This window comes from Gymnogyps californianus, chromosome 3 (genome assembly GCF_018139145.2).
Source record: "Gymnogyps californianus isolate 813 chromosome 3, ASM1813914v2, whole genome shotgun sequence".
Lineage (NCBI taxonomy): Eukaryota > Metazoa > Chordata > Aves > Accipitriformes > Cathartidae > Gymnogyps > Gymnogyps californianus.
The window spans coordinates 57,754,619-57,826,707 of NC_059473.1; the positions used below are offsets into that span (position 1 = coordinate 57,754,619).

General features: G+C 38.9%; 1 long non-coding RNA gene across 1 annotated transcript; it reads left to right on the top strand.

Moving 5' to 3' along the window:
* The first annotated feature begins 26,103 nt into the window (after nucleotides 1-26,103).
* Nucleotides 26,104-29,575, top strand: LOC127015201 (uncharacterized). The gene is made up of 3 exons (XR_007766299.1): nucleotides 26,104-26,177; nucleotides 27,017-27,116; nucleotides 28,912-29,575. It is a non-coding gene; the product is annotated as an uncharacterized LOC127015201 (long non-coding RNA).
* Nucleotides 29,576-72,089: the final 42,514 nt, after the last annotated feature.

Here is a 72,089-nt window from a genome sequence, read left to right on the forward strand (position 1 = left end):
AAGGCAGAAGGGATTCTCAACTAGATTAGAGCACAATAAAATAAAAATCGTTCAGCAACAGAAATGGTAGCATCCTCATCAAATATGACATTTGGCAGATTGGTCCTTTTCTTATCACCAAATAAAAAACTCTAGTGGAATCTGTGGAAGGCAAACATGAGCAGCTGTTCCCAGATAAGAAAACATAGAAAATTACTCCAAATAATCAGGTTGAAAGAGCATTGTTGGTGATTCATGAGAACATCAGTAGGAATCAAACTAAATAGGTCTTTTCCACCAGAAGAAAGTTCCTCTACTGACTACAGTATTCAGGCAAGTTTTTAATAATGTCAGCAGTTAATGGAATGCAAAAACACTGGAAAGTTTAAATAGGATAAAGAAAATACAATGTGATTTCTAATAAAAGCAGGGTTATTAAGGCTCTTAACCTATTAACTTTTTTTTTCCCCATGGGATTTTTTACTGATGTAAACAGTGTTTTCAGAGCAGTTTTACTGTGCCAGCCACACTGACAACTATATCTGATGTAAATTTCAGAATTTTAAAATAGCTGTTCTATTCTGAATGGTAATTATATTACAATATGTCTTCTAATCCATAGTTATGCTCTTTTTATAGAAAAAGTTGCATCAGTTTAGCTATCTAAAAGCTATTATATTAATCTTTTTTCCATTATTTCTTTTTCTTACTCTTAATATTTGTCTCCTAAATTTTCAGTTTAGGTGAACCCCAAATCTCAATGACAACTTAAAGTCATTGCTCACACATATGGCAGGCAATTCCCTCGAGAGTCTTCACCGAGCACTGTGCAGAGCCTGCACCCCTCAGCTGAGACCTCAAGACACAAGATGACCACACTACATATGTCAGAATTGTGCTGATTTAATAAGACTGTAGAATGATTTCAAAGCTTTGCAAGTTTATCCTTCATATTGATTATCTGTGTGGGCTATATGTTACATTTGCTTTTGTAAATTCCTGTCAGATTCCGACTGCTTCTGCTATAACACGTAAACTGGGGGCAATGCCTTAAAATTTTCTGCTGTAAAGGTTAAATGAACAAAATATCCCATGTTTGGCACTGGCTTTACATAAGCGAAGTCTGCGAAGGGCTTTATTTACAAAAGTCTCTTTGGATTCATTGCACTGTGCACTATTTTCATAAATAAATGAGCTGCTGTGAAGAATGTGTAAGGGTTTCTGAGGTATCAACCAGGCCGTCATGTCCATGCTCCAGAGCAATGCAGCCTCTGTTCCCCTGAAATCACTTTTATTGAAGTTTCCTACCGCATTTTCCAAGCTCACGTTTTTATCTTATAACAGCAGATTTGGTTCTCTTGTGGCCTTGTCATCATAGAATTCATTACAGCTTACAGAGTGAGATTTTGAGATGACTTCCCTTATGGGTTCTCTTATTAATTTTGCTAAGAATATATTCAGGCAAATAAACAGAGTTCTGGGCTTTCCTTTTTTCCTTTTGTTTACTCCCTGTGGTGGGTTGACCCTGGCTGGATGCCAGGTGCCCACCAAAGCTGCTCTATCACTCCCCCTCCTCAACTGGACAGGGGAGAGAAAATAAAACGAAAGGCGTGTGGGTCAAGAAAAGGACAGGGAGATCACTCACCAATTACCATCACGGGCAAAACAGACTCGACTTGGGGAAAAATTAGTTTAATTTATTACTAGTCAAATCAGAGCAGGATAATGAGAAATAAAACCAAATCTTAAAACACCTTCCCCCACCCCTCCCTTCTTCCTGGGCTTAACTTTACTCCCAATTTTCTCTACCTCCTCACCCCCCGAACGGCGCAGTGGGACAGGGAATGGGGGTTTCGGTCAGTTCATCACACATTGTCTCTGCCGCTCCTTCCTCCTCAGGGGGAGGAGGACTCACACTCTTCCCCTGCTCCAGCGTGGGGTCCCTCCCATGGGAGACAGTCCTCCACGACCTTCTCCAATGTGACTCCTTCCCATGGACTACAGTTCTTCATGAACTGCTCCAGCATGGGTCCCATCCATGGGGTGCAGTCCTTCAGGAACAGACTGCTCCAGCGTGGGTCCCCCACGGGTCCACAGGTCCTGACAGGAGCCTGCTCCAGCACAGGCTTCCCACGGGGTCACAGCATCCTTCGGGCATCCACGGGCTCTGGTGTGGGGTCCTCCACAGGCTGCAGGTGGATATCTGCTCCACCGTGGACTTCCATGGGCTGCAGGGGGACAGCCTGCCTCACCATGGTCTTCACCACAGGCTGCAGGGGAATCTCTGCTCTGGCACCTGGAGCACCTCCTCCCCCTCCTTCTTCACTGACCTTGGTGTCTGCGGAGTTGTTCCTCTCACATCTTCTCACTCCTCTCTCTCTGGCTGCAACTGTAACTCCCCTGTAACTTCTTTTCCCTTTCTTAAATATGTTATCACAGAGGCGCTACCACTGTGCTGATTGGCTCGGCCTTGGCCAGCGGCGGGTCCGTCTTGGAACCCGCTGGCATTAGCTTTATTGGACATAGGGGAAGCTTCTAGCAGCTTCTCACAGAAGCCACCCCTGTAGGCCTCCCGCTACCAAAACCTTGCCACGCAAACCCGATACACTCCCTTTCAGTGCTCAGTGGGTGAGTGCATCTGGCTGTTTGAGCTATGGATGCTCCCATCTCAATGGTCCTATCCTGTCTATAGCGCTTAGCTTTCTACAGCTCTTTTGCAGCCCAGGTTGCACAGGTGTTCCATGTCAGACCTGGGCATTGGATCCACCCTTGGAGAGAGGAGAGGAGAAGTTTGTAACAGGAGTTAAAGACAGAGAGTGTTACCTGTTGGAGGGCAGGTGGGATATCCCAGAGCGCTCAAAAGGCACCAGATACATTGCATGGGCAATTGATTCAAACGCCAAGCGTTCCTTTATAAAGCTAAAAAGTACTTTGAAACCATGAGATATCTGGGAAAAGTGAAGCGAGTGTCAAGCTGTTTTCCTTAAGTACAAAATCCTTCCCTTTCTTTCTCCAGAAAAAAAACACTCCCACTTACCAAATACTCATATTTCTAATAAAATTCTGTGTAATTTGTAGCAGATTTTTCCTTTGAAATTTTCTATTTTTTTAAGATTATGTTATCTGAAAAGCCTTTTAATTTTTTTCTGCATGCTGTTACACTGCATGTTCTAAATACAAAATCTCCCATTCCAAAAAGAAACAAAAATACTCCTTACATTTGTCCTTTTAGAAATGTAGTCCTAAAAGTCACTAAATAATGTATTACTTTTATTATGTATTTTGTTGCAATGTAACATATTTGAATGAAGCTCTTATATTCAAGTGATTTATTTCTGTCTTTTAGACATAAAGTTTCACAGCTTTCCTGCGAGCTTTTATTCTGAAGCCACACATCTTAGATGAATTGGTCAGTTGGTTTTCCAAGTTTATTAACAAAGTTCCCACCCTTCACTAAATTGGCCTGTTTACCTGTTTTTTCCTAATCCAGAAAGTCCTGTCAAAACCGATTATCAGAATGATGAACAGTGTGTATACCACAAGCTACTAACAGAATTCACAGGTTATCTCAAAGAAAATTTTTTTCCAGAAGTCAGTTTTATGTTTATTTCTCTGAAGAAGTGTGAATAATGGCTGTTGCATTTAGCATGCAGATCAATGAAATGTCATTTCCTTTAGGCTAATCCCTGAGTAACAGATCACAGTCACAAACAGTCTCAATCTCATAATGCACTCAGGAGCACATTGCCCTGAAGGCGCTGGAAATCTCTACATGAGGAGAAAATAAGTGGAATTAGTGTCTTTATTGGTGCTTACAAAATACTCTTATCAGGAATGAGAAAAAACATATCTGATCGCACACACAGAATTATTATGATTTGATAATACAAGGTTGTTGCCCTCATTACCATTAAAATCCAGCTAGTCTTAGTGACCTTTATATCTTGTTCTGTATAAAATGCTTAACAGTAATGATAAGTCAAGTATAAGCCAGTTGACTAAATATAACCCATATGGTATTGTTTAGGAAGTCAATAGCAGTTGAACATTTCAATTTCTTCAGCAGATGTGTTATTGCATCACCTAACGGTCATGAACATCAGTAAACAACAGGGAGAGGTGCAAAATTTGCTACTCATTTTACTAATCTTCAGCTGGGAAATGGCAAACTGGAAACTTTCATATATTTTCCTATTGTCTGAATGTCTGTTTATGCTAATTCTGTGCTCAATACTTTGGGTAGAGCCTAGGAACTATTAGTTTTAAATACTGTTTTGACAATCACATGGACTCTGTAAAAATATCCTTAAAATAAATGAAGGCTTATCTAAATGACTCCGGCTGCAGTGGTCTCCCAGGGAGTGCCTGGGGCACTGTGTTACCTGAGGAAAGAGCTCGTGATCAGTCCCAGGCTCCCACGCTGCCTACATGCTCTTCTCATTTTGGCTTGTCTGAAATGCCCCAGTTGCCTTGGCCCCCAAGGACACTTAAACACAGGAGGTGGCCTGCATCAAATTCATACCCTCTTCTTAAAGGCAACATGGATGCAATGGCACTGGACTAGCTCAGGATGACCTGAACCCAACCCTCAAAAATGTCTCAGGAGCTGTGAAAGCCCCCGAGACCTCTCCCCTGCTCTTTCCTGCATGCCCATCTCCAGCAGTGAGCAGCCTCGGTCACTGCTTGTGCCAGCTTGGCCAGCCGCAAACCAGGCCTCCTGCATCAGTGGGATCTCCCCAGGCACTGTGCCTGCTCAGAGGGGGCTCCAGAAGACAGCTTGCTCTCATCTGAGTGCTTTGGAAAGTCCTCTTTTATGTGGGAAGCTCCTTCGGACATCTTTAAGGTGCACAGCACCCACCACACTGGAGACTTGGGCTGAGGGAGACTTCTCCAGCCAGACCCAGGAAGGACGGACTCTTCCCAGACGAAAAAGAAAAAGCCTTTTATGGTCTCCTGAACCCTTTCTCTCTCACCCGTTGAACTGCCACAGCTGCCCAGATTTTTCCTATTGTCCAGGAGCAGACCTCTGATGAGGGTGGCTGCTAAAATAGATCAGCAAAGGGAAACAGGACAACAGATCTTGGAAGATGGCCTTTCCTCACAGCTGACAAGCATGTAACAAGCTGTGCCTGACCTCAGCCTGTGAGATTTATACCTGTGCTGTTTTTATAGCAGTCTAAATCCAGGCAGTCAGGAAATCTGCTGTACAGAAAAAAGCAGAAGGAAGCCCTTGGACCTCCAGCCCTGATTTTACATTCGCTACTGAGAAGTGTTAGGGTATGTGCTTGCTCATAAATAAGATAACATTTTGGGGCAAAAATCTTGCACAGATATTTCATAGATAGCAAGATGTCCACTGGCATGAAAAATAACAACGATAGTAATCTTCCTGAATGAGCTTCATATGCCTTCCTCCTTAAATTATGCTGAAACCCTTATATTATGCAATATTTCTGATAACTGCACCAAGCTGGGATTAGGCAGGCTCGTCCCCACCACCTGCCGCTAGGTCTTCAGCTCCTTTGTGCTCTGAAGCAAGTTTTGATGTTTTAACCAGGATGAATGCTGATCCTGTTGAAGTCAGCGGGAGTTTTTCCACTGATTTCAGCTACAATTATGCAGGGCTGCCAATGAAGAAAAAGAGATGAAGAATCCTGGACTCCCAGTTAGCTGCTGCTTTGTAAAAGCCCAGATAGCAGCACTGGGATGTGGTGGTGTGAAATGACGGAGGTGAAGAGACCACTCTGAGTATGTCACAGGACAGGTACGAGAAGTTACCAACTTGCATTTCCCTGTGAAACACTGAATAATTCAAATTAGCAAATAACTTCCACTATTCTGGTCATGAGCTGCAGAAAGACTGATCACATTCAGCTATAGGGCACTCAGGAGGGCAAGAAGAGAGTCTTTTACAAAACCTCAGGGTTATGTCTGCTAACTGTTTTATATTCTTTACAACTGCTGTGAGGATGACAAAAGGCTGTGTCCTGGTTTCGGCTAGGACAGAGTTAATTTTCTTCCTAGTAGCTGGTATAGTGCTGTGTTTTGGATTTAGTAGGAAAAGAATGTTGGTAACACACTGATGTTTTTAGTTGTTGCTAAGTAGTGTTTATACTAAGTCAAGGATTTTTCAGCTTCTCATGCCCAGCCAGCAAGAAGGCTGGAGGGGCACAAGAAGCTGGGAGGGGACACAGCCAGGACAGCTGGCCCAAACTGGCCAAAGGGATACTCCATACCATATGACATCATGCCCAGTATATAAACTGGGGGAGCTGGCTGGGAGGGGGGATCGCGGCTCGGGAACTAACTGGGCATCGGTCAACGAGTGGTAAGCAATTGCATTGTGCACCGCTTGCTTTGTATAGTTTAATTCTTTTAGTATTACTATTGTCATATTGTTATTATCATTATCATTGTTTTTCATTCCTTTCTGTCCTATTAAACTGTCTTTATCTCAACTCACGAGGTTTTTTTTTCCTGATTCTCTCCCCCATCCCAGGGGTGGGGGGGAGTGAGCGAGTGGCTGTGTGGTGCTTAGCTGCCGGCTGGGGTTAAACCACGACAGGCTGTTTTCCTAATTTTTTAAAATTATTTTCTGCTCTAGATCAGACTCAGAGTTAGCACAAGGGGCCTGGTAGCAAAGCAGACTAGGAAAATCAAGTGTTCATCATTACCCCTCGTGCCATTTTTTCAACAGTCAATGGGTTTCGCCTTCTGATAGCACCAGAGTATGTGGAAAAAAGTACTAAAAAAAAATGCTGTCAAAGTCTTCATGTTTTGGGAGTAAGTTTTTTCTCATCTTTTTAATCTTTACCTTTCAAATCTCACTTTTTATAGTAAAAATAGCAAATCATATATTTCTTTATAAAGTTCATGGCATAATTAGAACTGCTCCTACAAAAAGTCTGGTTGGAAGGAAGAAATTATCTGAGTCATGTCAAATGTCCAATAGCAGGCAGTAAACCTGAACAGAAACGGAATTACTTTAAATTAAAGCAGTAGAGGAATTTTTGTCCTTGATCTGTTCTTACTGGCTCCAGCATTTTCCTCAAAAGGATAGCTATTTTAAAGCTCTTTCAACCCAAATGCTTTCTTGACCCCTTTTTTTTGGAGGAAGCAACTACAACATGGTCTGAGAAACATTACAAGGTACCATTGCAATATAGCAACAGAATTGCAAGTTTATGTAATTTACCTCAGTAAAGTGAATCCACTTTTCTAGACTTCTTTTAGTTGTACTACTCTTAATCGTATTATTGGCAGGGCTGCTAGCACTGTCTATTCTCATTACTCACCAAGATGCTGTTTTCAATGGGATAGGTCTTTTCTAAAATTGAACCATTTGGGCTGAAATATTCTATACCAGAAGACTGCCTCAGCATGAGTTGGTGATTAGCGTAAAGTAGTGCTGATGACTGTAATTTCAACCAATATCCTTCAGGCATTTCCAAGAAGGAAGATGGGAAAAAAATGTATCTCCGTCTTAAAATCTCTGCTGATACTTTTTTCTTTTTCTTTTTCTTTTTTTTTTTTTTCTTATTTGAAAAGCCCACTCTTTGGGACAGGAATTGAAATTAGGCAGAAAAACCTCTGGAATTGTATGACTTGTGCAGACTTAATGGAAATTTGCCTGCATTTGGCCAAATCTAAGCCCTGTAACAAACTGCAATTTTGATTAGTAGCTGTGAACTGTTCTATGTTGCTATACTGCATGAAAAAGCAAAAGCATTTCCAATGAGGACATTTTTTTCACTGTAGTCCTTCTGGCTATGTCTAAATGAAGAACTCAGGAGTGCAAGAGTGCTTCTGGCACTGGATACATGCCCCGTGACACCACTCCAGGGCAAGACCTCTGCTCACACCAGTGCACCAGGCATCTCTTCCAGGTGTGCAGTGGAAAAAAAAACACTGAAGATCATGAGGTCCTCAGGAACAGCCATCACAGTCATATAAATACCTTTTGAAGATAGGGCTACACTAGAAAAGAAAAGATGCTTATTGGATCAGTGATGTCATGGTGTGCCCTGGGGGAGGAATGGCTTTCTGATTGTCATGCTTAACATTATCTTTCTTTGTTGTGTGGTGACATTTAGAAGTTATGCTGGTTTTTTTATATTTTGGTTGGGTTTTGTGGGTTTTTTTGGTTTTGGGGTTTTTTTTTAATAAAAATAACCTCGCTCCTCCAGATGCTTGTTTCTCAGACCATCTAACGATGTTTAGGTATCCATCTGCTGCCAGCTATGGAAATTTATCTGCTCTACCTGTTCTGCTGCTCCTTTCCTCTACTGGTTTGCTTGATGTTGGCATATGTCAGGAAAATTTTGCAATTTTCCTGAAGACTTTAAAACTCATGTATGGACATGTAGCGTTTGAAACTTATTGTATTTTAATTTCCATTGCTATTTGCGTTCAGAATAATAAACCTATCTTTTAATTAATTAGAGTTTTGTTCATAATTCCAAGACAAACTTTGTGAAGAAACAGAATTAGTTTAGCTAGAAAATATTGTCTGTCAAGTGTGTGTCTTCTCCTGAAATGTGAACATGCAAAAGAAAAAAACTTAATTGGCCAAGACTGTAGGTGAATATTTCAAAGGTTATTTTGTTTTATTTTGCCTCTTTTTTCTAAACGTGAGCCATGAAGCACACTACAAGAACTGTACTATAATATAACTGCTCTCAAAAAATTTAGCACAGCTACAGGTAGATAGGAGTAGCACATCTCATGTCTTTCACACATTAGAGTTTAAAAAAAAAAAAAACTAGTGTGCTTTTAAAAGGAAAGAACATGTGGGAGGAGATGGAAACTGGGGAAAAACAAATCTACCTATGCATTTCTTTTTAATTTAAAGCATCGGTCAAAAGCTTTCATGGGATTTGAGGAACTGTTATCCCAAAAATTACTGTCACAAATTTATACTTAATCTCATTATATCATTTACCATCTGTGGACCTCAAAGTAATTTTAAGACATTAATGAAGCATACCTTATATACAACACTTTGTTTGTAAAAATTGTTACGTCTATATTCTAGACGATGAAATGGAGGAGGTTAGATATACCCAAAGCGACACATAAATTCCACTGGACACTTGCAGTTCTTTTCTGCTAGCAAATGCTTTCATGGTCAAAGCCAAACAAACCAGACTGAAGAAGAGACATAATGGGGCAGTGGAAGGGAGCAGTTGCCTTGGGTGCTTGTTTGGGAGATGGCGGCAACATTGACTTGGTGAGTCGAATGCGGGGGCCACCCTGTGCACAGGTTTAGCAGGTCACCGTGACCCCGTACAATGTAGGACTAAAATCTTGCCACTAGATAGCAGTATTGCTTATGACTCGAGCTTACTCTAAGATCCCTGTCTTCTCTGGGTCCTTCCTCTGGCAAAGTAAATTCAGTTGTCTCCCTGAGCGTAGTACCGCTTTAGGTTGTCTGTTTAATTTATACAGAAGATGGATGAAGAGGTAGACAGTCAGCAAAGTGACCTGCTCTGATTTTTTTTTTTAGATCTTCTTTTGCGTAGTAGCTCCTGAATACTGAATGAGAAGGCATGCAAACTGTGCATTTAAAATTATACAGATGCCAATGTAAACATAGATATGTAGTGTCAATTGTCAAATGTTTCTATAAATTCTCTTAAAGAATTTATTCTCACTCTATGTGTATATAGGTCTGTATGCACACACATAGAGTTAAAGATGAATCTCTAACTTTAGGAAGCTTAAAGCCTCAAGCTTATTTAGGCTCTAATCGTCACAAAAATATTTTGGTTTTATTTTTGATTGCTATAGGTGTCTACCATTTGAGCTTCAACAGTAGAAATCTCAGTAAGAGATTTGCTAAGAAGATAGTGAATATAAGTATTTGCTAGTTGCCTTTTATGACTGCCTTCGGTAATATCAGTAAAGATGCTGTGTTTCACTGGCAGTTGGACTTCTGGTAATCACATGGCTTCCTTTTTCAGAAGATACTAGTTGAATCTTTCTGTAGATGCTGCATTTTCTTCTAAAAAAACACCTATCGACTAAGCATAGGTTTTAATTTTCTTAGTTGCTAAAATTAATATTTAACTCAGTTCATTTTATAAAAAAGATTTTTGCTCCCTTAGCTGGTTTTACTATATCTACCAAACATAATATGCCAATGTTTGGAGTCTGTAATAGTGACTAGGCAATATTTTAAAGGCTTTAAAAATATGTGGTACTTTTTTTAAGATGATACAGTATAGTTCCCTTTTTCTTTTATACTTTTCTGCATACATGATTTCCACTGTAATATCAGCAATTAGTTTTTAATTGAGCCCAACTGATAGGATAGCTGTTGCTGAACATCATCTCCAAAACATCATTAAATCAGTCAGTACTTGATATATGATATAGGATAAAAATGAGCTGAAATAAAGAAAAAGAGCCTCTCTTTTTAAAGGCAAAGTATTGTATAGGAATATATTACTTGTGTAGGTAGATATGGGTCTTAAAATATCCAATGAGAGTTTCCTATTTTCTTTCAAGATTGTTTTTGCTCATTTGGACAGTTTACATCCTGAGGTTCACATACACTTGTAGAATTTTGAATGAACATGAGTAACTTTGTATGTATAGAGATCAGCTCCAAAACATGAAGCTATTCAAATTCATGAATAGAATTTTGAATGGTCTTGAAAAACATACAATAGATATTTCCTAGATAATTCTTTCATTATTTTTATATAGTTAGGAAATACCTTTGTAAACCGAATGTTTGAGGTTACAAATGGCAGACAGAATTGATAAGGCCAGGAAGACATAATGCAGAGGGAAAAGTCCAAAAGTCAAGAGACATTTGACACCAAAGTTACATATGAAATTTTCAAGGGGTCTTTTCAGAGAAAAAAAAAGTATGAGTGCTCTGCTCTCATAAGAGTTATCATAAATAAATGTGAATCTATCTTTTTTTCTGAGAAATCTTATGGTGCTTTTATCCATTATAAACCTGTTCAGTATAATACTAAAGATTAAAATAATTTTAATTTTTTTTAATCTCATCTCTTCCACTAGATACCTCAGAGGTTTTTCAATCAACAATTCAATTACTTTAATAAAAGCAAAGTGAGTTAATACCCATGTAATAACAGTGCTTGGAATAACACATTTTGAAACTAAGTAGATTCATATAAGAAAATGGCATCACAATAAATTTAATTAAAAATTCCATTCATGTTTTATTTTATTATTAAGTGTAAGGCCCTGTATCCATATGCTGTGAAAGAGGAGTCTTGCATTGTGCAAAAACCATGCTTCGAAAACATTTCCAATGCAAAACTTTTCTCAGGTCTGAAAATATCCATTAGGCAGTTCTACATATTGCTGATTGCTTCTGGCTGGAACTGTGGGGTAAAAAGGTTAAAAACAGATGTCAGGATCATTTGCAGTAGAGTATTGTATGTCTGTGGGTGCCCCAAAATGAACAAATCAATACAAGTATCTGCCCTTCATAAGAAGTATCTAATCAATGAACAGTGGAGCTTTCTTCTGTTATTATGTTTCAATTGATATTTTTATCTCACTTTGGTGGAGAAAAAATTCTTGACCTGAAGAAATGAGTCGAGTTTTAATTTTCAGTTCAGAATCCTGAGTCAAACTTTTTCCCTTTTTTTTGTTACATGTGCATTTTATCAATGACAGATCCTACCAGGCTTCGTGTTAATTGTGAATTTGGCCTATTCAATCTTGACGCTTGCTGTGTTTTAACTCACTTTGTTTCTACTGAAGACTGACAGTGTCATCTGATGAGTCAATGGCAATGATGTGCCACTTCAGACAGACATACGCACCCTGCAGTATTTCAACAGAATGAGAGCTAGACTGCGGTGTAGATTTCAGTATCTCTCTTCTTCAACTCCCTTGAGGAGCATGGGTAAAAAGCATCTCAGCACTCTATTAAACTGTTCTTTTTCTGTCAGTTGGCTGAAAAATAAGTTAGAGAATGTAAGGCTGAGCCGTTCCCAGAGTACCAGAGAAGCTGAAAGATGCAGAAACTTTATTCCTGATCTGCATCATTTCTTATAAGTAGGGTTTGTGCTAAGCCCACAGTTCATGCCCAAAGATGCATCTGAGAGTGAGGAAGTCAAAACGAAATGTTTAAGTTACCCACAGAAATTGGGCTATGCACTATCATCAGCAAGAGCCATGTAAAAACTTTTGGGCTGATGGGAAATATCACTGCTTTCCAACCTCACAGCATGCTGTGACATTGTGGATGTATTTTGACTTAGCCCCTGAAGGGGCTGCAGTTTCCCATAGCATGCCCTCTTGGTGTTTTGCCATTGGAAATAGGAAGGCAACGGTCATCTTCTGATGGCTGTGTAGCTAGTTGTGACAGCACTTATCACACTCTGCAGTGTTCCTAACCTGTGGATGAACACTCTGCACTGCCTCATCGCTGCTGCCTCTTGCTACACACTCTGCCGTGTGAAAAAGTGATGATACACTTGTACCAGCCCTAGTTCTGGTACACCACCATGCTCTGCAGAGACAGCGATCCACCAGTGGATATGAAGGTTTTGCCAGGGTTGTCTGTGGATCTACAGGCCTCACAAGTGATAGTCCTTCTCTGTGCTTGATTTCTTCTCTTCCTTCAGCCGCATGAGATGAACCCTATTGCAGTTCGCCCTGGGTGAATACCAGAGCGTACAGAGCTCGGGGACATCCGTGACTCAGGACGGTGCCAGGAGAGCAAACCACCAGGTTTATCTGTTGCCTTCAAATGCACAGGAATCCAGATCACTTTATAGATTGCTGCATTTTGGGGCATAGCTTGATCTGTGCCCTTTGTATAGCTCTCATTTTTTCTTGATGAGTTTCCATTTCTGTGAAAACAACAAAACAAAGCCTTGTCCAAAATACAGTCCCAAAGTTTCAATCAATTTACCCAAATTGAGGGTGCAAATTTAGAAATTAATGGTAACATTGTAGGAAAGTGTCACATGGACCACGTCCCCACATCCTTCGGTCACATAATCCCACTGACTTCAGCAACTACTGGCTTAAGTTAAGCAGCAATGCCTTGATTATGTTTTTTCACTCAGTCAGAGCGAACAAATGACTCACAGCAGTCAGCTTGACAAACAAAATCACGTTTTCCAGTCATGAATAAATAGTGATTAAGCTTTGATGATACATTTGTTTATCATCTGTGATTCAAGGTATGGTTTGTGCCTGTAGAGGTTAGCCTGGGACTTGTTCACATGGTACCTCTTGCATATATCACTTTGTAAATGTGTACTTAGTAATTTACTATTGATGCTATGTGGTACCTAGTTTACCTTCTGTTATTTCTGCTTTCTGTTTGGAATACTCTTTACCTTTGGAAAAGATTAAGACTAGATACACAAACGCCAATGCAAACTGAGGCTTGACCAAACATTTGTGACATTTTCTTTTACAAGAGATACTCTCCTGATCGAAAGTCGATTCGTGTTATGTGAATAAAGTTAGTCCTAAAGAACATTAGAAAAAAGGTTGTTTTGCTCAAACAGATGTTCACAAGCAGTTTCTCCCTATTCTCTTTTAACTGATTTTTGGCTGAAAAAATACTGTTTGAAGATGAAAACATTTGATTTTTTACAGAACACGTGATTTGTACTTCAAGACAATTTCAGGAGGTAACTGTAAATTTTCTTCTTTTTAATAATTTTCTCTATAGAGTCCAATCTCTTCTACTTCTTACACATCACTATTTTCAGGACACACAAATAAGATTTTAATATTTATGTATTGTCACTTGAAATTAGCTTTTCTCAGTTATTACTTCACAGTCATAACGAGATGATAATGTGTCTTTGTATAATTCAAGAGCCAGCTGGATGCTTCTTGTCCTTGCTGCAGTAGCCTGATGTTAATTCAGCGATTTCTTTTGATGTGAGGAGAGCTGTATTTGATATTTGCTAATTTATTCTACGTGACTTGTCTGTTGTGACATAGCGAGTTTGGATGACTGCTACTTCAAAATGAATGTAGTGCACTCTCATATCATTTGCTCCGTCTAAATTACCTCTTACTAAATCCCGTTTAAGTGATCACAGTGATTTCTCTTCCATTAGACATATATATTCGTATATATTAACTATGTGTTTTCTCTCTTCCTCTCCATTTTACGAAAGTCCAAACTATTGAAGACAGAAGCCAGGAAGCTATGCAAACAAGGTTTTTAAAAACTATAATTGTGATTAAAGGAAATAAGGAAGTGTACCAGAAGTAGACGATTTAAAATACAAGGGAGAAAGGAGGAAAATAATGCTTCCTGACATCAGGGTAATTAAGCATATTGTAGCCTGAAGAGATGAAGATTGGAGTCAACAACATACCATGGCTGTTCCTTCAGCTTTATGTTTTTTCTAGCAGCCTCATTTTACCTTCTGGCCTCGTAGTAAGTGAGGTCTTAATCTGCTGATAATTCAATGTGTTACTGACGGTGTCTCTGAAATGAAGAACTTTTCGATATGATGAAAGGTAGCATAATCAGGTATTTAGTGAGGAGATAACAATAAATTCTTCTGTAAGTCTTGTCTGATATACGTGCTTGAGTTGGGTTTAGAGATGGGATTTCTGAAAGCTTTGCTCTATTACTGAGTGGGTTTTTTTAGCCTGTGGTTTGAATTGATGCCGTGAATTGATCAGAAGAAGGAAAATAAAAGAACATGTCTAAACTGTGAGGTTTGGAAAAGCATGAAATTTTTGCAGCACTTCTTGAATTTGAACATTTTAATTTTTAGGGTTTTTTCCTGCTTTTCTTTTTTATATTTTCTTTCCCCTCCATCTTCTTTTTTTAAATTTTTTGCTTTTGCAAATGTAGGAGAATGACACAAAAGTTAGGGGGAAAGAATGATATATCAAAAATATTTTTAATTGGTTTTTTGGTGGTTTATAATAAAAGCAAACATTTCAAAATTGTTGATGCCTTTTTTTAGTGTTCAGTTACGAAAAATACTTTCACCTTCTTTTTATTCTTCTACGTGACCACTGTATTCACGGCTTTGCGGACTCTGCAGTGGTCCTTATCCACAACTGTCAATTCATTGGTCCCCCAGTATCCATTTTCCTGAAATCATCCTCAGAAGTCACCTTAGCTTTCAGATGATGTGTGACAGGTGAAGTGGTGGAGCAGGACTGCAAGAGACCTGGCAATGGAAGTCTTAATATGAAGCTCAGTAAGTATGGAAACACAGAGCCTTTGGGTACAATATTTTACCAGAATTTGTAATGTCTTATTTTAGTGCAGCAAGATTATCACGTTGATGTCTTTACCTTACATTGTCTCTCCTATGCAAGACGAGTAAAAAGGTAAGGTTTGTAGCAGTGGTTCTGGACAGAAGAAGATACCAGATGTGCAAAACTTTGAGAAAGAAGGAAAATAAGTATAGCTGCATCTATTTTACTAAATAAAATAGAGCCAGGGACCATTCTTTGGCCTTGAAGCCAAGTGGCACAAACTGACCAATACTGAGTCTCCCATGAGTTCTACATGTCATCCATCTAAGCCCAATATACTATCATTTTTTGAGGGCATTTTTGTCAATTCAGAGTTTCTGAGATAATGTGAGTAGCTTGTCATGGTTTCTAACATAAACCTGGGACTACGTGTTGCATGCCTTGGTGTTTAGCAAGTAGATGAATCTGGGTATTAGTGGGTATAAAGTTTAATGTTGGAAGACTGTGGAAAAAGCCTATTTGGATTGTGTCTTGGCAGTGTATACCTATATAGGGTATTGGCTCTGGCTCAAGCCCATGCACCAAGAGAGTGATAGTTTACATGGTCCAAAACTGTGTTAGAGTGTATGGATAATCAGCGACAGGCTTGAGTTTGCTCTCTGTCCCTGTTTTATTCAGCAGTACCTGCGTAGCCTGTAAGATTGTCTAAAAAGACCTTCCTCCCAAGATCTGTGTGAAGGTGCTGGGGTAAAAGTTTAACATGTCTGATAGCACAAAACACAGTACTAAATGTATTAGTGATCTACAGGGCAGTCCCAGAAGGATGCTTCTTACTTAAAAATCTACTTTCCCATCTTCTGGAGCTGCTTAGCTTACATCACTGGATATGGCTGTACCCAAAACTACCAATGGCTGGGAGGGAATGCTGCTTACCTCAGACAATGAGCTCTCAGGTATTGTGTTTCATTTGCAGGACCACACACTGGGCAGTGCCTTTAGATGGAATTTGAACCTTTGCTCATTTGATACTGAGTACTTTCTGAATTGTTTTAACTGAAGAGCTGTGGACTTATGAAGGGAAAATAAATCTTTTTCTTGTAGTTTAAATGGCATTAATGTGATAATTTTAATATATATTGATAATTTGCTTTAGGATTTAAAACAATTCAGAAAATTTTGTTTTGCTTTACATTCTTTTGGGGGTTATTACAAGCATATTTCAGCTCCATCCCAATGTATTTTTTACCTAACAGGTTATCCTTTTCCCCAAATTACCAACCAGCATGTGCCTCTGAGATGCATTTTTTTCATCGAAAGGGTTTCATTCTCTTAGCATGGAAATTAGGTTGATTATTTCTAAGTGTAGACAGATCCAGTCATGCTAATGGAGTTAATTACTTCTGTTGCATTAAAACGATTGGGAGGGATTTGCCTAGGCACTAGCTGTGCCATTTGCCACAGCTGTCTGTGGGTTGGGAAGTGTTGGACAGCCTGATTAGTACGATGATTAACGTCTAGAGGAACTCTGCCAGGCACCCGAAAGCCTTTGTATCTTTTCTTGAGATATTTGGAGAAAATTACAAATGCTGGCGTACTTGTCTTTCAGAAAACAACAATTCAAGGGCTCTTCAAGATGTCTTGAAAAAAAGTGAGCTCTCAACAGGGGAGCTCCCAATCTATTTGCCAGAAGCTTGCTGTGTACCCTAGAGCGGTCAAAAAAGCTGCTAAGGAAACTGCAGAATGTGCTAGATTTAATAACACTTTGACCCAAAAACTGGGTAAATAAGAGATTTAGAGAAAAATTGAGAAGTTCTATAAAATCAGTAGAGATTAACAGAAAGATTGTTCTGTGGACTGAAGATCTTGATGGCAGCAAGACTGATATGAAAGAAGATGAGACTGTTGGAAGAGGCTGTTGGAAGATCTGCTGCCTCTGGCTTTTGTTGCTTGAGTTCCTGATAATGCCTGGTTGGGATTTATACCTGTCCTTTTCTGGGGTAAATCTTTCTAGGAGGGGGCAGCTCCAAATCCAGGTGTAACGTTGGTAGAACCCAAGAGGGAACCTGCTCCAAACTACAACTACCCTTGGGAAAAAATGTACAGAAAGTTAAAAGGAACAGTCTGTAGTGGCTGCAGACACCAAAAATGTAAAACTGGTTTAAAATAGTTCAGAAAACAAACCTCTCTTTTGAATTAACACTACAATTATTCAAATGAGAGTTCAGGCAGAGAATGTGAAAGAGCGGAAGATGTGGGACAAATAATTGATCTAATGGAGAAAAAAACTGGGAGGGAAATCTTTGAAGGTGGCTTATTTATGTATGTGAAGTTTGTAATTTGGAGATTTTACATAAAAGTGTACACATAGTATAACAAAAAGGACATTATTTGAAAACTTATCTCGGGTGGCTCATGAAATATCACGATATCAGTCTTATGTCTTCCTTACAGAGTTTAAATATAGTAGAGTTGACTCATCACATTTCTGAGCATTTACATCAAAAGCAAAAACCAAAACCCCCAGAAAACCAAGTTAAAACGGATGTCAGGGAGAACCATGATGGTCTAGGACAATGCCACAAATAAGCTGACAATCTAGGAAACACATGTCCAGAAAGAACAAGAGGTACAGCATAAGAATAACAAGCTACAGCGATGTTTGGAATCAGTCAATGATGTGCTTTGCCCTCAAGGAAAAAGAAACATATTCACAAATGTTATTGTCATAAAGGACCATTATGGTTATCATCTGATCTCCTTCATATTTTAAACATAATTCCTTGTTTTGTAAATAATAGCTTTCTACTTTACAAGTAGATTCTTTCCAATAACAATTTTCAAAGAACCTCAATTTTTGCATTTTTTACATAAATGATTCACTTACATCTGGGAAAACTTAATAAATATCACAGTTAATATGAAAACTTGTCTTCTCACCCAGTGGATGATCTTTCCAAGTGCTCTCCAACCTGGGAGGAATGCCAAGACTGTTGGATCTCCCTAAGGATCATAATCCTCAACAAGGTAGTGAGACTGGCAAATTTAGGAGGAATGAACCTGGGTTGTGATCCTTATTATTCTTGGGTAAAATATTATAATAATATTCTAAAATATTATGGTACAGGAAAGGATATTCTTGGAGACTGAAATACCAGCTTCGGGTGGGTGTGCCAGTCCATAGTCCCATAAACATCTATAAGGTGGTGAGACAGTGCCATCCACAGGAAAAGGAATGACCTGCAAGGCAATGCATTGTCTTTAAGAGGACTTAGAAACATGTTTCATCCTCTAATGCTGTCAGAGGAAGAATGAGTCCTGCTCTGTCTGCTGCAGAGTCTGTCCAGGAGCACCACAGCTGTGAGCACACAGATGTTACCTGGTGTACAAGAACCATCAGGAGCAGAGCATGAGGCAGAGGTCTTCTGCCATTTACTACCTGCTGCGGCTACTCCTAGAATGAGCCCTGCTTCTTCTCACCTTGACACATCTCAGTCGCTCCACTACATGTGTCTCACTTACGTTTTCCATTCTTTCAAAATGCTGATGGGCTATTGTTAAAACTATTGGTACTAAAATTACTACAAAGTGTAGTTTGCAAAGGCTCAGAATTCAGCTGACTCAAGCCTGGTTCTTTTTTCTCCAAAGCTTGCTTTTAATTGAGAATTTCAAGCAATTTCAATTGCTTATATTATCAGTCTTTCTCCATTTCCTTTTTATGTTGCTTAAAATGAAGATTTTTTAAAATTATATAATCTATTAAGAATAATATTTTGCCTCCATATGAAACTGCCAAGCAATGTTCTTCTCTCACTCTCATTTTTTAATCACACTGAGATTTCTGCTGTACCTGACATGAACATTAGCATTATTCTGCATCCACTCTGAATTTTATGCAGCATAATTTAATTTTGTAGGTATATCTTGATGAAATGTTCAAATTGAACATTCCTCTTCTCCCTTAACTGCCACCTTTTTCTTTGCTGCTTCTATGAGAGACAGATCCCATAGTGACTAACTACATTTCAATGAAATTTTGAACACCCACAGATTGCCTTAAATCCAATGGATGTTATGCATTCAATACCTTATTTTTTGAGACTTTTAAAGACTAGATTATAAGGACCTTTTTTCCTTAAATGCCAACTGTAAGGGTGATGTGCCACATTAAAATTAAAATACCTTAAAATAATAGGTATCATGTGACTAAATTCATGGAAATGACAGCCTGAAATGTTTCACCATTAGGTTAATTCAGCTTCCTTTACTTTCACAAAACAGTTTCAATTTCTTTTGGTTTAGGAGAAAATTTTCAAATGTAGAGCTATGTCTAAAGGCAGATGAAAACAGAATTATTCTTTCACTTGTCTGATTATCTTTCACTATGTAGATTCAGGGCATTAAAACAAAGCAAAACCAAAAATTGGCTCATCATTTTTAGAGATGTCAAAAAAGCTGTGAAAAGCAAGTTGCTTAAAAGTAGTAGCAATTTGTTGGTCTGAGTTTTTTTTCTGGAAATACAAAACTGAGCAAGGATCTAGACTTGCTGAATGAGGGAGGAGTGAAATGACCAATGATATTCAGTATGTAATAGGTGAGGTGGGTGGAAACAGAAGGAAACATCTCTATTGTCTAGAGACAACAGCTGCTGGTGAAGCAGCTGTACCCACTAGCCTAGAAATGCTGCCCATGTTGAGATGCTATGGCTTTCTTCTTCATGCTCTTTATTTATTAGAGAAGGAAGTTTAACTTTTCCAGTCAGGATGATTAACTGCCAAAGGACACACTTCAGCACCAGTGACATGCACCTGAACTTAATAAAATCTGCCACCAGACCTCAGAAATCCTTATTTGCTCTACTCAATGGCAGTATTGTTTGAATCCCTGTCATATAGGAATATGAGAGATAGGAATTATAAAGCTGAGAGAACAGATGAAAAGGGCTTTTCAGGCTGAGGGAGGGCATTTAAAGCCATTCAAGATTCTCCAGGAAAATGAGGCAGAAATAAAAAGAGACTTTTACCACATCCTCATTGGGCTACATTTCCAAAGAAAAGTTGCAGCGACCAGAACTTTAAAGTGGTGGCCTTTTCCTTCTTTATATTACCTGGAAAATTTGGAGGAAAAGACATGGTTTGGTCTATCTGAAGACAAGCTGTCCAGCACAAACAAATCAAAATTCCCTTTATCTTTTTCCATTTGGAACAAACTAATTGTCATTATCTTAACTGTGTTCCCTGTGAGAGTACTTTAGGATTTCTGTAGCTGTAAATACAATTATAGCAGCGTAATATAACATTGTCTTCTGACTTGTAGATAAGATTTTTCCTAAATTATGTAATCAAATTATTCCTTTTGGTTTTCTGACAATTCCATAAATTACTCTTGGAAAAAAATCTTGTAACTGACCAAAAAATAAATTAATTCCAGGACCACTTCCATTGGAAAAAGTACCTTGTTTAAACATGAATAACCATGGCATTATGTAGCCCCTGCAGTTTAGATCCAGTCAAACAAAACAAAACAAAAAAAGAGCTGTTACAATAATTTTCACCAAAATATATCCTCTATTTTATGGAAATTTTTCAAAATTAGAAACATTTTTACTATATTTCTAAGTTCTCAAGTACTTCAATTTTATAGGGTGAAAATGAAACAACTGCTACTGCTCATTCTGTGCTTCTGTTAGCACCCAGCTGTTTCCCAACAGCAGGGAATCTGACTTAGGGCATCTGATTATGACCATGTGATATTCTGCAAACTGAAATCTTTTTCACCGTTAAAGCAAATAGAGGTGGTAGGTGGACTCATGTGGTGAACATAGGTACATGCTGACACGCTTTATCACTTAATAATTTTTCTGTCAATTTTTGAAGTCTTCCAGCTATAGTTCATGTTGGGTTTTATTTTTCAGTCTTCAAATCACAGAAACTACTTGAATCACAGTGATCATGAGGAGACCATTCTGTTCATTCTGTACCTCTGAAGAGAAATTATTGTGCTCTGGAGAAAATTCTTTGCTTTAAGAGTAAGCTCAAAATTTCGTGGCTAAGAGCAAGTTAACACCAGCACAATTTTTTCACCATGTGGAATTTGTCAAGGCCTGCCCCCTCCAGTTATGTTACTTGCTAGATATTTTGCTCAGAAATGATCTGTAAATTGCAGAAAAAGCACAAGTAAAAGCTGTTTTGATAGGAAACTTCCACAATAGAGAAGTTTGTCACTAAAACAGGAGGTGCCTCTGGAACTGACAAAAACAATCTTTTTGCTTTTAACTGTTGTCCTAAGAACTTAGAGGAGACAGGTGAAGTTCCATAAATAAGTTAAGTCCCTACCTTTAAACATGGAGTTCATTCAGTCTGCCTTCACAGACCGTATTTTCTAGATGATTGTCTCTATCTCTCCTGCACTCTCTCCAATCAGTCTATGCCCTTCCTGGGAAAGGCTTTCCAGGACTGTTCCAGGCTGCACACTACCCCAGAGAAACCCGTGCTAACAAAGTGGAGAGATTAATTCCCCTAATTAAAACAAGAGTCTTGTTGAAGTATTACAGAATTGTGCTTGCATTGGAAAAGTAGCACCTTTTTGATTCATCTCAAGCTTGTATTTCGTGTCACTAGCAGATCTTACTGTGAAGAAGAGCTGTCCAACCAGCTATTCTCCAGCTCATGTTGGTGCATGCTTTCCTACCTAAGTGTAGAACTTCACGTTTGTCCTTTTCGAATATCCTGTGGTTTTTCAGACCACTTCTCAATTTGCTAACGTGACTTTGAATTCTGCCATTGTCCTGACAGTTTATCCCAGCTTGGCATCTTTTGCAAATGTAATGAACATCCACTAGCTCATCACAAAGTCAGTAGGAAAAATACTGAATAGTACTCTCTTAATGATAAATATATACAGAATCTCAATAAATCCAATTTAACAAAAAAACATTAATAATTACACCTATGGCACAGTTCTCCAATAACTTTTGTACTCCTTTTTCTCTACCCAGTTCCCATACTTTAACAATTCTTCAGTTTAGAATACATCGTTCTCCTTTCCTTATAAGAATATCATGTGAGGCGTGGTACAATTCATCTTGTTTCAATTTAAATGTCTACAGTGCAGATGTCTTTTCACTCCATGCTGCCTTTATAGTTAGCAGAAAGCAGGCACTTTAAATGCACAGCTCCTCTGTTCTGTTCTAAATAACTTTCTGAAGATGATGTGAGTTGCTTTCTAGAAATTCTTAATTTTTTCCGTTGACTCTGAAAAAGATGATTAAACTGGATGTGGATGTCTAGACTGTGGGTGTCTACGTATAGTCATATTAACTTTACCTGCAGTCTCACAAGTGTTACTGAAGTCAGGTTACATCTCTCACCTGCCATATTTACAGAGCCTGTCACAAAGATAACTTTAGTTGGATTGATGTAATTTACTTAACAACAGAGACCTTTGAAAACCTGTTACAACTGAATTAATGGACTCAAAACTACTTATCATCTCAAAAGTGATCTTAGGGATGTTCCTGCAAATATTTAGGTAACTAATAGCATAAATATGTATTAAGGGCTCTCTACAGACACATTTTTGTTCTTAAAAAACAATTAGATTTGAGATTCTTTTTAGCATGACATATAGAATTAAATAGAAAAGAATGAAGGAATCAAGCAAAATTTTAAAATTTCAAAATTACTTGTCCCCTTCAGCAACAAAGAAAACAAAATCCTGCTTAAATATTTGTTTCTCCTTGATCAGCTTCTCCCTTTCACCCTACTTGTTTCCATAATTAAAATATGATGGGGATTCGTAACAGTAGTCTTAAGGAACAAAAAGTGGAGTTGGAATAGCTTTCATTAGGAAAGTAGAACCTAGCCCTCTGATGTTCTTGTGGATATAAAACAGAATTATGCCCTGAATATTAATCCCTGCTCCTGCCCTGCTCTACTCTCTAAGAAAATGAGTGGGGTACATCTTGCTGCCAAAACATATTTTCCCTTTATAGGGAAGAGGGAAGAGGGAAGAAAAAGAGTGAGGGCTTCATCCTCTAATCAAGCCATACCACAGCGTTTTTCTCATAAAACTGATATTAAGCTTCTATGAGATAGCTTGTATTTGTACTTCAAAAAAACCCAAAATATTTACTGTTAACAAATACAAAACCTTTACACAGTCAAAGTTCTGTGTCCACTTTAGCTACAACAATTAAAGTTTGAGAAAGTTACATATTAGCCTAGTGATGTGATGGCCTAAATATATAAGAAGAGCAAGGTTTGTATCAGAAGTAACATGATTTATTAAGCCAGACTATTTATCTGGACAAAACAGACAAGCTTTCAGGAAGTTTTCCTTCTCACAGGTTATTATTATTATCCTTAATTTTTTCCATATAAGCAACAGGCACTTTTGTAAGTGGTCCTGAAAAATATAGCTTTGAAATCTATGCACTCTTCACAAGAGGATAGTTTTATAAACTTTTTAAAATTTGTTATAGTGAATAGTACATAAGCCATAGTACATAAAATTTTGGTGATAAATAAGCCATTGCTAACATATTCTGTTTTATAATCCACTTACAGAAAGCTATATTCTACTTTTGGAGAGTGGAAAGTGTCTGAAAACTGCTATGAAAACTTTATTTCCATGTAACATAACCTGCCACTAATTATAAATGCCTCCTAATCCAAGAAATACCAAAAGCTTTCCTTTCTCTTTCAACAAATTCTAGTGGGATTTTTGAATCAATTGCTGCAGTCCTAGAAAAATTGTGATTTTTTTTCAGAGTGCTGTTAGTAGAAGTGATTAAGCTCCTATAATTAGACCTCATAGATTTTTTCCCAGCTCTCTGAACATACAATTTCCATTGATTTGAATGAAAGTCCTGCACAATAAGCATCTTTGAGATTGCTTGCCTAAACTAAAATATTTGCTTGAATTTAGTAGACTTTTTGAATTAACATGTGTTTTTCCTAATCCTATCATTTGTACCTTTTAGCATATGCGTAAGAACAAAGAAAATTAAAAAACCTACATAAAAAATAGCAAAACAATCAAAGTAAAAAGATGGTAAATCATTGAAATTCAGATTCATCGTGTAGTCACCCTCTATGAGTTATGACACTTCTGTATTGGGCCAAGGCCTCCCTTCTCTACTTCATCACTGTGAATAAAAGAAGGTTGTAAAATTAGGTTAGCTTAGATATCTGTTAGTTGGTTAAAACTAGGGGAGGTTAATTCCACCCTAGCCTTTCTGTGCCTACACTTCTCTATCTAAGATAGGAGAAAATGTAGTTTTCTACTGCCTCAATATTTGTACAGGTGAGAAGTGGACAGGTCTCAGCTGAGCATGGCACACTGCTCTTCTGAAAGTAAAGAGGCGCTTCAGGGAGCTTCAGGAAGCTACTGTTTCTCACTCTGTTCCCTTGAAATAGTAATTTGTTTCTGCTGGAATTCTCCATCTTTTCTTACTTCCCTGAGCTTCCACTTACAGAGTGTGAAATGGCCCTGCACAGGGAGAAAAGACACAGATTGCCCTTTCTTATCTTTCTTTCTACAAACACTTCTGATCTCAAAACCCAACTCTTCACATGGCCAGATTCTGGTATGTAATCTGCTGCTTTATTCAAATTAAGTAATGTTTTGTTTTAGAAATTGTCTACAGGATTTTTTTCCCCTTTTCTCTCTCTTTCTGGTTTTGCGGGGGTTTTCTCCTTTTTTTTGGTATTTGGAAACATGGTATAACAAGTACAGAAATACTGGTTTACCCAGCTTGTGATGCAATTTTCAATGTTTGAGCCTCCCTCAGCAAGCCTGCAGGAATGCTACTAGTCGCCAGTGCCTTATGCTCTCCTAGGTGGATGCACACACTGCACATGGGGATCCATTTGGGAGCGCAGCAGATGTTACTGAGAGGAGGAAGCTCCAGGTGGAACCATGTAGGATGCATTTTGTAGAGCTACACCATGACTGTGTTGTCAGCCTTGACTGCTGCAGCTGTCAAGAGAGTAAAAGCTTGACAATGAAAGAAGATGGTTCTTGTTTCTGAGCAATCCGTTCTTTTAAACACTTTGCATATTCATTAATTCAGAACCTTTCACAATTACAAATATTTCCTGCACTTTATTCCTCTTAATATTTTTTCTTGACTCTAAGGTAATTTAATGTTGTTGTCCTGGTTTCGGCTAGGACAGAGTTAATTTTCTTCCTAGTAGCTGGTATAGTGCTGTGTTTTGGATTTAGTAGGAAAAGAATGTTGATAACACACCGATGTTTTTAGTTGTTGCTAAGTAGTGTTTATACTAAGTCAAGGATTTTTCAGCTTCTCGTGCCCAGGCAGCAAGAAGGCTGGAGGGGCACAAGAAGCTGGGAGGGGACACCATCAGGACAGCTGACCCAAATTGGCCAAAGAGCTATTCCATACCATATGACATCATGCCCAGTATATAAACTGGGGGGAGTTAACTGGGAGGGGGGATCGTGGCTCGGGAACTAACTGGGCATCGGTCAACGAGTGGTGAGCAATTGCATTGTGCACCACTTGCTTTGTATAGTTTAATTCTTTTAGTATTGCTATTGTCATATTATTATTATTATCATTATCATTGTTTTTCATTCCTTTCTGTCCTATTAAACTGTCTTTATCTCAACTCACGAGTTTTTTTCCTGATTCTCTCCCCCATCCCAGGGGTGGGGGGGCAGTGAGCAAGCGGCTGCGTGGTGCTTAGCTGCCGGCTGGGGTTAAACCACGACAGTTGTGCAAGGCATTTACTTATTGCCAGGTATCAAAGTTACCTATGAAACAAAAAGACCATTTCTGTTTAATACAGACGGGTCTTACTTTTTCCTCAGCAAGTAACATAGATTATTATTGCAACTGAGACAGACACAGGAATAACAAGGCACCAAGTAACTTCATTGATAATCTTTTCTGCAGGAGATTGGATTCATACCAAGCAGAAAGGAGAACACAATCTGCTTTTTGAAGTTCAATTTTTTTGAAGTTCATCCATAGTCGAAACAACCACGTGGTAAGAAACAATTATCTCCACTAATAATTCATTCCTAGAATCAAAAGGCCCGGTTCTCACAGTAATCAGGGCAATCTTCAGTACAGACAAAATAAATACTTGCATATGAGTGAGAATAACTGAGTATGATTTAAAAAATGTGTGGATTTACCTTTTTCTGTAGAGAATGTATAGTTTTTCCTATCATCCATTTCTCATAGGGAAAACTAACTTCCCTGTGACAAAGAGTGCTTATAAAAAGAAAATTGTTTTAAGTCATTTTCTTACGTGCACATGTGCATGAATTACAAAAAAATACTGCTGAAGCTCATGTAGCTAGAACTTTAAATCCCTGAAAGAGGCATACTTACCTAACAGGGCCCCGAGCCCCACTAGGCTTTTAATGAAGAGACAAAATATTTCATCAGAGGGTAGCTCAAGTATATGAGAAACAATGAGCTAGACGACAAGTCATCCCTCCATGAATATTTTGATTTTGGCTTGAGATGATTTGTGCAGAGCTGGTTTTCCTCAAAAGATCCATAAGCCCAACTGGACTCAGCTGTGAGCCACCTGCTGCAGGTGGCGGTGGTTGGTGCCGGGGGGCTGGACTGGGCCATCTCCAGGCCTCCCACCTCAGCCATTCTGCAATATCTGCGGTTCCACCATTTTGTACCTGACAATCGTCACTCACGCAAAATGTCTTCTAAAAGATATCTTAAGAGCATCTTTTGTGGCTGTCATACAACATGATTGAAAGAGCTTGAGATGTGAAATTATATTTTGGGGGAAATTAAATTAAAAGTAAAAAGCAAATGCTTGGTAGTGCTAACTTACTATGTTTACTTTTACTTGTTCAGGTAGACAGATTGAAGACTGTCTCCAGAGCCATAAATTATTCCTTGTGAACAGAATTCTTGGAAACATCCTTGAGGAAATGTTTTGGACTGTACAGTGAAGGTATATACATCTTTTCAATAGCAACCAAAATCTTTAAGCTTCTTTGTGCCTAAAATTAGATTGGAACAATGTTCTTGAAATAGGAATATGAGAAAAACCTTTAAATCTTCAGAAAGACATAATATGTGTCTTGGGAAAGCACTCAAAGACGTCATCAGCTTTTGTATTTGCACTTCAGCCCCAGGGCTATCTCAGTATGGGGGCAAAAGTCAAATCTTGGTTTTGTCTAGTAAAATACTATGAAGTAATCAAGAATTTTATACACAGGGAAGAGCAGCAAAACAAGAAAGATTGGTTTCTGAAGAGCTAACTCACATCATTCTCTTTAAGAAACAACATTTGATGGATTTTCTTTTCAACTGGTTTTATATCTACACAGATACAGGCATTTTCTGGTAAAGCCATGTTGTGGTTTAACCCCAGTCAGCAGCCGTGCACCACACAGCTGCTCCCTCACTCCCCTTCCCCCCCTGCCCCCTGCTCCCAGTGGGATGGGGAGGAGAATCGGGAAAGAAGGCAGAACTCATGGTTGAGATAAGAACCGTTTAATAACTAAAGCAAAATACAACACTAACAATAATAATAATGAAATATAATAATAATAGTAATGAAAAGGAATATAACAAAAAAAGGGGGGGGGGGGAACCCAGTGATGCACAATGCAGTTGCTCACCACCCGCTGACCAATGCCAGAGCTGTGATCCGCGCCTCCTGGCCAAGTCCCCCCCTTTTTATATACTGGGCATGGCGTTCCATGGTATGGAATACCTCTTTGGCTAGTTCAGGTCAGCTGCGCTCCCTCCCAGCTTCTTGCACACCTGCTTGCTGGCAGAGCATGGGAAACTGAAAAGTCCTTGGCTTAAGATAAGCACTACTTAGCAACAACTAAAACATCAGTGTGTTATCAACATTATTCTCACACTAAATCCAAAACCCAGCACTGTACCAGCTACTAAGAAGAGAGTTAACTCTGTCCCAGCTGAAACCAGGACAAGCCATGACACAGTTTTTCCTTTTATATGGTTTATAAAGCTGCATATATTTATATATGACTGAACTAAAAGTAGTTTGCATTCCACATAATAACACAGGGATGATCAGGACAGATATTTCATCATTTGAAGCCAGATGAAGAAATGGTACATATTCATGTACCTTACAGACAATATTTGAAACAGCAGTAAGATTTGAAAGGAAAGAGATTAAGAAAATACTTCTGGGATCAAGGTATTCTTCAAAATTCCACAAATTTCAGATTACTGTGCTCAGAATTAACTGGGTAATTTTACAAAAACTAATGAAAGCAGAAATTATCTATGTGGCAGACTCCACTGTTACTACTCACTGGCTGACAGCCTTGGGGGAAGAATAATGCCTGGGATGTCTCACCATAAGGAATAAGCCAACAAAGGTACATTTGCACATGTTGTCCAAAGTGAACTAACAAAAATACCTGGACAATGACAGCAACAGTTTCTTATCTTCCTAATAGTATTAACAGGGAGACACTTATCTGTAACTAGCAGGAGAAAGCCACTGACATCTATAGATTGTCTCTTCTGTCACCAGTTATGAAACTTGAGAAAGAAGTGTCCAAAGTATTTGTATAATTCAAGTGTCAACCTACCAGCATCCTAAGACTTCTAAACAGTAAACTAGTCAATGTTGTCTCAGTACTTCCCAACACTCATTATCTGCCTTTTTTATCCCTTTGATTTAACTTGTAAATTCTTTGTACCAAAGATAAACTTTCTGCTTTTATTTTTCTTTTTTCTTTTTTTTTTTTTTTTTACAGTGACTGGACAGCAAAAAATGCAGAATTCCAGCTCTTGAAATGCAACGATAATGACAAACGCAGCTAGAGTCATCTCAGCAGAGACTGAATCAGAAAAAAAAAATCATTCTGTGTAGTTTGTTAGTAAGCAATTAGAAAGAAAATCAACATCCAGACATGATTCCAGAACCATTTCCTTCTCTAAAAGCATTTAATATATACTTTCTGAACAGCATATTGACAGGCACCTGGATCATTGTATTGGATTTGTACAGCCATAAAGTCATATGTAGACAACATACATTATCTTTCTCACATCCAAACTCCAGTGAAGAAAAGTGAATGGATTAATATTTCTCCTTTCCTGCTCTGACATTCAAATTAACTAAGATCAAACTAGCTTTATATTTTAGAAAGGAGCAAACTGCACAATTTGTTATAAAGATAGACCGGTTTGGATTGATTTAGTGTTGTTAGAGCTATATCCTAGTGAGAAAATGAAGATTGCCTTTATTCTGGTCAGCAAAATTAAAAAAATATATAGTTTTTACAGTTAATTATATACGGTCTTTTTTTCCCAACAAAACTCAACTCAGCTCCATTTCTTTGCTATTTAAGCCATTATCAATGGTGACTTTGTTCTGTTTGTCATCAGCAACAAGCTGGGAACCATCTGAATGCAACTGTGAGCACCATTTTATTTTGTGAACAGCATGCTATATTTTGACTGCCTTGTTTGTTGCAGTCTTCACTATAATCTTCTTTTCTTTTTTTTTTTTTTTTAATTAGAACAGCCTTCTTATTTTGTGGCTGGTATCCACAAATGAACAGCCTTTTAAAGCATTTAATTTCTGATTTACTTTTCCCCAGTGAAATAAAATAGTCTGTAATTGTTAGTGAAGGTTGATATTACCTTGTTTAAGGCTGTGGCTGAGGAAAAGGTTAACTGGCTGAAAAGAAAAAGCTATATATAAAAGAGAAGGAAGCTCTTCGCTTGCTGCATGCCAGTAGACCAGATCCAGCAGCTGGAAAGGACTTTGCAGATTTTAACTTTTGACCAACCCCAGGACTTACAGTGACAGTGATATAAAACAGCAGAAATTATGTGCCGAATTTCTTTTGCTAGTTTGTTTCTTTCTCAGAGATTTCTAACTCTCTGTGGTTTTAAGAAACAACTACATCTGCACTTTAGAAATCCTCCTGTGAAAACTGTCTGCTTCACTTGCCAAAGGGGTTAGGAGCATGTTGTGAGCCTTGAGCCAGAGATCCTTTATCACCTTGGGGAAGCCAGGGCCCCAGCTGGCCAAGACTGTAAGTAGTCTAACTGCTCGAGAGCTAGAAAGTGCCTTTCGTAGTGTGTGTAGCTACATACAGCAGAGAGCACACAGAATGACATTAGTGCTGCGTGTGAGCCAAGAATTCCGATGTGAGTGAGATTTACCCTTGCATTTTGGACCTCTCAGTAGGATACACCTTCTTTATAGCATGAAGGGTAGTCAGCCTTGTAGCTATTTAATCTGCCCCCGCTCTCACCTTTCATGTGCAGTATGGTTGCATCAGTTCTGCCTTAAATCCTCTCTGCAAGAATGTAGGTGACGACACAGTGTGCCCAGCAGAGGAAATTCAAGACTAGAAAAAATTAAGCAATGTAAGCAGGATCAGAGGATGAGAACAGAGTCAGAAAAAGAAGCAAGGAAAAGGATATCCTGTTATTCTGTCCTAACCATTAGAACTATCTCTGTCCTTTTATTGTGAATCAGTGTAAAACTGAAGTGTACTATTAGACAGAGTTAGACTGAAGTGATACGATTTCAGTATAATGCGGACAGTCTTGTTGACTATTTAAATTATTTTTTAACAATGAAAAGGTAATAAAACCTGAAGTCTTCATTTATTCTCTGTGTTGAAGACCAGTATAAATTATATGCCTCAGTCTGGATTATAGTAATTTAAACAGAATGACATGAGTTGTACTAACTGTCAAAGGTCTATATATGATACCTTTAATAACAGTATTCAGTGAGCAGAGCAAGCTCAGAATGTGGCTTTAATTCAGACATTCAATAATTAAGTCATTGATTTTGTGCAGGGTATTTTGGCATTTGAAATTACCAGGAAAGGTAAACACATTTATAACTGAAAGAGAGCTATATAGAGTAACCATTTTAAAGGAAAAAATAATCAATAATAAAAGTAGCACTGCTCTTTCTTGATTGACAGTTTTGAGTTATCAAAATTAATTACATAATAATGATTCCCTCCATTAAACATAAAGTTGACAAGGAAATCAGAGCAATGGACATTGAATAGCACTGACTTCAGTTTCAACATAAATTTGCCCCAAATCTAAAGTTCAAAATTCCACAGCTGGATAATGGTTCTTACAGTTTCATTGCTGTCTTTTTTGCTTTTCAAAAGATATGGTAAATGTTTCCTACTTCTATCCATGTGGGAAAAATGGCAGCAACAAAATTTTGTATCCTTTTACCTTTTTCTTTTTAAAACTACTTAATATCAACATTTCAATACTTTAAAATACCATGTGTAAAGTACAGTTCACTGCTTTTCTTTTACATGATTAATTAATGTTTATGTCAAAAGAGTCATATATTCTTCCTCATACTGTTCACTTCAAGTGAGTTGGAGGTGTATGTAATTTAAAGCAAACGTGTACAGGACTTTGGAAAAGTCCCTGGTTCTGGTCACAGTATTTCAGAATGATTCAGAAGATACAGTTGTTCACAAATTTGACTACTTTCTAGTCTAATATTTTAGCCTTAGGAATCAGAAATCAAGTGGTAAGAGTCAATCTGATGACATGCTGTTGCTAAATTGTGTTTTACTGGGTAAGTATATTTTTAGTCAATACTCTTCAGGAAGAACTCTGATGTTTGTATAGATATGGTGGAATAGCAACTATGTCTCTCTTGATTACAAAGCTCAATGAAATGTCAGACATTATGCTTGATCCTCCACAGCCTTGTACATTTTTTAGTTTTCTGCATTATTCTGATTCAGTAGTATTTTTCACAGAGTTTAAATAGGTACAAATAACCCCACAAGGCTGTTGGAAATCGGGGTCTTTTTATGCACAGAGTGCTAAAAAGCTGTTTGTGAGGGATCTCGGCAGTGAGTTCAAAATCAGTTCATCTTTCAAATTTCAGGGGAATGAGAGTATATGTTGTTAAATCTGAGAAAACTGTGAGTAAGCATGGAAATATAAGCAGGAAAATTCTCATTGTGGAACAATACACACACAGACATACGCATTTTAAGAAACTAGTAGCAAACAAACAAAAAAGTTAAAGAGAGCAAAATGGAATAAAAGTAGCCTTGAGTACATGTCTATTATACATTCTTTTCTGAGTATGCTACTCACACTTTAAGAAAGTTATTTCACACTTCTTTTCTGGTCAGTGTTAGTTTAAGTCACTGTTGTTTGCCTCTAGGGGATATCACCAGGAGTAGTCAGAATTTTTAGCTCTAGCAGCAGTGCTGATATTTGATAAGCATCCTCAGGAGATGGAATACATTCTCAACTTTTCTGCACTCAATCCCTGTGTTGTAGGCATAATTACACTAATTTTAAGACTAGAGGCACCTTAAGCATCATGTTAGCTAATATTTCAATTTCTTTCTTCTTAGACTTGATTTAAGTATTGTAGCTGCTGTGACTTATAAATTGTAGTCCTAGGTTTCAGATACCATGTTTCAGTTTTAACTCATGAGTCTACCAGAAAAGTCTTTAAACTTTAGGCCTTTTTGTTTCTGGTTATGTATTCTAATTTCATGGGTATTAAACTTAAACGTATATTTGATCTACATGTAGCTTCATACAGTAACTGGTATGGTCATGTCCCCTGTATAAAATCAGATTAATTCTAGATTGTCTTCACTCCATTTCTCCTTTTATTCTACCTCCTACTTCATGACTTTTCCTCTGCAACTTCTTCCAGAGAGTTTGAAATTATTCCTCATATTCAGAAGGTACAGAAGATGTCTTCTCTTCTGCGTTGCAATACAAACTATTTGCTGTCTTGTCTCCTTCCTCCATTTAAAAATATCAAAGATTAAGCTCTACACAGAGCATAAGGATCCCACTGCAACATTCACAACAAAAGAAGATCCCCTAGAATTCAATAAATAAAAGACATTTTAAGTGTAAGTCAGTGAAGACATGATCATTGGTAGTTACAGAAGTAGGCAAGGGTGGTAGAGTTTTACCAAGCCAAACTCAGTGTGTGTACGGATAACTGTGAGTATATAAGTCTCTAAGTACTGTGTGATTCAGTCTGCTGTTCTTGTTGCCTGCTTCATCTCACTCATTTTTTTTGTCCCCAAATGCTCAGTGTTTCTGTTCAAAGAAGCTTCTTTCACTGTAGTGCTCCATCAATGCCTGTTTTCAGGCAGAAGCACAAAAGCATTGACTGCTAAATTGCCTGCAGCCTTCCTAGCATCCCTGTTAGAGCAGACTTGAAGAGCTTCCTTAAGCCACAGTGCCTCCTTTCTTAACACCGTCAACTCAGTATATATGAGGGCTTGGGGCACCTGAGCCATGTGTCTCACTCCTAGCAGCAGACCCTCTGTTGTGAGTCCCTCTGGAGACATGCTCTCGGCAGCGTCAGAGAGGACATTACTGATCAGCTGGCCCTGTCCCTGTACAGCTCCCACATTCGGTGCAGGGATTTCTCTCACCGAATTTTACCTTTCTGAAAGTTTCTTCTGACTTCCCTCCAAAACATGGGATCCTCTTTATCAAGGGTTTTAATTTTTTTTTTCCTCTCAATCATTTTTTTTCAAAGTTATTAAAAATAACTCCTGTAAAACATGTCCTCACATGCAACCCAGTCCCTCAGTCTGAATTCACTTGACTTCTCTGGGACTAGTTGCAGACCTGTCTGAACATCTTATGTTTTTCAGCTGTGTTTTAAGGTTTCAACATTTAATCTACACTGAGGAAAATATATCCACTGTTTAAAATTCTGCAATTTCAGTATGCCCAAGGTCTGCAAAATCTGCTCTCTCATGTCACTAATAAAGATTTTATCATCTTCCTCTCTTTTCATATAGCTGTTTCAATTCTTTTCCAGAAATGTAAATCTCTCACATTCAAAAATTGCTATCTCTGCCTATGCTTTCTCTATCTTTTCTTTTGTTTGGTCCCTTTCTGACTTTTCAATTCACTTCTTTTCCCCTTTTAAGTCCTTTCCCACTTTCTGCTTCATATCCTTTTTAAGGTTAAGTTCTACCAAAGGAAGAACCTTTCCCATTCTTTGCACCATGATGTGCAAAGTCTGCTCTTTTTTTATTGTTTGGTTGGAAACCTAGACTAAATACAAGAAAAAAGGTTGTACGTCATTCAAGCATTAAAAAAACATTAACCTGAAACAAGTGTATAAGCAAAAGAAAGAAGTGAGACCATTTAAAAATATTGTTAATATTCATTTCCCTGAAGAACGGATACATTGACCTTTAAAGAGACTTGTTTCTAGACAGTTCTGTCAGCATTTCATCTTGTTTTCTCTTTATACCTACATAATTCCTCTTCTTTAAAATGCAGTGTACACCCATGCTCTGCTACAGTTGCAGCACAATTTCCCACTTTATAGTTTTTGTTAAAAGACCCTTTCATTTTTTCTAAAAGTTTCTTTTTAATGAAATTTCTTTTATGTTAATTAAACGTCTGAGCAGATTCAGGAAAGAGGAAAAAGAAAAAGAAAAATTAATATAAAATGCATATACATATGCTCAGAAATCATGTTAAGATTCTGTCCTCTACACTGAATTCTTTGTTATAGGCTTTCATCTCCTTTTACTTATTCAGAAATCAAGAGTCCCGAAAAAGTGTTATTTAGCTTTCACAGTGGGTAGCTGATTTGAGAAGTGACGTATGTTGGCCTTTTCTTTTGTTGTGTGCTCTCACCTAACTGAATATTCATTGGAAGTAGATGCTTGCTTTATGATAATCATATGAGATACAACTGCAGGTTGGCCTGGAGACCTCCTGGAAGAGTTACATCACAAGAGGATTTCATTTGTGCTTCAAACATACCTTGAACAAAACATTTTTGAAAATGTCCTATTATTCTAGTCTTGCTGAAGTAAGAGACAGATTGGAACATCATATCATCTAGTCTGACCCTCTATATACCACAGGTCAATAAGGTTCACACAAATACTTTATAATCATATCTAAAGATTTATTTAAGCCAGATGTTTCAGTTCTCAAATTGCTCTAGGTAGAGGTAAAGACAGACCAAAGCACGACCAGTGCCTTCGACTTGTTCATGGTTGGAAAACTGTTATGGTGAGACGATCCCACCAGGCAAATCATGCCTGACACAGCAATGCTTCCTTCTCTGTTTCCTCATACAATGTCTACCAAGCCTGGGAAAAAATTTCCTTATTTATGCAAAGCCAGCACCCAGTGTTAGCCTAGGTAAGTGAGCTATGCGCTGCAGAGATTCTCTGTGTTGCAGAGCTGACCCACACTACTCACTACTCACCTTGATTTAAAAAATATATATAAAAAAAGAAACAGCAATTGCTTATTTGATTTTTGTCCACTACTTTGTCAGGTCAATTTAAAAAAGACTGACTGAGCTAGAAGCACCCAGACTGGAGAGAAAGATTGCCCTGGAGGCTGCTCAGGAGGGGAGGGGGCTGCAAGGTGTGATGGGCAGAGAGGCACAATGTGGAGTTGAGATCCACCAGCTCCTGTGGGGTGGCCAAGGCTAAGAGGCTCTGCAGAGACTGAAGAGGCTCTGGAGAGATTAAGCCTATGTTAATATTTGTGATACCATTCTCTGGCACTGCATTCAGCTGGCATGGAGCAGTCCCTGTCTGCCCTATCAGACTCTCTGACCCTCCAAAACAGGGTGGCTGAGTCCAGTGCATCTTTTGGGAATGGTCTTCAGCTGTGCTGGCTCTGGAGCCACACCTGGGGTTTGTCAGGGACGGCCTTGGTCGGCACGGAGCACAATCAGTGACCGCTCCAGCAGTAAATGACTGACTCCCAGTGCCCAGGAGTGTTTCCTAGGGCTGTTTGATGTGTCAATGCAGGCTCAGTCTCAGGGACTGGAAAGGGTGACAGGGTGAAAGAAATTCTCTAAGTAGCAGTTTGCTGCCATGTGGAAGCTTCTGTGTAACTCCCTAGAAGCAAGGACACGCACTGCAGGCTGGGAGGGAAATGCATGAAGTTTCATAACTTTATTTTTAATTTCCATTTTATCTTCCTTACTTTGAGTTTTTGCTATTTGAAAAGTGTTCTGTTCTTCCTGTAATAAAATTTGGCTTTTTATAGTTAGAGGCCTTTAGACTTCCTTTAGAAACCACTATAGGAGAGACAGATTCACATCAAAGCCCTGGCCAGCTAGTCCAACAATCTCTGTTACTTGAGAAAGACACAGAGAAAAAGGCAAGAGAAGTGCCACAGACCACTTGCATACAGGAGAAAATAAGATTCTTTCCTATTCCTGCCAGAACCCAGTTGAGTCCCAAAGGGTAAGATTTAAAAGTGTTTGTCTAACAATGCAACTTCCTATTCTTTTCCAGCAAGATACTTTCTTTTTAGAAACAAAGGGTTGTAGGATGGTATTGAAGATTTTTTCACTGGTGGGAGTAATCTCAGATTTAACTTCTACAGCCTTTCTTCTTTGGAAACAAGTTAAGAGAAATTTACGGAGGACTTACCATCAAACAGAATGGTTTATGGCATTTAAAACAATCCCAATCCCATGTTCCATTCCTTACACTAAAAGTGCAGCTTTACAAAGGGCCAAATTAATTCCGTTTGCAGCACAGCACTTTGATGCTTCTTTTTTTTTTAAATAATGGGCTATGCACTTTTAAATTGCGAGTGCCACAGCTTCAAGTGACTCTGAGAAACCCATATTCATTATTTAAAAATTGCTTGATATATCACTATTTTGAGTCCTAAAGCCTAGCTGCAAAATGTAGTGAAGTCAATAGGACTCCTTTTCCTCACAGGACAGACTTTGATTAGACCATTTTACAGCCAATTTGAAACTTTCAGGAAAATAAGTCTTAAAATGCCTTCAAACATTTTTTTCTTGCATTTCAGGTAAACTGTTCTTTTGTTTTTTAATGTGAGTGGCTAGGGATGAGAAATGTCTTCTGGAGACAGAATAAAATTTTAGAGAAAACAGCTCAAGAGACATGTCAAACTCAGAGATCTGAAATTAAAAGTGTACCACATAATGCCGTTTCAGGTACACATCTTTATTAAACAGATGATGGAGGCTGGTATACAGAGGTGTCTCAATAGACCTTCTGACCTCAGAGCAAATGGTGAAATTCCAGCGACAAAGAGCAAAAAGATCACATTACATTTTCTCTCTTTAGTTTTTAAGTACTAGAAAGGCAGTGCTTTCCTTAGTTTATGACAAATGCTGAGGTGGAAGCTTCTCTTAACAGGCTTTTGGTTTCATACCATTGGTGACAGGATAGCTAATTCTCATTCTCTCTTTCAGAAATGAATATCAGTATTCTTCCACAAAACAAATAATCATCTCACTTCTGGCCAACATCATTCGCTTTCCTGCCAGAAGCAGGCAGTGTGTAGTTTAAGCCCAAACTATGGTGGTATGTGTAACAGTTCAGAGATTGCCTGTCTGCTGTGCTGATCCTTTCTGTGTCTTCAGTCCCCCAGGGCTCACTTGTCTCCACCATCCTAGCCACTTGGTCCTATCTGCCATTGCAGAGATAATTTCAAGAGAAAAAAAAAAAATAAAATTGCTCAGGTTGTTCTCTGAAAGTACCTCAACCCTTTTCTTAGAGAGGTTCACAGGAACTACAGCAGCCGGGAAGCCTGGTGGTGTGTCTCGGGAATTGCTGCAATTCAAAGATTTCTAGGTGATGTCTGAGAGATGCAGTGCAACCCATACCCCAGCAGACAAGAAACTCCAATTTTTTTCTGCTCCCACCTCAACAGGCAAATTTTTAAACTCCAGGGCCTCACTCACATATTTCTTCTGGCAGAAGCCAATGTAAAGATGGCACATTCTTATGTGTAGGTGTAGTTCTGCTTGGATATTTTTGTACTTCAGTAATATTAATCCTGTGAGATACATTTATGTCAGTGTTACTCAGATAGCAGGAATGAGGTTTGTGTTCCTACTCACCTCACCAAACTTTCGTCCACTGGGGAACAGAGAACGTGCTGGGAAACAGCTCACATCATAACATTGTCATCTCAACGCCAATGAAGCAATGAAAGAGAATTAAAGATGACTTTGAATTTGCTACACGCCTGAAGGAGTAAGAAGAGAACAGGAATACCCAGTTGGACTGCTTTTGTTTACAGCAACACATTTTAATTATGATTTACAGTTGCATAGGAATTCTAATCCATTGGACAAAGAGTAGTTAGTCAAGATGAAAAGTGAGCTCGTTGTATGAAATCAGAATAAGCCTTTGAAAAATCACTATGGTAGAAATGGATTTTCAGACTCTTCAGAAAGGAACGGAAAGAATCAGGGAGTAATAGAGAACATTTGTGCATGATGTTTCTTTGGGACTTATACTTTTAGAGCATCTCTTGAGCTATGTTACTTCCTTAGTGTTAGCTGAGTAATAAAGATTTAAAGCAGATGGCAGCATGGTCCTTTAATATTTCTTTATAAGTCTTTATTTTTTATTAATATAAAAATATTATTTTCCTAATTCTATGCTAGCATCTTAAGACCTTATAGCCTTATTAGTCTTCTTTCAGTCAGATTTTTATTTTCCAGGTTTAAAAACATTTTCAGGCTTGTTCCACATATCAGTTACTACTGGAAATCCTTTAAGATCTGCTTATTATGTGATTTAGTTTTGCAACTGTGGAGAACAAATAACTGTTCATTATTTTTCACTGTGCTAGTGCAAAATGGATTAGTAAATATTACTGCCAAATCTCTCCAAGTGTCTGTGTGGGAACTATCCAGATGCAACTGAAGTTAATAAAAGGCTTTCTGTTAACTTGAGCAAGAAGTGGTCTGAGCCTTGACAGAGTAAATTAATTTGGCTGATTTCACACTGAGATGGACGACTCCTGCTCCAGGACCTGATGTGCTAGTGCAGTGCTAACCAGGGCCTCAGTGGTGCTGCAGGTTTGGGGGAAATGCTTCATCATCAAGGTTCACCACTGCAGAATTTAGGTTCTCTCACTGATCACCTGCAAGTGATGGCATTGAAAGAGACCCTTGCATTTCTTTCTCCCTTCTGCACTAAAACTGCACAAAGTCTGCTACCTGTTGCATCTTGCAGAGCTATTACAGTTCCCAAACAGCCATTTAATTTGTATGCAAAACCTCTTTTCTATGCAGTAGTTTCTATAGCTAATTAAACCATGAAATAAAAACCATAACAAATGCCAGTGCCCAATAAAGTTGCACACAAATAAAAATCTCACTCTGCTCAGAACATAAATTCTATTAAGTGGGCTGTATCTCAGCTCTGTGCAACCATGCAGCCCTGTAATATTGCCATTGCTGAATTTGCAAAGTCTCAGGACTGAGGCTTGACAGGCATGCTCAGTCCAAACTTTTCTTGATCTGTTGCAGCTTTGTCTTATTTGTTTTAGCTATGACAGTAATTTCTGTAACTGACCTGACGTTTATGGCTAATTGATTTTATTTTTATCATCTTTGTATGGCACAACTATAGTTTTACATAGGTAGCAGCAACTAGCAATTTTTCTAAGTAGAATGAGATATTTATGACTCTGACATAATGATGTAGTGTAGAGAAATACAGGCCTGGTACAACAGCAGGGCTGTTGAGTAGTGAAGCCACAGGGTGTGGCACAGAGGAGGGCGGTCATGGGGTGATAAAAGATGGAGCACACACTTGGTACTGGAAATCCCATAGCTATAAATAGCACACCCATAGCCAGTTAAAAAAAACTGCAGAACTGGACAAAACTGGTTTTAAACGTCACAAAGAAAACAAAGAAATGGTATCTAGCATACCTAAAAGGCATCATATATAGACAATTCAGGCATAATGTAGAGCTGTAGATCAAACAAGAAAGAAAAAAGGCTTAAAAGTGTGATAGCAAACACACAGAAATTACTCCAAGAGAATCCTAGAGTGAAGAAAAAGAAATTATCAAGATGAACACTGCATTCCTCCCAGAAAAGGACTCCAGGTGCTGGCAACTTGCCATGACACCCCACCACTGTCACCAGACTGAAAATGTTAGGACCCAGACAAGCAGAGGAAGGGCGAGCATAAATGCCAGGAAACAGAGTGGGAGCTAAGAAGTGTGCGTATAAAAATTCTAACTGTAGTATTATTCTTTCTTTTTCTGTGACATTCAGATCTGGACTAATACTGACTAGATTCTGAAGATTTCCACTATACTAACAGTAAATTCTTGGCTTTATCTATCTATATAATATGTACTTCTGCTTTGCCTATAAACAAGATTTTGAGTGTAATACATGCTCACATCAATAACAAAAGGCAGTGACTTCAGTGGGATTCAGGACTTCACACAGTAGACCAATTTTATCCTACCCCAGCCTCCGATCCCTGTTAAGTTATGCAGCAATGCACTTCAGCCCAAACTTTCTCTCAGTGTTGTCTAAAACCTGGAAGACTTTTTCTCCTGTGGCAGCACTTCTGCACCAGCTTTTAGTTGCTTCTGCCCCCAAGGCCAGTCCCAGCTCCGCTGGCAACCAGTGGCATCTGCCTGCTAACATGGCACACCTCAAAGCATGTGTGCAGCACATTGGGCTCAAACCTTGACCCTTCATTCAGCAGAAGTCCTGTGTACTTCTGGAATGACACAGAAGCCCTCAGACATCTAATAGAAAATTACAGGCTCTTACCCTGTGCATATATAAATCTGAATCTCTGTCGGTATTAGGCATGAACAGTGATTTTCATAGGATGTTAGGAAATGCTTCTCAGAAATTAGTTTTTCTACATGATAAGTATCAGTTTGTACTTCTGTAATTTATTTTATTTCTACTTTACTAGTTTCCATAATAGAATATATTTCTGGTTTATGTTAAGGATTCAGGATATGGCTAATTTAACATTGCTGTTAATCTTAATTTTTTTTGAGAAGACAGCAAAAGTCTAATCTTTGAGCCACATTTCAAATCTGATTTTTTGTAAAGCATCTGTTTTATTACAATTGGAGGCTGGGAGAATGATAGCACAAAAACTAATATTTCTTTCCTCCCTTATTTCCCCAGTGGAAGGAATATGTTTCTCCACTTCAATTAGTTTTCAATCTCCCTCCTGCAATATGATCAAAATGTTTCATGCTGGCCAAATTATTAGCGATAACTGAATGACATATGAAGAGTGGTATCTAAAATGTGATTTAACAAACTGGTTGAGTCCTAAACACAGAGCAGACTGACTTTCAATGGACCAGTTCAAATTCATTCCCATATTATGGGAAAACTAATTCCACTATTTTTTAAACTACTGTTGACAGGATATTTTAAAGTCTATTTTTTTCCTGGCTTCTTAACACCCTCCCTAGCTGACTTGTTCCATTGCCTATTATCATACTTGCTCTAACAAGCAGTAAGTCAGTAAAAGTTCCCATTCTCATCAGCAAATCCTGAGCAGTTTCCTAGTTAGTGAGCCCAAATCTCTGGGTCACATTGCAATATAGATTTTTATTTTATTTTCTGTACAAACTCTCAGGGTAGCTATCCTGGCAGTACCTGCAAGAACTTGTCCAGAGTACATGACATTGAAGAGAAGTCTGTGCTAAGATAAGGACAGTGCAGGTCAGAGAATGGAGTTGCAATCTCAAATAATTTCCTAAGTGTTAACTTACGTGCTAATTGATGGAGAGTGAGCTTTCCATTTCTAGTTCTGAGACTTTTTAGCTAGCAAAAATCAGTGGTTAAGATGCATCCTATAATATCGCAGCTCAGTTTTGTTGAGTAATGGAACATAAAATGAAGTTATAATGAAACAAAGGCAACTGTTCAGCAGAAATATATGCATTCAGTAATCCAGGCCACCAATTTCCATTATGTGCATATAGCAAGAGTGGGTTACTGTTGCAGGCCTGCGTTGAACTTGAGGCAGGGTGTCGAAGAGAAATACAGCCCTGAGACAGTTGTCACATAAGAAAATAACTGGCACTAAACTGTCACTTGCTTTTTTCTGCAAGACCAATATCCTAAGAGGACATGGGCTGCTACATGTAGCCTAAGAGGTTACAAAGGAAACATTTGCACAGTCTTTCTTCTCTATTATTATCCCCTCCTAAATTGTGAAGAAAGGGGATGTGCCACTCACATCTAAAGCTTTGTCAGGGCCACTTCAGCATTTGTTTTGAACTTTTTACTAGTTTTGAAAGAATTTTTGGATGAATTATTTATCTTGCAGGGAACCATGTATGTTTTGTCTAAAAGCATCTCTGAAGACCACTCTGAGTGCCATTCACTCTCATAATATGCTGTCTTCCAAAAGTCCAGATTTACATTTTTCCTCAGCTGGTATTTGGAGCAATCTGCCTGCTTACCATGAGCTGCTCCCACAGACTCCTTAAAGAGAACATCAGCAGAGCATGTTCAGTATCCCTTTCATCCAAATATGCTTACCTGGATGTCCTTTGAGGTGTAAGGTGGCCCCATCTTAAAAAGCATCTGGTTTTACAGAAGTGTTTTACTGTCAGAAATGTATGTTTTCTCATTAATAGCTGTGATACTGGGAATGTCTTTTACTCTTATTTCTGCAATCCATCACCTCTGAGCTAACCCGTTAGCTGTTTACTACTGCCAGAGAAAGGAGCTCTCAGCAGATGCTATGACTCCAATAAAAAAAAATGTATTTTTATAAATTCAGAGATGCCAGAGTGACGACAGAAGGGTGAAAGAAAAAAAAATTCTAAAAGCCTCAATCAATGTATATCTTTCCTATTAAAATCTTTCAAAGCACAAATACTTCTTACCTTGCTTGTGTTACAGCAGACTGTTTCATAAGTTTTGTGAACATATGTTAGTGGGTGGACTGTTTCTGTGTTGTAATTTCCTTAAGCTTTTCTATGGTGGTATGAAGTATTTACAGTAAAGATAAAGTTTTTCTGGAGCTCTCCGTTTTGCAGTGTGAAATACTATTTCATACTCCGTTTTTGCTGACACTAATGGGCAGCTGTATCAGGCTATGATTTGTCCTTTCACACCTAATACTTTGTGCCCTAACTTTAATAATTCTTATGGATGTGGTGATATTTCCAAAAGTTCAGTCAAGAGCTGAGCCTCTCATTGTTTTCCTTTACCGTATATGAATGGGAAAGGGGAAGGTTTTTTCAGTTTTCTTCATTATTGTAAGTGACGCAGTTGTGTGATCCAGACATTTTTCCATCTCTTTTATTCTTGAGTAATCAATGAAACATGAAAAATGAATTTACCATGGTAAAACTAGATTCCTCTTCAATACAAAATTTCTGCCTATTTTATTCTTTATCATGCACTGTAAATGCAGCAGCACTTGCTGCATGGAAATCTAATTATTTTTGCACAGAGCACTTTATTTAGCCCAATATGTCATAGACATGAGAGTAACTTGAGGACACAGTAAATGAGAAAAAAAAAAATTACTGGAATAAAAACAGCCAGAGCAAGTGTTTTAATTCAATGGAGGCCAGTTGAGATGGTAGGACATGGATTATACTAACAGCATTATTTTTCTTCTTTTTTGAAGAAAGATGTAGCTAAGATGCTAAAAGCTTTGCATTTCCCTCCTGTACAACAAACAGATGATTGTATGTCGTCCAGAGCTGGTAAAGACCAGGAGCTCAGAATTTTTAGAAGTGCAGCCCCGTGGATATCTATGCCAGAGAGCAAACCTACTCACGCAGTAATTGCTGGAAGTAATTTCCTTGCAAAATACAGGAAGAATCTTTAGATAAGAGAGGGAGATTTAGCCTTGGGGTATAATATAGATACAAATGGAGGATTAGACACGGGAATATTATCTGGAAGTAAACCACAGTGTACACCAGTAAGCTTTTAACATGCATAGTTCGCTTAGTTGCATACTATACAGTTGGGAAGCAGACAACATTTCCAAGTCCCATTCTGCGATCTACTTGCTTGTATTTCATTTTCTGAAAAGCTGTGGTACACATTTATTATTCTTAGAAGTGTGGTATGGTGTATGTTTTTTTACTGGCCTTGAGTTGGAGGAAAGTGTATAGGCAGATTTTAAAGGTATCTGTTCTGTGTGTGTACATATACACATACAAACACATAGACACACACTCACGCAGCCATGGTATCATGGAAGATCTTTTTTTTGTTGTTTGCTCAACTGCAAACTGAAGGCCTTCTTTTCTTAACCCTTCTCAATTGATTTGTTTCAAGGTTTCCTCTGATGAACAGGATCCTGTAAGAACAGGATCAAACACAGTACTGTGGATCAAAGACTGTGCTGATGAATATTCAACTTTCTCCAAGATGAAGAATTCATTTCAAACCCATATATCCTTCTAGATACTTAAGTGAGGCCTTCTCTAAAGGCAAGTACTGACTTGTTTTCTCTTCTGCTGCCTCTTACACTGATTGCAAACAGGAAAGGATCTAGCACAATACTAAGCCATTTTGAAAACCCTTTGAGAAATACTTTTCAGTAATATCTCTTACCCTATTCAGCTAAAGCTTCAGATAAAATGATAAATAGGCAGGCCTTCCACACCCGCCTACTAAAGACATTAGAGAGAAGCCTGTTTTATTTTCTCCCTGGGATTAGGTGTTCAAACCATCATGATTTAAATAGGTTTCTTGGGAAAGGAAGAGTTTCTTCAGCTCCACAGAACCATGCAGCTGCTCTTTGGTCCTCACTGCCCAGAACCCTGGCTCAGAGAGAAAGCAAATCAGAGATGCTAAGGAGTAAGTAGATTACTGGCCTGACTTTATGATGTTTACTGAAGATTATAAAAAGATTATATAAGGCATACCCTCATTTTCTTCAATTTCATCTTGACCCAGTAAATCTTTTTATGTGGAGTTGCCTTGGATTCTCACCAAAGAACAACTACTTTTAAATGCACATTTTTATTTTATACTTCATACAGACATCTTCCTTTGAGAATAAGAAATGGCTATCATAAAAGTACACTTTTACTTACAAAGAAAAAAGCAGTTAGTATGTCACTCCAATTCCCTATGTAATCATCATTTTTAATATAGCATTAAATTAATTATTCTTTGGAAAGTGTTCTCTGAATGCTTATGCTAATTCATTGGATATAACTTTTATCTTTTATGTATTTACCGTAAAAATGATTCTAAGTCAAAACTAAATTAAATGAAAGAGGAATTATGTCAAAAAGAAATTTTTCAGGCAATTTCAAAACATTGTTTTAATTTTTGCTTTTAAAGATTTCCATTACAGTTAAATATGAATAAAGTGTAATTAGTTTACACTTAAATAAAATATCTTATCTTGAAATACAAGATAGATACGTTAGGAAGATGAAGCCTTCTAAAAATATGGATGTGAAAAGTATGCTGAAATTATTTTTTTTTCTCATTACAAGTCCTGGTTTTCATAAAGTGATATTTTCTGATGAAATGAATGTTTTCCCCTGAAAAGTTCCTGCTAGGTCTAATTTCTTCTGAAATTACTTCTGCTGTATAAATCTGTGGTCCCACTTCAACTAAATTATCTTTTTATTGTCTCCCACAAACCAGGAGACAGATGATATTATCATTGTCTCTGTGGAGACAAGTTTCAGACATTGCAACGATTTTATTAAAAAATAGTAATTAATTTCTTTATAAATTTCTCCAAGATCCAGTTAAGTAACTATTAGTCTGAGCTATAAATAGAAAGATGTATATAAATTGTCATTTAAATATCAAAATATTTACTTTTGTCTGTTTTCCTCATAAGTTTGCAGAAAAAGTTGACATAATGCTATGCTGTTAGAGAGAATCAAGTACCATAAAAATGATCTAACGTCAGTGACCAAGCACAGAAAAACTTCATGGGTTATAACACCAGGAAAATGTAAGGTTAGAAATGTTCGAATCGAGTTCTTATATTTAAGTCAAGCAGCAAATTACAGGTGATGTTTGAATTTTCACTTTTTTGAACACACAGCTTAATGAAGAATTGAATTCCATATTTTTGCAAATACTAAGCAATCAGAGCATGTTTAAAATATTATCAATATAACTGAATGTTACAAATATAACTATTACGTTTGTGGGGAAAATCTGTATTCTGTTCCAGGCTGAATGTACTTTTGGATTTTGATTTACTTGTTGGCAGAAAACTTAGGAAGATTTTATTACAGTTACGAAACTAGCAGTTGTCCTCTGTGCGTTGCCTAGGAGCAGCTACCACAGGAGAGACCCCTGCACCTCTGAAGAGCAAACTAAAATTAATCATCTCTCCTTCGGGCACCAGATGTTAGCTAGGCTAGTTGATGGGACTAATGTGGGCTATTATGATTGCCACATATATGCTTCCTGCTAAAGAATGGCTCCAGATGTGCTTAAAAAGCAGCTACAAACAGCTTTCAGCTATGTACTAACTCCTCAAGTCTGTTATCAGCAGGTATTATCCTTATGTAGCATTCACCCATTCTCCTTCTCCCCCAAAACTTCTTCTGAAGATTGATTTTGCTCCTCTCTCTAGTCTTGGTTTTAATAACTCTGTTGGAGTCATATAACTCCCACCTTCATTTCTTATTTAACAGAAAGGGAAACAGAAACTGACAAGAGCAGTGCAGGTTTATATTATTATGATGTGGATGACAGAAGCTGCAAGAAGAAAAACGTGGAAGCTGAATAAGAAGAAACTTGTCTGACAGCTGAAGTCAAGTAGGCTGGCATGTCTAGGGTGCTCAGTGACCTGCAGAGGTGCTGGGAGGGGTTAGCAGGTGCCCCTGTCAGCAGAAATTTGGGGCTTGATGAAGAAGAATCTCAGATTTCCTTTCTTGTAGCAAAATGTCTGGCTCTTTCCCTTGAGCAACCAGCCATGGGAGACATTATGGTCCCCCACTACCTTCATAACAGAGTCTGATTCTTCTGCCCACCGTACTGACAGTTTTCCCAGTTTCATCAAAAATCCGTGCTACTTTGGGGACTTCAGCCCCAGGCGTCATGTGACAAATGACTGAGCAATCATTTTCATTCTGTAATAAACTTATGGAAGATGAGAGTAACAGGACATGCTAAGGGGCCTCTACATTCTTTACATCTTGGTATCAGCACAATTTAGGGCGCTTTTGCTTAATGCTTGGCAACAGCATTATAGTCAGTTCAGGATTTTTTTCATATCACAGTGGTGGCTCTGTGACGAGTAATATAAAGATATCAAGCAGAACATTTAGGAAATGTCAACATTTATTTTTTCAGACCTTCTCCAGAGTATTGCAGCTTTCTCTGCTGCTTAAAACATACGATCTTATTTCAGACTGAACTGAATGCTGCCCTAAACATAGTTGTGCTGCACTGGAAGAACTTCCTTCAACTAAATATTGGTCATATATATTGCCTTTATGGCATTTAAATATGAAAGAATATGTGGTCTGATAAACTAACTCAGTAGGGGGTGTGTGGAGTGTGGGTGGGATACAAATTTGTCTGTCTTTGCCAACTGTCTGAAGAGAGGTAAATTGAGTCCATAAACTAAGATAATTTGCTCTCTGCACAATCCTTTCTTTAGCTGATTTAGAAATTATATACGTGTGGTGGGTTGACCCTGGCTGGATGCCAGGTGCCCACGAAAGCCACTCTATCACTCCCCCTCCTCAACTGGACAGGGGAGAGAAAATATAACAAAAGGCTCGTGGGTCGAGATAGAGACAGTTTAATAAAGCAAAAGCAAAGGTCGCGTGTGAAAGCAAAGGAAAACAAAAGATTTTATTCTCTACTTCCCATCAGCAGGCGATGTCCAGCCACTTCCCAGGAAGGACGGCTTCAGTACACGTAGCAGTTACTCCGGAAGACAAACGTAAATAACAAATGCCCCCGCTTCCTCCCCCTTCTCCTAGCTTTTATTGCTGAGCAGACATCATGTGGTATGGAATATCCCTTTGGTCAGTTTGGGTCAGCTGTCCTGGCTATGTCCCCTCCCAAGATCTTGCCCACCCCCAGCCTGCTAGTGAGGGGGGCAATGTTGGAGAGACAGCCTGGATGCTGTGTGAGCACTGCTCAGCAGTAGCCAAAACACTGGTGTGTTATCTGCACCTTTCTAGCTACCAATACAGAGCACAGCACGATGAGGGCTGTTATGGGGAAAATTAACTCCATCTCAGCCAGACCCAGTACAATAAGAAAAGCTGCATAAGCCACGTTCTCAAAAGGCAGCTGATGATCTTGATGAGGAGAAGGCAGGGGCTACACAGAGAGATGGGAGAGTGGACACAAGCTGTGACAATTGTCAGTCAGCAACTTGCACCTTGTCGTGGGGCTATTTCATCACACAAATGTAAGATGACTGTCAGTGACTCCAGAAAACCATCAGTGTGAAGCTGTGTGAAGGGGCTTGCTCTGCTGCCCACACATCCAGCTGTTGAAGGACTTGCTTGTCTAGACGCAAGTTATTATTACACTCTGAAAGAAGCCTCCATATGTTACTAATGCCCTGGGATTTAGTGGTGGTAAAGTAACTGCTGGTGCTGTGGGATGATAGCAATTTGGTAAGCAGCTACTATCTGGCCCAGAAATTACAGTTCAGTATGAATGAATGGGATTCCAGCACTCCACGGGCTGTCTCGCTAGCGCATGTCTCCAGGATCCTCCTACCCAGAGCTGCTTGTACATATTTATTTTAGCCTAAAGTATTACTGTTGATGATCTGCAGACCTTGATGCAGATTCATGTGCATTAGCACAGATAATTGCCTGGCTGGGTGCTCAGTAAATCTATCATCTGAATGTCTGGACAGAAGGGGCTCTATTTTGTTTGGATAGTATGGATAGCCGTAAGATTTCAGTATTCACTGCTGGTTTAAAGTGTTATAATACACTTTACCGCTTTGGCTAATGAACCTGAGCCTTAATATTGGAACATCTGATAGAAGAAAGTTTAATTACACATGGAACAGCTGTAAGATGATGCTTAAATATGCATTTAATCAGATGAAAATAGCATTGGTTGGAAACCACTTGAATGTTCGTGTGTCCCTTGTCATTCATATTATTAGGACATGTAAAACTGAGGAAAAACTTCTGCTGAAGAGGAATGTACTAGTGAGTGATTGTTTCCAGACCCAAGTCAGAAAAATGAAAAGTGCACTATTGATCCCTAGAGCTTAGTCTAAAAAGCTCTTGTGACTTTTTTGAGTTTTTATCAAAACAAGTAGGGTACCAGGCACAGAGTCTGAAAATTATTCCTAAATTTTGAAATGGAGAAGACAAAGGCATACTTGTTAATGAAAGAAAGATGTAATCAATATACATTGACCTAGCTCTTTCTATGAGAAAAAGAAATGGTGACTGGATACATATAGAGCACAGAGAATCTGTCTGCAGGAATTTGGAGGTTTGAATATAATTTTATTTTAATGGTGGTGGGGTTTTTTGTGGGTTGTTTTTTTTTTTTCTCAGAGGCAGCCATCAGATAGAGATGAGATCAAAACAGAAAATTGCACAGGACTATGCAAGAAAGGATTTTTTCAGGAAATGTTGTTATAGGTGAAATTCAGGAAGACCTCAATGCTTTTCAACTCAGTTGTTCTAAAAAGATCAAAGATTCAAATGAAGCCTGAAGAATTATTTGCCTTATTTAGAAGGAACATCAAGCATGTCAGTAGACTAAGCTTTTATTTCACCTCCTGCCAGTTCCTTACCGCACCATGACATGTCACGGGCTGATAGGTAATAGAATTAGGTTTAGAAGAACCTGAAGTCTGTGAATAAGGATTTCATAGATTCAGTTCAACAACGAATGAATTTCTAGGAAGCCAGGTGGAACTTTTGGTTTAGCTTTGATTACAAGAGGCAGAGAAGAACATCACTACAAGCCCGGAACTGTATCACCCTGAGAGGGGTTTCCTCCTTTGCACTGTGAATGTGAGAAGGCAAATGTGGCTCACTTCTTTTCAGGCTGCAGCAAATGTCTCATTGTTCCACACCAAGCCAACACTATTTTTTTTGCTGGCAAGACTCCCTTGCATCATTTATCCTGGAGAACTCAGGAATTAAAGTTTTGGGGAGGAAAAAAAACAGTTTGTTGTCTAGAGAGGGCAGCATGGTTTAAAAGCTTAGTTTTAAAAATTTGCTCCTCTATATTAGTCAAACCAATTATAAAATGTTGGAAAATGAGGCATTAGACAGTCAGGTAACAGACACAGTGTTATAGAAGTAACATATAAAATCTGTTCCTTCCGAGGATGTTGCATTTACTCGGTAAATTGTGCATCTCAGAAATTTGCCAGAGGAATTTTAAAAAGAAAAAAGAAGCTGCTACTGTGTTTCATGATGATTGAAAAAATGCAAATTGTTTGCAGAAAGTTTGAGTCTTCCTTTGAAACTGTAATTCCAATGTGAGAAGAAAAATCTCTCAGATCATGTTGGGCTGCAAGTGTTCACTGAGCAGAGAGAAAGCAGGCATATTAGTAAGCATCATTTGCCGCCTTGTACAAAATAGCAATGTCTAAACTGCAGGGAGCTGTAAAGCATCACATGTCCTAGAGTACTGGTGCCATTCAAATCTAGCTCAGTTATCTGTCCTGATCATTGAATGACTCTTTTATGGTCTGTTTCCCCATGTTTTCCTCTCACGGAAATAAGGGTTTAGGAAGAGAGAATGGGATAACACATACCTGGGCACCATCCCAGCATGGAAATAAAGTCCATAATAATCCAGGAATGTGAGGTTCATATTATGTGGAAGCTGACCAGCCTCATAATCCCTATCACAGAAGCTAAGTAACCACGTAGTCAAATGGAGCTGATGAGGAATCCTTAATACCAAAGCCAAATCAACAGTAGACACGGAGCAACCAATACTTAAACACCCAGGGTAACGTGAGCCCTGGTGAGCAACACGATGCTCTGGCTATTTCTGATCACAGTCACTCTGAGTGGCTTGTTTACCATAAGATTCAAATGAATTATCATAAACGGAAATGAGGGAAATTTTGAACTTGACGATGAAATGTCAATAAGCCAAAAAGCTAATTTTTCACTTGGTATAAAATAATGGTATATTACACAAATGTTATTCCAGGTGAAGGTTCAGCCAATTACCATGGCAGTTCATTAAAAAGATTGAATATTATTGGAGTGGGGGAAGATTGCTAAGCACCAGTTCAGGCTACCTTTAAGAGCATCATATCTGTAACAGACGCTAGTTGCCAGTTCTCCTAGGAAATGCACAAAAAATGTTGCACACATCAAATGGCCCTTTACACAGTGTACTCTCCAGCTTCTGGAAAACATCACTGTGGAAATTTCTGCATTCAGAATTTTCATTTGTTTCGTCAATGAAAGCTGATGTTTATGCCTCATTTAAAAAAAAAAAACTAGTGCTTGAATGTAAGACTTAGATATGGTAAAAAAAATATTCTTTCTTTTTTGGTTGCTGTAACTGTCAGCCCTAAAACTGATGGAAAATGCAGAGGAGGGCAGAGGAGAGAAGAGATTATTTAGAAAAAGTACTTTACGCCAGAAGGGTGTCATTTATACTATTATCCCTCAATGTATAAGTCTCCCAGAAGACCTGACAGTGAGCCAACGGGTGTGGATTGATATAAGGCATGTACAATGTATCCTTCTCATGACGTGTGATTTATAAAATATACTGGCAGTCTTAGAAATTAAATAGAAGAACAGACTTTCTGCTCAAGCTGAACAGGAAGGACAAATTAAGGAATAAAAGAAAAGTGGCAATTTGGAGATCTCCAGAGGAGGTATTGTACTCCTTCCTCTGCGTTATTTTTCCAGGAGCCCAACTGCACAAAAGGGAGCAGGGTTAAAAGCAGAGTCCTCAAACACTAGTTATAAATCAAAACATCCTGGATAAATGAAGGGAGGGGGATGTGGGGATGACTGACAAAGCAGTGAGGTGCAACACAAGACAAGAGGAAGAAGGAGAAAACAGCACAGAAAGGATGTGGCTTGAAAGCATCAGCAAAGGTGAGAGCCCAGCGTGCGGGAGGAGCAGCTCCCCGGGCTGGCGCTGCAGCTCCGAGTGGGAACCACAGTGCTGCTGAACAGGACTCCTGCTAACACAGTGACGAACAGACCTAACAGAGAGCCTGAAAAAGAGATTAATTTCAGCCCACGTTATCTGCCTGACTTCAAGGTATTTGTTTTGAGATGGGGTTTTCACTTCTGTGGTTGAATGATTGGCCTCTGCACTGCCAACATAAAACTTGTTTCCATTGGAAGCTGGTCTAGGTATTTAAAGTAGACTCAAATGAAGCTGCAAGAAGCAGCTGCAGGAAGCTTGGAGATCCTTAGAGGCAAAGTCAGGCAAAAATGTCAGGACAGAGTTGCCCTTTGGACAGCACTATTTTCTGCCTCTGTAACAAAAAAAAAAAAGATAATGAAATCCTACTGTTTCAGTTGGCTGAGTTCACAAACTGAGGAAGAAGTGGGGAAAAAGCACAGGTTTCACATATGCAGAACCTTTTGAAAGAAGAGGAAGTAAATGTGCAATAGCATGGCAAATTTCTCCCAACCATGAACTAGAGAAATTTTGCATTTGATGCAAATGCACCGCATGACAAAAACAGAAGCAAAAGCTTTCAGCCTGGGAAGGCTGGACCCGCTATGAAAATGCCAGGAACAGCAGAGGAAATCCACCTAGACTGATTTCGCTGCTGGTGTTACTGTTCAAGCACTTGTTAGAGCAAAAACCAGATCCTTTCTTGGATGGGTGCCTTGACACTTCCACTGGCATGTCCCCACTGAACTGCCAAGACCCTGGATTTCCAGGCTCTCTGGTGCTATTGTGACTTGCACAAAAACACATGTCCATGAAGTCTCTGGCTCCCAGCTGCCGTGGTGGTACCTGCAAGGCTGTGCTGGGAAGACACTGAGGCTACTGACGCTCTTACTAAAGCTGGCTGAGGGCAGGCAGGCTGCATGCTCTGGCAAGGATTAGGCAGCCCCAGCACTTTGTTGCCCTTTCTGGCTCTGTGAAGGAGCCCTTCAGTTTTACCCATCACATCAATTCAAGTACAAACACAAATAAGAACTTAAGCTTTTCCATTTTTGCTTCTTTTCAAGTTTTATTTGACTGAAACTAATTACTGAATTTTTTTAGAAGTCTGAAAACACTTACACCTGTAGAAGTGTTTATATGTCTGAGAGGTTTTTTGCTTTCTCCAACTCTATCACTGGTTCCACCCAGATGAGCAGCCCCTAAAATTTTGCCTCACAAAATTCAGAACTGTTTTGAGGTCTCTGAAAGCCACCAAAACACAACACCTGTGGTTCAGGTTCCTTAATTAAATGTTACACTATGCACTCAACTTTGACATTTTAAAACATTTTATTTGTAATATTGTTTACAAATTCTCTTAATTTCTAATCTTCCCAAAGTTATTTTCCCTTATGTTGGATCTTGCCACTTATTTCCTTCACTCTTTTACTTAATACTCAGTGTGTTGTTCTAGAGAGAAAAAAATATTTTGACATTTATTAATGTTTATACAAAAATATTCATACATTAATGAAAATGTATTTTCAGCATTATTTCGTTATATTCCTTGCCTCTCTTTCCTTGCCTTTCCATCATTCCTCTTCTTCTCTCTTTGTACTGTCATTTCTTACCTCTTGTTTTACTTCCAGTACTGTTTTCTTCTTCCCTGTCTTCTTTATTTCCAGTCCTTCATACTTTTTCCTGCCTACCTGCACAAAACTCAAACTATTTCATTAATGAAGAAAATGGTTGGACTGTTGTGGGAATCATTATGGACAAATAGATATGAGAAGCATCATAGTCTGCTTCTGTGAATTTCTAAAGTTTAGATTTAATATAGTTAAAGTTTGTATATTTATTTCTCCATTTCTGCAGAGACAGACTGGGGGACATCCTCTTCTCTGTACAAGATTGTGTCATTTTCCAGGGCATGGGAACCAGAACACACCACCCCCAGCTCCAGAACACGCCACCCCCAGCTCCCGTTCACAAACAAAAGATGTGCTGCTTGTGTAGCAAAGCAAATGATGTTTCTGCACATCAGCACCATGAGCTCTCGCTCGCGGGGATGAAGTACAGTGAAATCATCCACTCAGCCACAGCCTTTGCTGGCACACAGGCAATCTTCATCCAGATTCTATACTTTTACATTTGTCTGCTTACCTTCCAGCACACTTCCCCACAGAAAAAGCATGTTCCCGTTCAAAAAGAGATTTCGCTGAACTCAGGACAAACTGTAGCACACTCAGCAGGAGCTGAGACCAGTTAAACAGAAGAAGTCACTTTATTAGACTGTGTATTATTTGTGAAATGCATTAATGCTGATCACCACCCTTCATCATTTCTTCAGTTCTGTATCTGGCAGGAGAATGGTGGAATAATTCATTTTAAAACAATTAGCTGATAAGTGTTTTGGGATGATTAATCATGAAGAGTAGGCCTGGCTAATACGAACAAGGCTAACAATTTTCTATAGTCATTTTGCTGTTTCAGTCTGGTATTTTTTGAGCAACCAATACAGTGGAATAAGAGGCAAGGCTAGTAGCCTTGTTTATAGTTATGGCTATCATAGTCCCTTTTGTGACGTGCAGTTCTCAATTGCCTTACAATTTTGGCATACTTGTGATCTGAACTTTAAGACTTTGGGTTCCAATTTTTCATTTGCTGTTTTCCATACTTTTACCTTTTCCAATTAAATTCCAGGCATTTTCAAGACTAGGGAAATACAGGGGTTTTTTCCACATTAAAAAATAACACTCCCCTACCAGTACTTTGGCAGTGGAACTGTATTTCAGAATGTGTCAGGTGCATCCTTTGTGTCAGGAATAGGCCTTTTGCCATTCTTGCTTAAAAAAATTAAATGAAAAAACACCCACATCTGGACAAACTATAAATCTTTGGGAAAAAAAAAAAATTCCTTTTCACAGTGAGTCAGTGAAGGGACAGTAAGCCTGGACAAAGAGTTTGTACTAGACAAGAAGGATTTCCTTCCAGCCCTCAGTTCTCAATCTTTCTATCATCTGAGGTCCTGAAATGTGAACACATACATGTAAAGGTGCATAAAATAATGAATGACATGACTATATTCTGTGTCTGTCAATGAACTAGGGGCCATCAAATGAAGCTAGTAGGAGCCAGGTTCACAATAAACAACAGGATTTTAGTAAAGCACCATGTTCTAAAATTCCGTTTATGGGTAGAAAAGTACAAAAAGTAACATCTTTTTTTTTTCCTTTGCTTTGTTTCTTAGATCAGTGAAGGAGAAACAAGTAGAGACTACTTTATAGCGTGGTGGTTATTTCAGAAGAAGGACTGAAGAAAATTGCCTCTTCAGTCCTTTACAAACCACCTCTTCAGACCTGGCATAGCAAAATTATTTGTTCAATAAAACCATAAAACAGATGTTTGTAAGACACTTCAAGAGATAAAGGCATCCATTCCCTAGCTCCCAAACAAGATTAACTTTGAAGATCTCCTGTAGAAACTACATAGTTATAAAACCCATAACAACACAATCTATACCTCACTCTCCTTTTCTACTGCAAAATATCGACCCATTTCCAAACAAATTATTTAGGTAACTAAACAGGATATTTATGGAAACTTGTCTGAACTGCATTTGGCTAGACATTGCTCTTTAAAAAAAATTGCACTTTCAAATGGACTGACTTATGTTTCAGTCACACCAAAAAATGCTGTGAGCAAGCTTTCATTGTGATAATCTTACATGCACAGAGAACTAAACGTTTGGAGGTACACAGAAATTTAAGCTTAAAAGGTCACTGGAATGTTGACCAAATATTTTAAAGAAGGTTTTTTTAATTCAAATGAGTATTAAACAAAACCCAGCCACTCAATATTTGACCTGTGAGAGTTTAGAAAATTTGGAGTTTGAGGACCCAACACCGCTAAACTTGAACATTTAAAACCATAAGAAGCTGCTTAAAGGTGAAAATGATGACTGGAGCCTCTAATAAAACAGATGAAAGAGAATTGTCTCAGCTATGAAAGGATGTTTTTGCCCTTTGGATCTGACAAAACAACCACTGCAAGGCTGTTGATTTTATAATTGCAAGGAAGACAGGAAAACTCTCATAAAATTATATAGAATGCTATAAATGATACGGTTTATTACATTTCCTATCAGTTCAGCCACAGCAGTACTGAGTTAAGAATGACAATTATTTACTCTGCGTTATAAAAGCAATCAATTATATGGGCAGGCTTGGCTTGAAGAACAGGATAAGGAGGCAACTCCCTAAGGCAGCAGGCTGGGGTCAATGACCTGCACGCCTGCCAGTGCTTGAAGAGATGACATGGGCTCTTCCAGACTGAACTGTATCACACTCAATTCCTACCATCATTGCTCATCATTGCTGTGGTTGTTGCAACTGAGTGAAGGGTTGAGCTGTGTAGGAGCTACCCTGTGGAGGGGAAAGAAGTGGCCCCTCTCTGCAGAAGTCAATGGGTCCACTTGCATTACCGTGCTTTGACTCACTTCATGAAGTGAGTCATGGAGTGCATGAACTGCTTTTTTTTTTGGATGAGACTAAATGGTAAGATGTGCTCCAGGAGTGCAACTAATGCTCTCCATCTGCTAATGGACAGTCAGTCCATGCAATCTGACTAGAATCCAAATAGGGGATGAAAGTCCAAATATAGACCAAAAAAAGATCCAACATAAATACAAAGCTGTGACTCAGTCCTCAGCACCAACTGTTTTGCTCTGCACTCTCCCTTGCACTACAATACTTGCCAATGCAGACATAGCCATAGACCAAAAAATGTCAGACTTGAAGTTGCCTCAGGTCTCTGAAGTTGTTGTTTGGTTTCCCCACTAACCATTCTTTTAAACTCTTTTTGGTGATTAATAATGAGCTTCCTCCTCACAGTCATTGCTCTCTGCTAGGAGAAATTTGGAGGCCAGTGGTTATTTAATTTGATTCTTATACCAAAGACCTCTATTTTGAAACCTGAAAGAAACCGCTTTATTTCTGCATACTATACTGAAGATAGGAAGTTCTGGCTTGGGTGAAAGACAAGCTTGCTTTTGGTCCTTGGTTAGACACAACAAAGGTGTGATCGCTTAACCATGGCAATTTCTCTTGTTCTTGTTGTTGTGATTTGTCAATGGAAAAAAAATGCTTGAGATGACAAAAGTATTAGTTTCAAGGGGGTTTTTTGTTGGCCGTGATGTACATCTTTTAAAGTGAAGAATGGATTATTCATCTTACTGGGGATCCAAAGACTTCTGGAACACCAGGCTTATTTTACCTCCACAAGCAGTCAGCTTGCTTTTTTTTTATGTTGATGTGCTGCACATCTTCAGGCTTCCTGTAGGTACAAGAAAGGCCTCGTTTAAGAAATAACCACTCCAGAAACCTGAAAAAATAATCTTACGATTGTCTCCACCTTCCTGTGGAAACTTTGAGTTGATTGAACAACTTTGTAAACCATCACCTTTAACTATGGCTATATAAATAGTACTCTTTCATGATCTCTATCTTTCTGAAGGAGATCTGGTCCCTAGATTAAAAAACACAGCACATAATCCCAGTGAGAGTGGACACTCAGTTGTCTTAACCAAAGTCAAACGCGTAACTCTTAAACCACTCCATGATGCTCTTTCCTTTGCTGTGTTAAGGAACAATGATACATTACCACCTGCCCGCCAGTAAAGCGACTGTTTAAAAGATGGGAAGGGCCATTCATTCAAGTAATTTGTTCATGTGCATAATGAAGCAGAAATGGTACCTCTGTCTGCGGACTGCTCTCAGGGCTAAGGCATCCACTGTGAAATGTTTGATTAAACTTAGTCACCAGCATCCTATCATACCTTTCCTATTTGGGTGCCAGCAGTCTGGATGCTGCAGAACAGATTTACCACTTCAGTCAAGACAGCATCTCCACAGTCAAGCACCTCTCAGCTCTTACAGACCAGCATAGGGAGGAAAAAAATACCAAAGCACAATAGTATAATTAAGGCCTTCAATATTGCACCATCCAGTTGTTTTGATCAGCCTCAGGCAACACGAAAAGGCCAAAGAATAAGCTAAACACAGATATTTCCACCACTACCTCCTGCACAGCATAGTCATTTTTTTTGAGGCCAGCTGCAGCCTCAAAAGTGACAAGTCCTCCACAAATCTATAAGTTGGCCTGAAATCAACTCTCAACTGTTCATAGTGACTTCTATCTGTAAACTGCCAGTACCCATTCCTGCTTAATACAAACCAACAGCTCTACCCCTTAGAGCTTTTACTGTTTATTTCTTTTCACCACTTCTGCAATCACCTTCATAGCAAATAAAATCTTGTGCTTTCATCCTGCTTAACACAGCTTGAACACTTCCATTTCTGTAGCAACTGGCATGTTCCCCTAGCCTCTGAAAGGTCCCTATTTTAAACCAGCAATAAACACAGCTCAGGTTTTGCGGCATCCTTTCACAGTAGCAAAAAAGTCCAGCTATGACGATCGACATAGTGATTTGCCTTGCTTTTGGTGTCTCCAGCTTGGCTGCTGCCTTGCAAAAGCTTTCCTTGCTTTGTCCTGTGTTTGGAAAAGAGAATTTTTATAAAAGTTATCTTCACGTATTGCCCAGGGTCCTTTCTTTACATGGGAAATATCATATTTCTTTCACTCCTCCCTCTGGTCTTTCTATTGCCTGCTTAGATCTCTTTGTTTGTTACTCTTTTCAGCTTTTAAGAAAAATCTTCAAAAAAGGGTAAAATGAAGTTACCTGAACTGACTTCCATTGGAAGCATCTGTCCTTATGCTGGAGTGATTTTCTCAGTCCATCAAAGAACAACCATGTCTATTGCAATTAATAGCGACAAGCTAATAAATCTTAGATGAGCTTTTTTTTTTTTTTTCCTTTCATACATATTTCATATAGGGAGTACAAAACATCTATGAAAGTTTACCTCAGAAGTACTTCACTGCCAGGCTTCAAAATCACTGAAAAGCTTTAATATTTCACAGAATGCACAATATTTTTTCCTATCAGTAATTTTTGTTTCTTTATTTTTCGATAATTGCTCAATAGCTTAGGATGAGACTTTGCAAACTTACAATGTCAGAATAGCATCGTACTTTAGAACAGCTAAAATTAAATGAATGGCACAACTTGAAAAATAAAAGTGTTTTGAGGTGGCTTACAATTAGCATAATTTTCCATGCTGTGTCAATCTAATCCTGAAATGAAGTACATTTTGGAGGATTTGATATTTTACTTCTACGTATTTCTTTTGAAAAGAACACATTTTCAAAATTCAATTTAAAGATTTTGAATGTAAATCTATGTTCATAAACATGTTTTATTAGGAAGGAATAGCTAACATTTTTAAAGAAAAAAGGAGTTGCCCGGGAAATTTGTATACCATGCAACACAACCTAGTAATACTGTGCCAGCAAAATGAAATAGACATTTCCTGAGCAAAATCAAGATAAGAAGTTTTCTAAATGTTTTCTAAACAATTTATGGTGAATATTTAAAAGCTAGTACTGTGGTGATCCTGACCAGGAGACCATCATACATCGAGGAGTTAGTAATCAGCAAAAAGGTTAATCTGAGTACACTCAGTCCTGCACCGTGCTGTGCTGCACATCCAGCATGGCCTTCCTGCCTGTGGTGGGCTGCACAAATCCCTTGGCTGCAGGACCATGTCAGCTGGCTTATGGCAACAGGGGAGCCTACAGGCTGCTCCCACTGGGTACCAGCGATTGCAACGCCTTCTTGTTCTTGCCTTTATCCAAAAATGCAGCAAGAACTTCTTATGTGAGCATCCTTTCTGTTTGACAGCAGAAATGATGAACAGAGTTGTTCTCATGTAAGAAAATCCTATAGTAACTGGAATGACCAAAATGGGGTCACTCTTCCCATGGTCGGGGTCTGCACGGTGTGCTGCACGTGGATTGGAGGCCTGTTCAAAGCTGCACAACTCAGGGTTCCCAGCATCTGAAGGGATGTGAGATTATCTGTACTGTTCGTTCTTTCTTTACAGTGTTAGCTTTAATAAGTAGCATTTTAAAGGATACTTTACAGAGCCTGAGTGACTTTCTTACTGGGATTATAACAGACCAGTATCTCCTAGTGCAAAACAACTACTTAGTTAAAATGACTATTTGAAAACAGCAGGACTATCTAGACTGCAAATGGAAATCAGCTTTTCTCATAACAGCCTAATTTCTATTTTCCTCTTCTGTGTTTACTGAAATTGCAAGCACCACTATTTGAGTAAAGGGTTCATGCCCAGCATGTGTGCAGCTATTGCTGAAATTCTGATTGGCTCTGAAATATATTTTCCCTGTTGTCTCCCCAGGAGCACTTTCAAGAGGCATTGAGAAAATTGGCTTAGACAACCTGCTCACTCCAGTTTTAAGAACCATTTTTGATGCAGTCAAATACATGCAAATGACTTACAAAAATATTCTTTTTGAATCTTAAACATTCCAGACATTTAGTCCAAAATGCCTCTGTAGCAATTACATATAGCCATTAGGGGATGTAATTCTGTCCTTAGAGCCTCTAGGTGCTAGCCCTAGAGCTCAAATTGGCAATACTGACAGTAAAATTCTTCAACTACTTGATGAAGTGACCATAAGACAAGCAAGGGTGTGGACCTGTACTGTTTTTTCCTTTGGCTGTTGCTTATATGCATACCCATTATTAGAAATGTGCAACCAATCGTATGTTTGCTACAGAGAAAATAAACCCTGCCTGTTACTGCAGAGTCTCTAATATGCTGCAAATTCAGATACCAACTTGCATTTCAGTCACTTATTCGTGTATCAATACCTCCGAAGTCAATGGCTTAATTTTCTCTTTTTCGCTTATTTCTGGTGAATACGGCACCAATATATGGCAGTACTGTGACTATCCAAACTGAGACTGTGCAGCAGTGGTCTGTACTAGGTTTGAATCAATGGAAGCTTGCCAGTAATCTTTTTTGCTTTCTCTCAGACACTCTCACTTCCTGTAATCACAGATATCACGGAGTCACCAAGATGGGAGGGACCCCTGGAGATCACCCAGTCCAACCCCCTGCACACCACAGTCACCTACAGCAGCTTGCTCACGGCTGTGTCCAGTTGGGCTTTAAATATCTCCAAGGATGGAGACTCCACACCCTCTCTGGGTAACTTTTTCCAGTGTTTGACTACCTTCACAGTAAATAGGTTTTTCCTTATGCTTAAACATAGCCTCTTGTATTTCAGTTTGTGCCCATTACCTATTGTCCTGTCACTGGGTACCACTGAGAAGAGTCTGACTCCATCTTATTTGCATCCCCCACCCTCACTCAGGTATTCATGCACATTGATAAGGTCCTCAAGAGCCTACTCTTCTCCTAATGCAGTGCAGGAAGCTGTTGGCCTTCTTTGCAGAAAGGGCACGTTGCTGGCTCATGGTCAGCTTGCTGTTCACCAGGACCCCCAGAGCCTTCTCTGCCAAGCTGCTTTTCAGCCCCTCAGCCCCCAGCCTGTACTGGTGCATGGGGTTATTCCTCCCCAGGGGCAGGACTTGGCATTTCCCTTTGCTAAACTTCATGAGGTTCCTCTGTGCACATTTCTCCAGCCTGTTAAAGGTCTCTCCAAATGGCAGCAAAACCATCCAGTGTATCAACCACTTCTCCCAATTTTGCATCATCTGCAAACTTGCTGAGAATACTCTCTGTCCTCTCACCCAGGCCATTAACAAAGATGTTAACCAGTATTGGCCCCAGTATCAAGCCCTGGGGCACACCAGTAGTGCCTTGCCTCCAGATGGACTTTGTGTCACTGATCACAACCATCTGAGTGCAGCTGCACTTTTCAATCCACCTCACTGTCTGCTCAATTAGACAATATTTTATTAGTTTGTCTATGAGGATGTTATGGGAGACAGTGTTGAAAGCCTTGCTAAAGTCAAGATAAACAATATCCACTACTCATCCATCAAGACAGTCATCTCATCATAGAAGGTTTTCAGGTTGGTTAAGCATGCTTTTGTCTTCATCAATCCATGATGACTACTCCCATCTACCTTCCTGATTTTCATGTATTTGCAAATGCTTTCCAGGATTAGTTGCTTCATCGCCTTCCCGGGGATCAAGGTGAACCTGACTGCCTTGTAGTTTCCCATATCCTCCTTCTTGACCTTCCTAAAGACAGGAGCAACGTTTGCTTTCTTCCAGTCCTTAGGAATCTCCCTTGGTCACCACAATCTTTCAAAGATAATTGAGAGTAGCCTCACTGTGACACCAGCCAGCTCCCTCAGCACTCCTGGATGTGTCCCATCAGGTCCCATGGACTTGTGTATGTCCAGTTTGTTTAAATGTTCCCTAACCTAATCTTCTTCCACCAAGGGTAAGTCTTCCTTGCTCCAGACTTTTTCCAAGGGGCTCAGGGGCCTGGGCCTGCTGAAAGCAAATCTTACCAGTAAAGGTCAAGGCAAAGAAGGCACTGAGTACCTCCACCTTCTCCATGTCCTTTGTCACCAGGTCTCCTGTCCCATTCCCTATATTTCCCTTAGTCTTCCTTTTGCTGTCAATTTACCTGTAGTAGCCCTTCTTGTTGCCCACCACATCCCTTGCCAGGCTTTCCTAACCCCATGGCTGCACACTCCAACGGTCTCTATATATTCCTCCCAGGTCACCGTCCCTTTCACTTCCTCTGTGCTTCCCATTTACATTTGAATTTTGTCAGGAGGGACTTGTTCATCCATGCAGGCATCCTACCACCTTTGCTCGACTTCCTGCACGTCCAGGACAATTTTTTGAACCTGGAGGTTGTGATCCTTAAAAATCAACCATTTGCCATCTCCCATACAGTTCTTCCAAGCAGCTCCCTGAACAGGAGCTGAACTTCACTATCTTATGGTCACTGCAGCCAAGGCTGCCCCCAGCATTCACATTCCTAGCCAGTTCTTCCTTGTTTGCAAGTGTGAGGTCCAACAGAGCACCTTCCTTCATTGGCGCCTTGATCATCTTTGTCAGGATGTTATCACAGATGCACTCCAGAAACATCCTGGATTGCTCATACTCTGTTGTGCTGCCTCTCCAACAGATATTGCAGTGGTTGAAGTATTCCTTGAAGACCAGGGCTTGCAAAGATGAGGCTTCTTCCAGTTGCCTGAGGAAGGCTTCATTTTCTTCTTCTTCCTCATCATGCAGTCTGTAGCAGACACCCACCACATTGATCTGCCTGCTAATCCTGACCCATAAGCCCTCAACTGGTTCTCCATCTGTCCCAAGGCACTGTTCTGTGCATTCCCACTGCTCTCTCACAAACAGGGTTACTCCTCTCCTCGCTATCCCAGATAGTCCTTCCTTAAGAGCCAGTATCCAGCCATTGCAATGCTCCAGTTGTGTGAGCTATCCCACCTCACCTCTATGACCCCAGTGAGACCGCAGCCCTGTAACTGCACACAGATCTCTAATTCTTCCTGTTTGTTCCCTGTGCTGCATGCATTAGTGTACAGGCACTTCAGAGAGGCACCCAGTTGTGCTGATTTCCCAGAAAGTAATAACATGCAAATATCTCATTTGTCTCATCTAGAGAAGAGAACACTTGCAATTCTATTTCCAAGACTGAGAAATGACCTGATATGTCTTCCTGACAATCACATCAGGTAACTACATTTAAGGTGACAGAATCTATTCAATATCATGTGTTAAATAGTGGACATGACCCAACACTCAGGGTTTGACAAGAATATTCAGCCTCGTTGCACTGGCTTTGTTATGTTAATTAGCAAAAAAAAAAAAAAAGGAATTCTTGAATTGTGCAGAGTAGTGTATTTCTCTCATTAAATAACATTTTGTCAGGCAATGAAAAGGACAATTCAAAGAAACCACATTCAGCATAAAACACATCAAAACCCATGACCTTGGTTCAGCATTCCACAGAGAAAAACAATATATAGCAATAGAGCACATGGAAATGCTGGCTGGAAGGGAATGCTGGATGTCATCTATGCCAGTTTCCCACTCAAAGCAGAAGTATTGCCAACACTATTGAGTCAGCCTAGGCTTTGTCTAGCCAAATCCTGAAATCTTTCAAGGATGGAGGATATACAACATCTCAAGCTGCAATTTGTGGCCCGTGTTCCTTGTTACATCATTTGACACCATTCAGAAGAGCTTGGATCCATCACCTTTGTAATCTAGTGTAATCTAGTAGGCGTAGGTTATTAGATCTCCCACCCCTCCGTCAGGGTAAATTCAGATTGGACATTAGGGAAAGGTTCTTGACTGAGAGTGTTGTCGGTCACTTGAACAGGTTCCCCAGGGAAATGGTCATGGCACCAAGCCTGTCAGAGTTCAAGGAGCATCTGGACGATGCTCTTAGTCATATGGTTTAGTTTTAGGTAGTCCTGCAAGGAGCAGGGCGTTGGACTTGATGATCCTTATGGGTCCCTTCCAACTTGAGATATTCTATGATTCTATGATCCCTTAGCCTCCTCTCTGCAGGAATAAACAGGCCCACATCCTCATGTCATCCTCAGAAAGTCATATCTGACCATCTTTCTAGCCTCTGCAGAACCTTCTTCAATTCCTCAGTATCTTTCTTGAACTGGAGAGCCTATAACTGGACCCAGGATCCAGATGTGGCCTCTCCATCACTGAACAGAGGGAAATAATAGCTTCCCTCAATCTGCTGGCCATACACCTCCTATTGTAGGCCAGTGTGCAGTTTGCTTTTTTCGCAATGAGAGCTCAGTGTTGGATTATGTTCAGTTTAGTGTCCACTGTAAACACCAGGGCCTTTTCAGCAAGGCTGCTACTCAGCCATTCCCTTCCCAGCCTGCACTGATGCATGGCATTACTCTGTCCCAGGTGCAGAGATTTGTGCTTCTTGAACTTAATGCGATTCTGCTGGCCAAGTTGTCCCATGCTTAAGGTCTTTCTGGACTGACTGTAGAGTAACTTTCTGTTACTCTTTCTGTCCCTCACAAGTTACTTCTCTTGCTAAAAGGCTTTGGCCTTCCTGATTTCAGCCACAAGTGTCCAAACAGTATTTTTATACTTCTCCTTCATTTCCTTTTCTTGTTTCTATGACTTGTAGGCCTTCTTCTTGCACTGTAGTTGAGCAGTGAGCATCTTGTTTAGTCAGGTAGGTTTTTGGCCAAAATGTTGAGTTATTCAAGAGATGTAAGCTCAAGATGATATTGAACGACTGGACATAGTTTTAAGTTCAAAGGATCTTTATAGATAAGCAAAGACTCATGAACTTCCAGCCTCTTGTTAGGGCCTACAATAAAACATTGGAAGTCCCATTGGTTGAGAGTGGACATCTGAGCAACTGAAGAAGTAGTCTGTGTTTTAAGCATCAGCAAAGAATAATAATGTAATATGGTCAAATATCAGCAAAACAGATTTTAAAGCCAGGATTGAGTCTTAGAGAAGACAATAGTGCTACACAGAATTAAAACCTTTCAGAGCAGCTGATGGTATAGAACAAGTCTGAAAAAAAGAATGAGATTTTTGAAGAAGAAAGGAAAGCATATGGCCTAATTATGAAAAATGAGCAAACCTGAAAGACTGCATGAAAGTACCTGAATATGAGAAAACAGTTGTGAGGATTACAGCTTGCATATATATAATTGCAGTGGTTTTCATGAAGAAAAAAGCTCTGTTATGAAGGTCAAATATAAATGGGGACAGGAGCACCGAAGAGCATCACTGCCGCAAAAACAACGTCAAAAGTGTTTGGAAGCAGTAAGTATGAGTTTGCTTCAGAAAAGTCTGTAAAATAACTGTCTCTTCACTGACCCAGTGAAGACAGGCCTGTGGCCCTCCACAGCTGAATACATAAATTGCTGGAGATGCTTTCAAGCTATAGAATATATATATATATATATATATATATGTTGTCTGGATGAGAAGGTGTCGGGGGGGGAAGTTGTAGCACTCATCAGTGACCTACAGACATGATACCTTTTTCATTCTTATACATCTTCTTACTGACTTAAATGCAAAGATAACATAGCTTAAGAATTAACTTTTCATTCTTCTCATTTTCACGTTTTATAAGTATGTGGGTATATTAGTATGTTCTTGCATCTGTAGAGCTGATTTATCAAAATGTCTCTATTCCACAAATAAAGAGAGAACAGGCTGCAGGTTTACTACCCTCAGAAGGGTTCATAGATATAGACTGTATTTTCTCAAAAACAAGTCATGTGAAGGAGGACTATCTATCACTGTGTGAAGAATGTGGCTCCCCAGCCATGATTTGCGAGACTGTATTGTGAGTGAGAATATTTTAAAGAAGGTTTTGGTCTCAGATAGTGCATAGGCTCATATATCTAAAGGGATTTAAGCACAATAACATGTAACTTTTAGTTGCCTGATTCTTGTTATGGAATCCACAGATCTAAACCAAGAATTGGGTGGCTCAAGTTACCAGTGCTAAGGCACTTAGCTGGGAGGGTGAGAAGTAGTCCTGGATTCCAAATGTTCTTTAACAAATTTTACAGATTACAAATTTTATCCAGAGCATATCTATAGTAACTATCACCAAGACGATTCCCTTAGCCTGGAAAGTCATGCTCATTTGTTTATTCTTCCTTTCTCTCACTCAGTGATCTTCAGAAATCTTCCCCAAATAAGAACTGTTTCAACAGGAAAGGCGGCTTGTTTTATTGTTTTGTTTTGTTTGGGTTTGTTTTGTTTCTGAAAAAGATGCTTCCATTTTCATCTGAACACTCACAGTTTTCAATATTTTTTTTTTAAAAGGTGAAATTTAAATAGAAGCATAGTTAACAAAGAAGGTCTCCAGGACCCATTGTCCCTGGAGAGTTCCTAAGAGAGTTCTTAGCCTACAAAAAGAAAGTGCATCATGTCAATGCTGGTATGATTTACAGACCTGAGGGAAAAGTGAAGGATGACAACTTGATTAATGTCCCTTCTCTCCAGTCATGTTACTTGAAACCTGAAGAGATAATAAATAAGGAAATATCCTATATGGATGTCACCATCCACTTTCAGCCTGAGGGACAGGATTTGCAATTTTTCCTGTACTTAAGTGCTCAAAGTTTTGGAAGAAAGCCTTCACAGCAAGGGAAGAAATTAAGAGCTGCACAAGGGGGCAGAAAGTTGCTATTAACAAAATCAGCCATTTATACTACCTGGCTTTATAAAATCTGTAAATCCTTGTTTTCAGAAGCCTCAAATGCAATGTCCCTATTGGGATGACAGGGGACAAAGTTATGTTGACTACTACTGCTATCATTTCCATAAAAGTAACAGTTAGAGAGGCACTTTGCAGTTATCTCTGTGAAGATAGTCACTGTCTTGAAGAACCAGAGTTCTAAGGGAGTGATTCAATTGCCTAAACATGGGCATTTATTGTTATTTCAGATGACTTGGCTATCAAAGACAGCCATGGGGGCAGTTGTAAACAGAAGCTACATAAGACACTTCAGGAGAGGCTGCTGGAGGCCAGGTAGGATATGCTTGGGTTTCTAAAATAGCATCTGATTCTTATGTTTAGGCAGCTGATCCACCCTGCCCCCCCTCACCCATTTTTCAATGTTTCCTTAAAGCTGATACCTCTGGAAAATGTACTCTGTATCTTACAGATACAAATGAGGCTCATGAAATCATACTTTTCATGGGTTTTTATACGCAAACATACATCTCTGTCTATCCACATTTTCCATTTAACACCTTTTGAACAATTTCAGCCAATTTGACAGATGGATAGTGGCTTCAGGGGCATTAACAACCTACAAGTGTCATGAAAATAGGACAGATGAATGACCCTATTAGTGCCCTGACAAGAAAAAGAGCATGGTATGAATTTTACTATAGACATTGAAGAGCCGTATAAGAGAAAGCTAGTACGAGCACTCCAGCAGCATGAAAAACTTCATGTGGAGTTAGCATCTCCATTAACAGCAAAAAGTTCATCCGCAGGAAGCTAGGCTTCATCAGTTCCACTGCTCACAGAGTTATCACACTTGTTATCACACTTCCACAGCCATCTCCATTAGCATGTGCCACCCAAGTGGCATGGAAGTTGGACATGGTATAAGAAACAAGAAAGAGAAGATTTAAAGAGAGGTAAAGGCTCTAAACCAAATACAAAAAACAAAGGTCTGTAGGGGCAAGGAAAGACTCATGTTTTTATTCTTATATATTCAAGGCAGAAATCTGAAATAACAATAATGAAAAATAATGTGAGAAATGTATAGTAACACATTTGTATCTGAAATGAGAGAAACTTTCACAAGTACTCAGAGATACCCTATGAAAATAGTATTAAGTATGTTAGTAGTTGGCATTTTCAAAATCTTGTGGAAACAATTCTACTGTGTCTAACTGGTTCTCCCGTACTTGTTTTTATGGCTACTGTAAATTGTTTCCTTGCTTGACAGAGGAAGCATTTGGCACTCTAACTTTTTTTTATAAGTAAATTCCATGCAAATGAAAATTAATTGATCCCTTAATGTTTCCACTGGGTTTGGGTTTTTGTTTGTTTGTTTGTTTTATTCCTATATAATGCAGCCAAGTCCTTGTATACTTTATGAAGTACCTGCATGTTGTCTTTGCTCTGCATATGAAACAGATGTTCCAATGGGACCACTGCTTGCACGTCTAGGGGAATAAACAAGCAAACACTGTTTAGAGATTAATTTCTAAGAGAATCACAGAAGTTAAAAAATGCCATAATTATACTGTGAAATTTTCTTTTTCTGTCTGTGCATTATGGTGCTGTGTTTAATGACATGCTTTGACACATCATTTTATTCCAGTGGAAACCATCTTGCCCGCTAACTAGCGTTAACATAGTTTCAGATAGCTCTGTGACTATAGTTTCTTTTGCAGCAGCACAGGGATTTTATCACAGCTGTTTAGCCTGGCTGATTAGCAATTTAATGGGATTTAGTTGACCCTAAATGAAAGGACAGACAGCCCTAATGCCTAAAAGGTTGTTAGATTCATGTAAGCCTTCTCACTAAATGGGTTGCCTTAAGTATCACAGCAACCATTTCCTGAATTTTGAGCCAAAATGGATACATACTTCTGCTTATAGTGGAATTTAAGGAGTGTCAGACAGAAGGCTTTAACTGGATTGTCCCACCAATATGACGTAAAGTTTATATAGTAGTAAGTAACAGTATCTAATACAAAGATTTCCTTAAGCTCAAGGACTCAGAACTGTCCTACATGCAACAGTTCTGCTTTAACTATAGTGGTGTAGGATCAGATGTAATTAAGGGAACACACTGACTTAGTATGGTTAAAGGATTTATATAGCCTTATATACCCTAATTGAGAACAAGCTTTTACAAAGTGTAACAATAGGATGACACATAGAGGAAAACGAATGCAGTGAGCAGAGGTAATGGTGGGATCTAAAGCACTTATAAAGATTTTCATTACAAAGCATTGCTCAGATTTTTTGTTTTATCTCCGTATACTCGAATATTATATTTGATCTTTTCCCCATTTTGCTACTCAATTTGAGGTATGGAGGAAAAGACACGCTGAAGAGCTCAGTTCTTTCTGATATGCTGTCTGATTAGTCATCCACATACTGGTCTCTTACTAATAGAGAGTCCTCAGAGTAACTCAAAAGAAACTTTGAATGGTTGGAAGCCCAAAGACATCCTATATAGCTTTATTCATTCTTGGGATGAATGTGGTAATGAGCTTTAATCTCCTGATGCCCAGCTTTTTAAAAAGTCAGAAAAAAACCATAAAAATACAACTCCATTTCTATTATTTTATTATTTCAAGCTGATAGAGATTTAATCTGAATGCTTACTCCTGTATAAAGAAATTCTCTGCAATAAAAATTACCTATTCCTTACCATTAAACTACCTGTACATTACAATCAAAGGACATCATTCTTCATCATCCTACTGTCAGTTAATATATAGCATAGTGCATGTAAAAATAGGGGATAAACCACTGATATCTTGAGGAGAGTGCTCATCAAAGCTTTTACACAAATGTGAATGATTATAAAGAGTGCTAGGCAGTAAAGAATGAAGCCTGATCCCTCCTAACCCTTAGCAACATGCCATTAGAAGGGTCTATTGAATTCTCACTTAGCTAGCCAGGAGCCGAAAGTAACCCAGTCAACAAGTAACCTTGGGTGATCTGGTGAAAATCTCAGCTAAAAAAGATTCAGAAGTAGACATTCATGCTGAGTTTTGTTCAGGAAGGGCTAAGCCTTCCTGACATTTATTTCAGGGTGTTTGTATATCATTGCTGAACTGATCAGGTAGAATAGGGAAATTTTTGTCTCCAACCGAAGTATCAGGCATTATCCATTGCCGAAAGCATGATGGGAGACTTAATTGTTCTACTCTGGCACGGCAAAACCTGCAGTGAATTCTTGTAATTAGACTGACTGACACTGTAAGCATAGCTTGCCTACTCTGTTAGTCATCTCTTAAAAAGAAATTGCTGTATCTCTTGTGGTTACCTTGACAATCTACAATTTAAGCTATTTTTTAATGCAAGTTTACCACAAAAGTGCATGCTGTACATTACAATCAAATGGCTCCAATAGACTGCTAGCAGAAATTACATTGTCATTTAGGTAGAGTAGGCAATACATATGCAAAACAATACGGAAATGTTCTTACCATTCAGCAAAGTGATTTGTAGAAGTTATATGGATGGGCATGCATTTCTTTCATGTTTTTAGATTCCTGCTGTCCCTGTGTCCTCATTTGCAACAATAATCAGTCTACATCAAATCTCACATAATTAAACTGAACAGAACGGCACTTTCTTTAACAAGGGTAATTGTTCATATGTTGCCCCTGTGTAATGAGTCACCGTAAACAAAAGGATGTGTTAATAAGTTTGCACAGCTGGTATTTTGGGCTGGATCCTGGCTAAATAAGGACAGCTTAGCAAAACATTCCAAGCATTATCATGTTTCAAGCCACAAAATATCCTCTATTAGGAAGGAGATTTTCCACTGCGATGTTTATCCTCCCTTACACTTTCAGCATCAGCAGCTGAGAAATGAAACACTCAGAAGTCTCTCTACTGCTGGAATGTGAAACAGGTTCACCTTCACAAACTTTTAATAAAACCATATCTTTGCTTAGTATTTTTCGTAATGGAACTGAGTACTCCCCCATTTAGATGTGGTGGCTGGGCACTTCTAAAACCTAACACACTTCATGAACATACCTAATTGACAGATGGATTTTGGTCAGGTTTGTGGACGTGACTGAGAAATTAATCACTGCTTTGCTCTAGCTGCTGCAGTTACTCAAACAATATTTTCCGTTCTATATAATAAGTCAACAAAAATATAGCAGGAATGAAGAAATGAAGGATTTTGTACTGTGGAGACATTACCTTAGAATGACTGTGAAAATCAGGGTTGCAAACCACCTTGCATATTGGCAAAATGCTATTTGGAGGAGAGGGGGAAATAATCACAGTAAAACATTGGGAGGATATTTTCTGAAGTTTAGACTATATACACTGATAACCTTCATTTCCTACTTGAAAAAATACACCTTGAACAGTAACATGGGCACCAGAGGGCACAAAGCTACATATGGGGTTGAAGAAGCTCTATTTTTGCAGGCAGGCATGTTCTGCTTATTAAGTGCTATGAAGCACTTTCCCAGATGAGTGTCATGGTGGACAGAATTCAGCTGGAAGTGTACTGTTGGGATTTCATAGACCATAATTATTTGGAGTTCAGGATATCTACGGCCTTCCATAAAATGCCCATCTGATTAAAGGCTACTTTAAAGAATGATTTTAGAAAGTGTTTCAGTCATGCCCCTGTTTGACACTAATGAAATAACTCATCACTACCCATAATGTGAAACTCAGCAACTGAACTGTTGTTCAACAAACAACTGAGTCGATAAATTCTGAGTATGTAGTCACTAAGTAAAAAACTGTAGCAGTGTGTATAGGTGCAAATGCTGTGGAAAGAAAACTAATCAGAAAAAGTTTGAAGTATGATACACGGTAAAACCTTTTGCCATAACAGTGTTCCTGTGAAGAATGGGAGACCATGGCTGCAAAAGGCAGCTGTCTCCAGTGATACTGCCACTCAACTGTGAGGTTGTTACTGAAAAAGCGTTAGTCCAGTAGGAAGAATGAGGCTAAGCTTCAACTTAATTCAGAAAAGGA